The following is a 72,089-nucleotide window of genomic DNA, read 5'->3' on the forward strand; positions in this document are numbered from 1 at the left end:
TGCATTTTCTAAATGAAGTTTTGAAACCTCAATTTTTTCATGTGTTTTGGTTTTGTATTGCTAGTCTTTTAATATAGTATATGACCACAGAACTCGAGAGAGTTCAAGAGGATGAGCCAGGGTTAAAGTGAAGGATTGCAATTGATTGGTGAGTGTTCCAATGCATGTTATTTGATTATGCATGACTTGAGACAATGCTATTATTTGCTTAAGTGTTCTCTTTTGAATGACATGCTAATAAGTGAATGACTGTTTGTGATTTTCTTGTCTTGTTAATTTGCTATGAGCGCATGTTCACATTGCATGAATACGTGATAAATGTGTAAGAATGTAGGCCGATGTGTACTTTATCGCATCGGCTGAATTGAGCTTAACCCTATGCTGGCACCCTATCCGAGACCCGCCATTTGCGAGGTCGGATTAGCTGGACAGTTTTGGATTTATAATTTACCAATGTTAAGTACAAAGCTCAAAACTCTTTGCCGAAAGGCCTTGAGTTCAATGTTTAATGTTTAATGTTAAATGAAGGGATTGTTGATTTTTCGGAGGGCATAAGGTGAATGTTAAATGAGGGATTATTAATCTTTCGGAGGACATAAGGTGGGAGTTCGGAGGTTATAAGGTGGTAAAATGTAGGAGATTGTTTATTGGCAGTTATAAGGTGAATGTTGCTCCCTGTGAGCCCTATATTCTTTTAATGTTTAAATTATTGTTCATCCTTGTATTTACTTGAACGAATGATTGAATGCATGCATGAATGTTATTGTTTATCAAGTATTTTACATTGAAAGATTCCTATTACAATTAATTGCTCCACTACCAGTTTCAAAAGTTGAGTATCGATTTACTTGAACCTATATTACTTGGGAAAACGTGCTTATATGTTAAATTGTGTAATTCTCTTATTTTGCCTGTTTGCCTGGAATGCTCACTGGGCGTAAGCTCATCCCACGTTTTGTTTTCCTTAACAGGATTCGGATTCGAGAGTGCTCAAGAATGCTATTCGAATGTTTTGAGAGACTTTAAATTTTTATTTTAGTAGAAATGATTGTAGTGTATATATTTTTGGGTTGTAGTTAGGATAGATGCCGAATGATGAATCTTTTGTACGCGAACCTATGTATTAGCTTTTGGATGTATGCAAATATTATTTTGGGGGTGTAATGAATATTATTTTGGTTAGTTTAGAAATTTCAAATAATTGTTGCTATGGATTGTAGTGTGTGACAGCCCCACCTCACCCTAAGGCGAACCAAAGGGTTCGGCGGACTGCCTGCCCAACTCTCGCCAGGACTACGAAGTCGATTCACACAAACCCTATATAGTACACGTGAGAACTCAACGAAAACGAACAATTGGAGACCACCAAGGGTTAAACAGAGCTTACCAAACCATACGGAAGTACGGGACGTCGATTAAACACTTATACATATATTTACATCGGAGTCTTGAACCAATGAACTAAATACACGCCAGAGTATTCACGCTACACAAAATACAATTAGGGTTTCAGTTACAGAGGAGCATAAACAAAAGAAGTCCTACAACTAGCTCAACTCTTTTCTTCCAAAAATCTTGGTTTCGAAACATGGAACCCTGTAAGGAAAACAAAGGTAACAAAAAGGGGTGAGTTTGCGATCAATGAGGTACCAGACATATAGCAGTAAAATCACAGCATTTCACGTTTAACAAATCAGGTACACATGCCAGATGTAAAGTAAAGTAGTTAGACACAATGATTCAAATAGGAAGGATACAGGTGGCTCTCAGGAGCCAGATTTCCATTTGCAGTACTTGATCCTAACCCGTTGACTCTCCGTCAACGTACATAGAACCAACATATCCGTAGACCCCACTTTACACCAATTTCCGTCCACCAAACATACCCCTACCGGGCCCGAATGCAGAACAGAACAGAAGTGGCAATACTCGAGTATACCGGAATTAAGGGTCTCAATACCCAAAGATTCCTGAAACAGACAACCGTGGTTCGTTATCTAATCGACCAGGCCCTTGCCGGCCCGACTTGAGTAACTAGCCACAGGTGTTGAGCTCAGAGGTCACAGAAAGGTCGTTGGATACCAGTCTCCAAACGACGTCCAAACAGACTCAGATACAGATAACAGATTCAGATACAGATAACAGATTACATATAGTCAAGAGGCATACAGACAAACAAGAGAACAAGTGTGATAAAGTACACTCTCGTCTCAAACAGATTAAATAGATAGTACAATCATTCAGATCACAGATTGCAAGTGCAGAAATCAAGTTAAGCAACAAGTGAGGGGAGTGGTACACTCACCAGTTCAAGTACAGGTATTTCCAAAAGTTTCCACCCAAAGTGGCCTAATCACCGTGAAACCCTAAGAATAACAAAGGTAAAACAGTTGACATTTCTTCATCCAAAACCGAGTAAATAGGATGCACAAATGAGGTTCGATTACTAGTCAGGTACCTCTCCAAGTTATATACTAGTACGAAAAATAAAAGACGGCTTAAGAATAAAAGAAAACGGTTGGTCCTAAGGACATACATGACCCCAAAACCCCTCACTCCTCTCAAAATCATACTTACAATGATGTACTAGCTCATATCTCAAGGTGAAATTGAAAGTGAGAATAATTCCAAGAAAACAGATTTTTTTTTTAGTTTTGCACACCCCTGATTGAAAAATCATATCTTAGGATTCTTAAGTCCGAAATTGGTAAAATTTACACCGTTGGAAAATAGACTCAAAGGGGTAAAATTTCTCAAAAGACATATTTAGAAGATTCAGATCACAAACCAATCAAATTCGAGCCTCAAATTGCTGTCTTAACCAGAAAAAGGCAGAGCAGGTATACGATTTCGGTTAACTTTGAAAAATCACCATAAATCCCACAGACCAAACCAGAAACTGAAATTTACACGGTTCATAGCCCTATGAATCTAGTTTAAAACACAACAAACAGAACTCAATTCCGATATTTCGACATCCAGATATTGTAGATTTCCCAGAACTGCTCCGGGGTTCCTGCGAAAATTTTAACAGCATTTCCCCTTGTTTTTCTTACTTTTCACCCTACAATTCAACACCAAATTCAACCCAAATCAACCACAACCTCAAATATAATTCACAAGCTATTAAAAACATCTAATTAGTGTCACAATACCCTTCATATATAGTCAATTACAACACAAGGTTAATAATGCAACCGAAAACCAATTTGAAAGACAATAGGCCTAAAAGCAGGTTTGACGTGTCTCGGTGTTTCAATCGGAACTTAAGTTACGCTTATCGGATTAAGACAAATCTTATGGAATTTTGAAGCTGAGATAGGGATATGTAACTTTGATGAAGACTACATAGTCCAGTTCTCACCCTAACTAGGTCAAATTTACCAAAACAACCCCAGATTTTCCAGTTCGAAGTTTACTGTGGCAGTCCTGATTCATTCAGTCATATCTTAGTACATACAACTCCAATTCAAGTGATTCCAAATCCATTTGAAAGCTAAGATACAAGGCTATAATTCTTAAGAAGACATCAACAACCAAATTAGTAGTATTCCCGGTCAAAATAACCAATTACAGAAGCTGATTATCAGTTTCGGATAGAAACAGGGCAGTAGGGGTATTTTGGTCTTTTCACAGGCTACGTTGCTCCGATTGAGCTGAAATTTTGTAGGAAACTCTAAAATATCATTCTCTACAACTTTCATGTTTTAACCCAAGGCTAATTCGGCCTCTAACTATGAGGAACAGTACCAGGCCAGAATGGTTGAATTGAAACCCTAAATCCGAATTTTTCCGTTCAATGCGGAAATTTTCCTCAAACAACCACAATTTACGCATTCTAGCTTCATTCTAGATCATTTCCAACCATCATACATGGCCACACAATAGTAATCATATGAAAACAGAAAAAAATCATGATTAAATAGAAAATGCACCAAATTCTACCAAAAGTCATGAAACAACACCTAAAATCATCACTTCACCTCACACATGTCAATAATTAAGCATTATTGAGTTGCAAGAAAGGTCCCTTAGTTACTCACCTTAACAACCCAAGAACAAGAGCAACTTAGCACCTTAATCCTCCAAACAACTTCACTAATCACCTCACAACCACTCACTTAAGGGTTTTTATGGAGTAAATGCAAGATTAAACGGTTGGTTTGTTGGATTGAGCAAGTTTGGAGCAAGAGATTGGAGAGCTTTTCCTTTCTTTTTTGGAGCAAGAGGTTCGGCCAAGGAAGCTTTAAAATGAGGATGATTTTTGGAAATTTTTACTTAAATTGGTAAAGCAAGAAAGTTGGTCAAAATTGACTAAGTTAAGAATTAACCTCCAAGTGACACTTGTCACTCCATTTAATACATCACTATCCTTTTGTCTCTCCAATAATAATCCATCTAGGTAACTTCTAATTATCTCTTAACATCTGATAAATTAAACTCGGTATACACAACTTAACCTAATTGGCCGAATTTTATCAAACTTACCGCACTAGCGGGTCCCACGTCCGGTATATGCTCTTAATTTCTCAAAAACTAACCGATACTAGAAAAATCATCTAAAAACTATATTTACTCATAAAAATTATCTAGAAAAGTTTTCTAATAAAGAAAATGCAGAAAAGCGTGCAATTAAATAAAATAAAGTCTAGAAAATAAGAAAATCCACGGGTTCTCACATAGTGAGTCCTGGCGAGAGCTGGACAGGCGGTCCGCTGACCCTTCTGGCTCGCCTTTGGGGAAAGTGGGGTTGTCACAATATTGCGTACTGCATTTATTTTGACAGCAACATTATAGACAATTTTGGTCAAACTCCCAAACTATGAAGACTAAAAAGTACAATTTTCCCGGAATAAAAAATACTAATTTGAATTAAGTCATTGTATTTGAAGGTTAGACATTACATTCCTCTGCCCCTCATTTCTGCATTAATAAAATAAAAGGCTAGCATCTCTCCCTTGTGTATGTAGTTTTGGTCAAAAAAAAATATAAATTAATTATAAGTAAAAAACTGTGGAAATCCAACTCACCAATTCCACCAGTTGATCAAATAATTATATATTATATGCCATTTATAGTTATTTTTTCACTATATAGTTAATGGTAGCTAGAATTTGACCTATAACACATTCTAAATTGAAGTTAGTTTCCAAGGAGGAGTAATTTCATTTTTGTATAGTGGTTTTTCACAAATGCCTTGTTATGGCCCTAAATTTCTGTGTTCGACACTTCCCACACTCAATCATTCACTATTGTTCCTTACACCTATGGCATATCCCTAAACACTAGTAACATATTTTTTTATTTTATTTAGTTTTTTTTTTTTTTTTTTTTTTAGTGTAAGCAAGAGAACTCGAACCCGAGACCTCTCACTTACACTCCCTCCCCCCTAGTAACACATAGTTAACAAGAAGATACAGATTGCATAGATGTCCTTCACACTTTTAACAAAAGTGTCAACCGTCTTTTATATCCAATGAAAATATTTGGAATTTGGTTCATTTGGATTGTTCTTGTTAATGCATTGTGAATGAGAATAAGGTCCCGTTTGATAAACTAAAGTTTAAAATTTGAATTCTGAAATTTGAAAATTAAGTGTTGAAAGTATTAAGTTCCTAAATTGATAGAGTTATACGTGTTTGATAACTAACTAAATTATAACATTGAATTGCAATATCACACAAATATTATACTTTTATCTTTAAAAAAAGTCTTTATATGTATAGTTTAAGAGAAAGAAAATGTTTTGTGTGAGACAACACAATTAAACAATTGAAAGACAGTACTTAAGTGTGTGTTTTTTTTGTATGTGTGCCGCACAGAACGAAAGCAAATGTGTACTTTGCACAAGAGCATGTTAGATGTGTGAAAGGTATAATATATGCGATCAATTCAAAAAATTCAGTCAAAAATTTTTACTTCAAATTTTATATGCAAGTTAAGCAGTGTTTTATATATTAAGTAATTAGGCATTTCAATCATCAAACATACTAAATTCAAAAAAGTTCTCAATGAATTAATTTTCAGCATTAAGTTGAATTATCAAACAGTCCCAAGTCGTATAAAATGCAAAAGTATTTGATGAAACTTTATGGTGGTAATGTTCCGGTTAAGTTTTTGCAATACAGTGATCTATTCCTTGAAATTAAAATAATTATATACTTGAAAGCAATTGAAAATGTCCTGTATTTTATTTTTTCATGACCAGAATGTTTGTAAAGTCAAAGGAAACATGCATTTCACCATCCATCTTTTGGAGCACCTAAAGGTAAAGCAAAATAACAAGTATCAGAATCCAGTGATCCAAATTCATTAAAGGCTTCAGGACTTTATAAGCAAGAAACAATGGCTAACTTGAAAGGGAAAAAGATAGAATGGGACTTCCGTCAATCTAATTAAAAAACCAGAAACGAAACCACTCACTTAAGGTCACATGATTTACTTTTCTTTTTTTTTTTTTTTAAACAATAGCATAAGGAACTTTTTTTTTTTTTTTTTAGAATAAGTGGAAGTTTCGAATTAGAGATCTCTCACTTCTACTCTTTTTGTCTGTATCACCCAACTCATCCCTTTATCAAGGTCACATGAATTACCTCCTTCTGCTTGGTTCGCTGCTGCGTTGGTTAGGATTAGTTTACCTTTTGTGAGAATTGTGAATGAAAATGCTTGTGCGAGATTCACATTAGTTGAATTTCACTGAATGGAGGTTAGGTTTATGCCTCTCTCCTTATACTATTATTATTATTATTATTATTATCTTTTTGGCAAACCCCGTAGATAAGGGGTTTGCCAAAAAGATAATAATAATAATAATAATAACAATGCACCACAGTGGAATCGAAACTGCTAATTGTCAGTTTTTTTGGAAACTTATTGAAATAGAAGTTGGCAAAGCTATCACTAAAGAAGCGACTTATCTAGTTAAACATATGAACAGCTTCAGCTTCATGTTCTTTGCTAAGTAACTCTAATCTTCCGTCATTTTTTCTCCCGCCTGAGCCTAATCTGCCGTCTTTATCATTCTCATTCCACAATTTAACCCTCAGACCCAACTTATTTAGGAGCAATTCGATTTCCAACCTAACCAACTAAACTCCAGGAATTAAAAATTTTGATTTCAAATCCCACCTTCCCCCTTCATGTTTCTTAAATTCCATCATATACACACATACATACATACATACATACATATATATATATATATATATTCCAGGCTAACTTTCACCTCCACGGTACTACTGAAGATTTTTTTCATCGTTGTGATGAATGTGTAGTCCACTTAGCAATGCATCTTTCTGCCAGTAACTTTATCATTAATTGAAGTGATAGCAAGGCAAAGAACGATGATCAGACCTCTCTTCTTTAGCCTGAGCGACGTGCTGATATTCCCGGGGAACACTCAGCACGTAAAGAGCAAAAACTGCTGACAATTGTCAGAATGGAAATGATCCTCATTATATATGCATTTGACAGGATGGCTATATCCCACTCCAGGAGCAAAGAATCTTCTGTCTTTTTTTGAGGGATGAAAGAGGACAGACAGAGTGACATTGGGAAATGGTGTCCTTCCCATTTGAAGGTGGTACCTGCACGAGCGAAGGTATGTGCAACTAGATTACGTGCAAGGACTCCATTTATTCACATTGATGCATATCTGCGATTACTTTTGCAGAATCAAATCTATAAATCTTCAGCAGTAAAGTTTCCAAAAGCCTTGACAGCATGATGGGATCGATTTAAGTTGAATGCAGAGTTGCACTATGGTTTCTGAGTGTACGTTGATAATATCGTTCAAGAGTGCAGCGGTACCCGTACAAAGTGGTGGTCTTTCTCACGCCAATAATGTCATATTGCCGTATCCTCAAGAATTATAGCAAGAATACAAAACTTCTAACGTGAACTTGGAAACTAAATAATACCAATAAGGGCAATAGCATTAAGGAATTCTGTTTTCTGTAAATTGCCATACCCTTGTGGTTTCACCTATTACTACATGAACTTCTTTGAAACGAACGTTTCAAAGTATCAACTTCAACTCTTTAGTCTCATGTAAAGTCAAAAAGTTGACAGAAAATAACTTGGATAATGTTGCTATTGAAATGCTAGCATTGTCCTTATTTAAACACTAAATCAGATAACGGGTTAATCACTTGGTATAAAACCATAGGAGAAATATATCGATAAATGTAAATAAAAAATGTGATCAAGTAAATATTTGTACAAAACATAGGAGATTTAAGCAGATATTATGATTCCATATCACGTGTTTTTGAAGAAAGTTTGGTCCAATCCCTGTAATCATAGCGTTTTTTTTTCATTTTTTATTTTACCCTACCAGTTGAGATTGTAAACTTCACCAATCTATATCTTCATCTTTATCTAATCTAGGATAATGCTACAGTACCGATCGTTACCATAACTTGTGAATATTTTACATTAAAATATTGGTACAACCAGTTAATAGTGGATCCCACATCCAAGATTGGTATATTTAGCGATAATTGCGCTACTGTTCATTCAGGTTTCCAATATTCAAAATAACATCAGGTGGTAATATGGTAACTTGGGTAATAAAATTGGTAAGTTATAAGTGTGATATGAAATTTACTCTTTAAATACCGAACATTACTATTTCTCCAACGAAACTTACTACTTTATAATTAGTAAGTTTAATTCAAATAATAGTAAGTATTTTGTTGAAAAATGGTAAGTTTTACAAATAAAATGGTAAATAGGTGAATTGTTCAAACTTACTACTTTATTTCACAAAATTACCATTTACTTAAGAAAGTTACAACAATTATAATTAGTTAGTTTAATTGAAATAGTGGTAAGTTTTTATTAAAAAATGGTAAGTTTTACAAATAAAATGGTAAATTGGTGAATTGTCCAAACTTACTACTTTATTTCACAAACTTACCATTTTACTTAAGAAAGTTACCACAATTATAATTAGTAAGTTTAATTCAAATAATGGTAAGTTTTTGTTGAAAAATGGTAAGTTTTACAAATTGGTAAATAAAATAGTATTGGTAAGTTTTACAAATTTACTACTTCACTGCACAAACTTACCAATGTATTTGTGAAACTTACTAAAAGCTAGGTTAGTAAATTCTTTACAATTATAGTAAGTTTTGGAAGATAAATAGAAAGTTTGTGCATTAAAAAGGAAACTTATATTACTAAAACTTACTACTTTATTAGTAAAACTTACATACTTACATTATTGCCCAAAACTTACATACTTACAAAATGACTAAAACTTACTACTTTATTGTCCAAACCCACCATTTTACTTGAAAAACTTATATACAGCTAGATTAGTAAGTTTAATGAGGCCAGTAGTAAGCTTTGTCCAATAAATAGTAAATTTGGCTAACAAAAAGGTAATTTTTGAAATTTACTTTTTTATTGCACAAACTTACTGTTCTACTTGAAAAACTTACATACAACTAAACTAGTAAGTTTAATCAAAATAATAGTAAGTTTTGTTAGATAAATAGTAAGTTTTACTAATAAAAATGTAACTTTTGAAATTTGCTACTTTGTTGGATAAACTTACTAATTTACCTCAAAAACTTACCGATTACTAAAGTGACTAAGTTTGACAAAAAATATAGCAAAATTCATTACATAAATGGTAAGATTCAATATTAAACAAGTAAATTTGTTGAGTACTTAAAATTTACTATTTTACAAGACAATCTTACCGATTTAGCTGGAAAAGTTACATGTACATTTGGATGCATTATTTAATTCACAAAGAAAGGGACGCAAAAGGTTGTAAACTGTCACAAAAGGAAAGAAAACCGGATGTTCAGGTCAACTGCCATTATTTTATATTAAGTCACCTAACGATATCGGTACCACAACACTGTCCTCTAATCTATCTATCTATCTACAACAACAACAATGACCACGACGATAACAACAACCAGAATAATAATAATAATAATAATAATAATAATAATTGTGAGATTTTGAAAAAAAAAATTAAATTCTTTTCTCGTTTTGCGTGCGTTAAATAATATTTTGACTTACTCTAGTTTAAATCCTTTAATTTCTAAGGTATTTTTATGGTTGAGTTAAATTTTAATTGTTTGTTTTTATATTGTGGTGCGTGTTTAGTTGAAGTGCATTTTGGTAGTGTGGCTCACTAGTAAGTGTGTCTTAAATTTAGTGGACATGAACGAATGTTATATACCAAGGAATATATGCCTAGAAGTGTTAAGAGTGAGTTAGAGGAACACCACATAAATGAGTGATTAGAAACTAAGAAGAAAGAACAACAGATAAGCATTAGTCAAAGTAGTGCCACGTGTTGCGTTTTCATTTAGTCTTGGAGCACTTAAGTCTTCATCCTTATCACTTCATTTGGAACACAAAAAAAAAACCTTCATTCTTTCTTCAAGGTGGCCGAACCTCAAGAGGAGCAAGACCAAGAGAGAAAACTCCATTCTTCCTTTGATTTCCTTCACCAAATCTTGAGAGATTTCTTCCAATTGCCAAAATCTACCCCAATTAACTTCGCATCTAAGGTGATAGCAAGCTAAGGGTGGAGTATTTTGAGAAGAAAAGAGTTTGCTTTGCTTGTTTTCAAGGTGTTGGAAGGTATAATCATTAGAAGCTCCTTTTGTTCTTTAAATGTTGTCGGATAACTTGATTTTGATTGATTTTATGGAGATTCTTACGATTTTAGGGTTGGGGATGATAAGTTTCAGTTTTATTGATATTTTCCAAATTTTATATAAGTTATTTCATCTTTGATTTGGCATTTATATGATTAGTAGAAGCTAGTTTAGTGTTAAGGTGGAATTTCTAGCTTTTAATCGCAATTAGTGATGGTTATATGTAAATTTTAGCTTAAGAAGTGAGATTTCAGTTTTTGTTAAGTTTGTAACTTTGATATAGGCTGTCCAATCATAGTAGAAAGGTGGTTGAGTTTTGATATGTATGTTTACAACTTCAATAAGTGATTTTCTTACTTGAATTTGGAAATTTCAGCTTTGATGTCTTTCGGTTAATCCGTATTTGTGTGAATTTTGACGGGCTTTTATAGACTATAATAAGGCTTGTAATATCTTATGACTTGTGGCTTTGATTGTGTTGGGATTGCTGTGGTTTACACCTTGATTTTCAAGGGGAAACGGACCGAAAATAGGGGAGGTGCTGCCGAAATTTTTGCATCTATGGTTAAGTTAACAAGAGCTAGCGTAGTGATGTAATCTTGATTGGGTTTGAGTTGGGAGTTGAAACTTGGAAGAAAACTAGACAATTTGGTAAATTTCAGTTCTGCCCTGTTTTTTGAATCAACTTGGGTTGCGAATTTCTCCATGTTTTAAACTGAATCAGCTTTTCAACAAAACATGAAAGTTATAGGGATTTGAGTTAAATTTTTACCTACAAAATTTCAGATCAATTGCATCATCTTAGCTTATGATTTGGCCAGAGCACTCCTGACTGTGCAAAAACTCTAATTTTCCTGACCTATTTTTCATGTGCTTCTGACCATCCACTTTTTACCCTGAAAATGCGAGAACTGGGTGTCGATGTCTTCAAAGGAAATGTAGGTCTATGTCTTAGCTTCGAAACGCCATAAAATTTACCTCAATCCGGTAAGTGTACCTTCAGTTGTGATCAAAACACCAAAGGATGGCAAAGCTGCCATCTTCATTGTTTCTCGTTGCCTTTCTCTTGTTTTCCGTTTCCTTGGTCTAACTTAACATGTACTTCTCAAGTGTTCTAAACCTGATTTCTAACATTCTAAATAAGTATTCAAAACATGGCTTTTAGTTGCACATATTGGCTTTGAACTTAACGTTTTTGATCATTTTCTTTTACAAATTATGCGTGCACCTTGCCTATATGACTTACTATACTTTTCATGCCTTTTTCCTTTGATATAGAAATATAAGTTATGCAGCTTGCACTCGTGTATGATTGGCTCTTTGTGGACAATATTTGACTACAGATTTCAAAATTGGCCAAGGTGCCGGCCCTGAACAGAATTTTGATAAAATGTGACTTGTTTAGGGTGAGTGTTTCTTGCATGTTTGTGTATTAAATGACTGTGTACTTGTTGTGAATATTCGATTGAGTGTTAAATGCCTTCCAATGACTGTTAAATGGATTTTCAATGGTCGAGTGTGTACGTTATCGCACTTGACCTAAGTGAAAGTGAATTTTCAAATGATTAACTGATTGAGCATTACTTGTGCATGAATGTAAGCTATATGGGCTATATGGTACCGCATTGGCTGAATTGGGCCCTTGCCTTTCGTTCCCAGTCAACTCGAGCCAGAAATGGACTCCGTCAGGCGACTGGTGACCCTGGGATAATGTTTGGTATACTCGAGTATGATCACGAAATTTGATGGAGAACTAGCCAGTGAATTGGCTAGTGGCGGGAAATTAAATGTTGAAGTTATAAGGGAAGAAATGAATGATTGAATGAAGGAGAATGACTGGCTGAATGAATGAATGATTGAACGAATGGCTCCACGTGAGCATGTATCCTTTTAATGAGTGTGTTCTCATTATTTTTATATTGTGAATGTTCTCTCGATTGATTGTTATTAAATAAATAATGTCGTTGTTTCAATTGCTTGGTAATGTGTATGGGAACCTCACTGAGCTTTAGCTCATCCCTCTAGTTGTTTTCCTTACAGGGTTCTTGAGCAAGGACGGGTGATTAGAGGAAGACTAAACTTTTGACTAGAACTTTTGTTGTGTAATAGTGATAGTATTAGTAGTTGGTTGGATCTTGAACTTTTGGTACTTAACCTTGAGGATTGTATATCTGTGTTAATGTTTGTATATATGTTAAGTTTGATTGGCACATCTTTACTTGCTCTTGAAGTGATAAGTGAGTGAGCCTCGACGAGAGCTGGGCAGGCGGTCCGCCGAACCCTTTGGTTCGCCTTAGGGGGAGGTGGGGTCGTCACAATAATAATAATAATAGTAGTCAATTATAAAAGTGCGAATGTGTTTTCACTTTAGTGTTTCTTCGTTTTTTTCATCTACTAAATTAAAGCCTAATTATTATTGTAACATCTCAAGTATGTATGTTATTTTATAATCATCATCTTCGCGGATAATTAAGTAAATAAAGTGTTTATTATCACATAGAAATTCTGTTTAGTAGCCACTTGATTAGAGCCAATAACATATTAGAATTCTTACTCATTCGACTCTGGTCACATTATTATCAACTCCAATCTTCTTTATCTCCTTCCTATCGATATCACCATCTCATCACCCTTTACCTACAATCAAATCCAAGCTATGCAATTTTATTCATGAATTCATGACCGTGGAGATATTATGGTGCATTTGTATGTATTGGTGGTAGATTTCCATTTTTCCTATGATTCTTGTACGTATGGACACACTATTCCCTGGACAATTATGATGTCTGTTTATTTGTCTTTCATTGGAAAGAATTACAGTCAAAACTGTTGGCAGACATACACTATGAGGTGCTACGAACTCTATACGAGACCAGGACCTAGAAGATTGATTGGTAACACGTTGGAAAGATGGAGTTGGGAACGACACAAGGAACAGCTCGAGTGTCGAACCAACGATAGAAAGACACCATGATAGAGTGTGTTTCTCAATCGATAAATCTCCGATCACCTTAGGAATAGCACTAAGATGTCGAATTTAGCTTTTTCAAGCCATGAAAGAGGGCAACGCCCAACAGCAAGTTTGCTGGAAATTTCTCAAATCTCTATCCTCCTTTGAATGAAAGAAAATACAACTATAAATAACCGTACTCATACCCAAGATGGACTGAACTACGACTTGACCCAATTATCTACTCTATATGGACTTAATTTTGGACCTAAGGGAAGCCATAAGGCTGGCCGAAACTAATCCCTTCTAAACTAAACAATCCGACTCACTAATTATGGCATAACCATCTAATTCGGATCCAACTCGACATGAGATCTTGGACCGACTTTATTCCTACTAATTTAACTAAAATATCCAGCAGCATACTACTAACAACTTGACATTAGCTTCAATGGATAGCCCATACAAACTCCACCTCACATCATTCCCCTCCTCTTAAAAAGATTTGTCTTCAAATCTCCAAGGAATGACTCCAAAAACACAAGTGATTGGCGACTCTCATGATCAAACTTTACCATATTGACTCACTTGGAAGGAAGGATAGTTGTTGAGACCATGACCCACATGATTCTTCCAACATGTTGCTTGGAAAGCCTATAGAATCTCACGCACCACGGATATGAAGCATAGTCAAGAACCCTCCAAAACATGCTTGAAGAAAAACATCTTGATGGATCCTCTAGCAAACAAATGATATCATAAGGCTCTTCATACTCTCGGTCATTTTCAGCAATGAACTCTCCCAATGGTTCGGTCATGCCATGTGCTTCGAACTCCAAGAAGAAAGTGAAATTTTGGTCCTCCAATAAGCTAGATGGCAGCAAATTGAAGTGCCCGAATGACCTTGGGATTGCACATAGCATGAGAAGTTTAACTTCACCTTGGACAACTTGCAAAAATGGATGAACACTAAGCAAAACAAAGTTAGCATAAAAAATGTCGCTCACACTCATAAGTTGCATTTACAAAGCTGGTTTTCTCTCCTTATCTCCCCCAACTCTTTCCTTCTCACTCTCTTGTTTAAGTCTCAGTTGATCTTTTCAAACTTGACTAGGAGTGAGTGGTACGAGTGTTACTTTCCATCCACCATGCTCAAATGAGTACTTGTTGGTGTAGCCATTACAGCTAACACGCCTATCGAATGTTACAGCTTTCATTCTTATTCAACTGTTATTGTTATGTGAACTATGTGTTTTGCATGTTTCTTGGCCTCACGAGCATCCGCTCACCCCGTTAGATTTGTTTTCCTTAACAAGAACCGAAATGGAATGAATTATGGATATTCCCACTTGATGGCTCTTTGGACTTAAATTTTGGAATGTATTTTGTTTAGACATCCTTTTGGGAAGTTGTATATTTTGGAAAGGGGATGTATCTTGAACTTGTGATGTAAGATTGAATATTTATGTATGGGAATGACTTCGTACCTTTATTCCGATGTCATTGTTAGTTTTGTACTTTAAGTTTGAACTGGAATTTTACTGAGTCCTAGCGAGAGTTGGGCAGGCGTTCCGCGGATACCTTTTGGTTCGCCTTAGGGAGAAGTGGGGGCGTCACAGTTGGTATCAGAGCTCTAGGTTAGAGATCTATTTGGAAGATATACTAGAAACTTTACTTCTAAGAATAGGAATGAGATAACCTAGTTATACCCAAAGTTATATTTGAGCGAGTTAGCGACTTTAAGTTTCTAACTTGAAAATTGTGGTTGTTTTACAGGGATGGAGAATGGTAATGGAGGACCTGATGCTAATGGGAATGGTCATGCTAATGGCTACGTGGAGCCTCTTAGGTCTATTTACTATAGAGCACAGGGTGGAGGAGCTCGTGTGTGTTACTCACCTTCAACTAGGTATCATCGATGTATCTGTAGGGCGACATACGCTTACCTGAATAACCTCGTATTTGCCTTTGACGATGAGCGACGTCAGTTGGTGGATACCAACCGAGATCTACTTCAGGAAGTGGAGGAGTTGAGCATTATGGTGAATGCTCAGAGTGCTAGGATTACCGAGTTAGAGGGGACATTAGTGGATGAGATGGCTAGGGCTGAGGCTGCTTGTGATGAGCTTCAGAGAGCTAGGGCTCGACTTACTAGAATAGGAGAGGAGGTCTGTGATCGGGCTTCCGGGATCATGTCCGATGCCACTATGCTGATTGATGAGGTGATGGAGGTTGTTCAGAGTCCGGCTCAGGAGGAGGATCCGGAGGAGGACCTTGAGGAGGAGATTCCCCCTGATAGCCCTACTGTGGACTAGACCTAGAGTGATAGACCTTTGACTTTTGTAGTTAGAAATAGTTGGGGTGATGCTAGTGCAAAAGCCATTGTATTTTGCTTGACTGTGTGGCCTACTTTTGAGGCACTTGGCTTTACTTTAGTTGTACATGACTAAAAGTATTTTTGTGGCACCTGTGTGCTAAATGTTTGTAATACACCATGACTTGCTAATTGTATGGATTTTAAAGTGTAAATACATGTTAATTATTGTTAATTTTGATGTTTCGAGTTGGCTCTTATTTTAAATATTTCCTCGTATAATTTCTTTTATTTCTTGCACTAGATATACCTAGAATTATGGACGGACGAAGGAGTGGTCGAGATCGTGGGTGAGGGACTAGGCAAACCCAACCTCAAAGGGATGACCAGGGATCGACAACTGGACCGACCCAAGGACAAGAGATTGTAGAGGGTAACCAAGTGGCTACTGCCATTAATAGGATGACTGATATCCTGGAACGATTAGCTGAGAGACAGGGACCAGGGCCACTTAATCAACTTGGGGGACAGGATAGAGGGGAAGATAGAGCCTTGGAGAGGTTTCTGAAGTTCAACCCGCCTAAATTCACTGGTGAACCTGATCCCGAGATAGCGGAGAATTGGTTGTAGAGGATGACCAACATATTCGCCACCTTAGATTATACCGAAGATAGGCGAGTGAACTTTACTGCTTTCCAATTCGAGGGAGTAGCCCGTGCCTAGTGGGACATGATAAGGGGAAAGTGGGAGAGGGTCCAAACCCCTTGGAATTAGGAAAACTTTACGAGGGAGTTTAATGATAAATTTCTTCCACCTCTGATCCAAGAGAAGCGGGAGGATGAGTTCATCAAGTTAAGACAAGGAACTCTTAGTGTAACTGAGCATGAAGGGAAGTTCACTAAGCTTTCTAAGTACGCTCCCGAATTGGTGACTAACGAGCGGAAAAGAATAAGACATTTTGTGCAAGGGCTTAATGTGGAGATCCAGGAGGGCTTGGCTGTGGCCCAAATCTCTGCGTTTACTGAGGCTCTAGAGAAAGCACAAAGAGTTGAGAGCGCAAGGATGCAAGTTAGGGATTTTCATACTAAGAAAAGACATTTTTCTAGTCATACTTCTGGACAGGCTAGTAAGAGTACCCTACATTCCAAGATGGGAAGAGGAATGGGAGGAGTAAGGACTGCTGGAGTTTCAAGGGGAGCTTTATCCAGAGGAGGTCGTAGTGGGCCGGTTCAAGCGAGAGGAGTGCCTTCTAGTGGTTCGGCCATAACCCCTCAAGTTACTTGTGGTTACTGTGGCAAATCAAATCACTCGGAGAATGATTGTTGGAGAAAGTCGGGAAAGTGTTTGTTCTGTGGTAGTGCTAAACACCAACTTGCGAGTTGTCCGAAGAAGCCAAAAATAGGAGGTAGTACTCAAAAGCCAGAAAAGTCGATCTCTAAGTAGACTAATGTTGGGGAAAGTCGACCTAGAGTACCGGCCAGGGTTTATGCACCGGATTATCAACAGATTCTCGATGCGATTGAGGCGGTTGAAGGTACGATCCCTATTTTTCACCGTTTAACTAAGATTTTAATTGATCCGGGTGCAACACATTCTTTTGTAAACCCTAACTTTATGGGAGGAATGGACTTGTAGCCAATTAAGTTACCTTATGATTTGGAGGTTAGGACGCCTACTGGGGATCAAAGTTTACTAGCTAACTTGATATATAGAGATTGTGAGATATGGGTTGGAGAACGGAATTACTGGCCGATCTGATGGGCTTAGCGATTAAGGGGTATGATGTGATCCTAGGAATGGACTGGTTAGCCCGTTATAATGTTCAGTTGAATTGTAAGATAAAAACGGTAGAATTGTGTATTCCAGGAAAGGCAAACCTGAAATTGGATGTAAGGGTTAGATTAGTCTCATCTGCACTTATCTCAGGGATTCGAGTTAGGAAAATGTTAAGTAAAAGAGCTTAGAGATATTTGGCTTTTCTTATAAATACTCCTAGTGATAAAGTGAGATTAGAAGACATGCCTATAGTGAAGGAGTATCCGGATGTCTTTCTTGAAGAGTTAAAGTCTTTACCCCCAGAAAGGGAAATAACTTTTAAGATTGATGTGACTCCGGGAGTAGCACCTATCTCTAAGACGCCGTATAGGATGGCTCCAGATGAATTGAATGAGTTGAAATTACAATTGCAGGATTTACTAGAGCGGGGTTTTATAAAGGAGAGTGATTCACCGTGGGGAGCCCTGATCTTATTTGTTAAGAAAAAGGATAGGAGTTTAAGGCTGTGTGTAGATTACCGAGGCTTGAACGATGTTACTATTAAGAATAAGTACCCTTTACCCTACATTGATGAATTGTTTGACCAATTGCAAGTGGCGGTAGTATTCTCGAAATTAGATCTGAGGCAGGGTTACTATCAACTGAGGATTCTGGAGAAGGATATACCCCAAACTGCTTTTAACTCGAGGTATGGACATTTTGAGTTCGCAGTAATGCCGTTTGAATTGACCAATGCACCCGCGGCTTTTATGGATTTAATGCATCGAGTCTTTAAGCCTTATCTGGATCAGTTTGTTGTGGTGTTCATTGATGATATACTGGTGTACTCTAAGACCTTGGAGGATCATGAGAAACATTTGAGAATTGTTTTACAAACTCTGAGGGAACATCAGTTGTACGCTAAGTTTAGCAAGTTTGAGTTTTGGTTGAAAGAAATGACATTCTTAGGCCATATAATTTCTAAGGACGGGATTAAAGTGGATCCAACCAAAGTTGAAGCAGTCTCTAAATGGAAGCAACCGGAAAACCCTACTGAAATTTGAAGTTTTATAGGATTAGCAGGGTATTACCGGAGATTTATTAAGGATTTTTTTAGAATTGCTGGACCCATGACTGAGCTAATTAAGAAAAGTGGGAAGTTTATATGGAGTCTTAAGTGTGAAGAAAGTTTTCAAGAGTTAAAGAGACGTTTGACAAGAGCGCCCGTATTAGCTCTATCAAATGGAAAGGATAGTTTTGTGGTCTACACAGGTGCATCAAAGGAAGACTTGGGATGTGTACTAATGTAAAATGATAAAATGATAGCGTATGCCTCTAGGAAGTTAAAACCGCACGAAGGAAATTACCCGACTCATGATTTGGAGTTAGCGACTGTAGTGTTTGCATTAAAGAAGTGGAGGCATTACTTTTATGGAGTGATGTTTGAGGTCTTTACCGACCACAAGAGTCTTAAGTATTTGTTTTCTCAAAAGGAGCTGAATTTGAGACAACGCCGGTGGATGGAATTTTTGGAGGATTATGATTGCACGATAAAGTACCATCCAGGGAAAGCCAATGTAGCGGCCGATGCTTTAAGTCATCAAGTGCAAGTGGCAGGATTGATGATTAAAGAGATGCACTTATTGGATGAGGTTAGTATATGGAATCGAGGACTTGAACCGAGGAAAGTAATTCTGGGGAATATCGTCGTGAAATTCACTTTGTTGGAACGCATCAAGGAGATTCAGGAAAAGGACCTTGAAGTGCAAAAGTGGTTGGAAAAAGTCAAAAAGGAAGAAAAATGGATTTTAACTTGGGAATAAATGGTGTATTGAGGTTTCGGAATCGGATAGTAGTGCCAAAGGACGAAGGGTTTAAGAAGGAAATTTTGGAAGAAGCACACCGATCCAAGTACACAGTACATCCTGGAGGGAACTAAATGTACCAAGACTTGAAGAGTTTATACTGATGGGAGAGCATGAAGAAGGAAATTACTCAATTTGTCCAGACCTGTTTGATATGTCAATAGGTTAAAGCCGAACATCAGAAACCATCAGGTCTTTTGCAACCTTTAGAAATACCCGAGTGGAAATGTGAAAATATTATCATTGATTTTGTATCTGGATTACCTAGAACACAAAGGGGTCATCATGCCGTTTGAATAATAGTGGATAGATTGACCAAATCGGCTCACTTTCTGTCGATTAGTATGAAATACCTGTTGGAGAAGTTAGCTAAGTTATATTTGGATGAAATTATAAGGCTACATGGGATATCTGTAAGTATTGTGTCCGATCGAGACCCTATATTTGTCTCGCGGTTTTGGCAAAAGATGAAAGAAGTATTAGGGACCAAATTGAATTTTAGCATTACTTACCATCCCCAGACAGATGGACAGTCTGAGAGGACGATGCAGACGCTCGAGGACATGTTAAGAACTTGTACTTTGGATTTTGGGGAGAGTTGGAGTAAGTATTTGACTTTGGTGGAATTTGCTTATAATAATAGTTTTCATTCTTCCATTCAAATAGCTCCGTACGAAGCACTTTATGGTCGAAAGTGTAGGTCTCCGATTTGTTGGGATGAAATAGGTGAACGAAAAATTTTATACCCTACTACAGTGCCTTGGATTGAGGAGGCGAACGAAAAAGTGAAGTTGATACGCCAAAGGATTCAAACCGCACAAAGTCGTCAGAAGAGTTATGCAGATAACCGAAGGAAGAACATAGAATTTGTGGTTGGAGATCAGGTTTTTCTTAAGATTACTCCTCTAAAAGCAAGTTTGATGGCAGGAAGAGGAAAGAAGTTGCAATCGAGATTTGTAGGGCCTTATAAGGTTATCCAATGTGTAGGAAGTGTGGCCTATAGGTTGGAATTGCCACCAAGTCTATCTCGGATCCACAATGTTTTCCACATGTCGATGCTTCAGAAATATCATCCAGATCCGTCTCACGTTCTGCAACCGGAGAATATTGAAATTGATGATGAATTACTTGAAGTGAATATTTAAGTGAAATGTTTCAATGATTATTTATGCTATGATTGCATAAGTCGATTGGAGTGAATCTTCTCGACTCTTAGTGGTAATAGTGGGGAACGCCCAAATCTCATTGACTGACCTTAGACTCGAGCCGGCATGGGTTTGGTCAGGAACCTTGGTGAGCCATGGGAAAAGTATATAAGTGTGATCTATTGGAGAGATCTCGCTTGGCATACTCGAATAGTAACGCCTTATATAAAAGAAGAACGGGCCTGGCACTGGGGTATGTAATGGTGAATGGGGAACGAGTAAGTGAAGTTTCTACGGACTAAATACCGACCCGGTTGATGGAGTGTCATCGCGGGGAGGTAATTGATCGAGCATTAGCAAAGCAAGTGGAACTTAGCTCCTGAGAGCTCCTATATTCTTGAATTGTTTGTGTTTACTTTTCTCACTCGAATTGTTAATTACTTGAATATTACTGTTTTACTTGCTAAATTGTGATTGCTACTTGGATTACGTGCTTGCATGTGTGTTTCTTGGCGTCACTGAGTATTGACTCATCCCATTAGTTTGTTTTCCTTAACAGGTTGGATTGGAAGATTTTGAAAAAGCTGACTAGGTTATACTTTTGATTGGAATCTTGGTTGTAAATGTTTAGTCGACATTTAATGGTTGTATTTTGGGACTTGATGTATCTTTTGAGAACATGAGGTAAAATTTGGATATTCAGTTAAGGAAGCGACTTCTCTTCATTTTAGACTTGTATTATTTGGTATGTATCGTTAAGTTTGAATTGAATTGTTTTGAGTCCTAGCAAGAGTTGGGCAAGCGTCCCGTGGACACCCTTGGGTTCACCTTTGGGAGAAGTGGGGGCATCACAAGATCGCTAGTAGTTCATTGTGTCGTTTGCCTAAAGTATATTTCTAGCAAATTCCAGCTTTGTTGTGTCTAGTTTTCCATCTTCATTCATATCAAACCGAATTAGGTTTAAGTCCCAATTGTTCAAGTGTATTTCGGGTAGGTAAATTTTTCTACGATCCATTAGATTCAGCTTATTTTTCTCTTGCATCTAGCCCAAAGAATCCTATCTGTCTAGTAGGTTCACAAGCACAAATTGAGTCGAGTTATTACATATTGAGTCTTTAACAAGTCAAGATCTCCCCCATATTAAGTGCTACACTTGTGTGACATCGTTGGTAAGTTAAATTGTACACTTGAAGAAACTTCTAATTTCTTCAAAGAAAGCCACCCGAGGCCTTGAGAAAGCTGAGGTGAGATCATTAGAATGTTTCAAACACTTGAGTGAAACACGAGTGTGAGTGAAAACACATGAGGGAGTGCGTGAGGAACAATTTCTTATTATTTGTGCTACTAATGAATTTTTGCAAGTTTAACCTACACCAAGTCTAATGAAAAAAAATCCCCAACTAATGACCTAGTCTTGAGAATGGAAGCATTAATGGGAAGCTTCCAAAGGAGTGTAAACATTACCCTTGAATTGTTGCAACAGCGCACGGATAAATTGGAAAAGTCCCAAGAGAGCTCTAAGGGAAGTCGAGGCTCTAGCAGGAACCAAAGAGGACACCTAAGGCAAGAATCTGGTGACTCCAATTCTGATGATGAGTTTGAACCTAGACAAAGGCGAGTTAGGAGGGATACTAGACATGTTGGTGATGTTTTCGAAGGCATCAAAATGAAGATTCCGAATTCCAAGGAAGATCAGATCCTGAGGCATATTTAGAGTGGGAATCTAAGATTGAAATGGTCTTCACTTGCCATGATTATACTAAGGAGGAAAATATGAAGTTGGTGATAGTTGAATTCTCCAATTATACCGTTGTATGGTGGGATCAGCTGTGCATCAATCGGAGGAGAAGTAGGCTACTTGAGCTTACTACTTGGATCGAGCTAAGAGGTCTCATACGAAAGATGTGAGGACTCATGTTTTTATTCTTAAAATAATTATTTTTATAATTATTTACCCTAGTATTGGTTAATTATATTTTAGTTGTATAAATTTCTTTTAAAATTCGATTTATCGCGCGCGAAGTTCGCATATTTCGCGTCAAAACGGCTAAGTGGAGATTTGAAAAATTAATACTAGACTACCAAGTGTGAATAATTACAGTGTTAAAGGAATTATATTTGAGGATTAGTGCACTAGTGCAACGAACAAGAGAGAAAAAGTGGTAGTCCGAAACACTTTTCGCGCACTATTCAAAGTTGACTTTGGCTAGCTTTTATTTCCTTTTTCCCTCCAATCTTCCAAGGGAAGCTTCACACAACACAAACACTCTCTCTCCTCTCTTGTTGGTTGGCCGAACACTCCAAGGGAAAAGGAGGAAGAAAGCTCTTCTCATTTTGCTCCATTCTTGCTTCCATTCCACTTGAAATTCTTCACCCAACTCATAAACACTTTGGAGATTAATTCTAGCTTGGAGAAAGGCATCATCTTGTGGACTTTGTTTGAAGAGTTTTGGTGAAAATTTTCTGGTTTCTTCAAGGGTTCAAGAGGTAACCCTTCACCTTCTTCAATCTTTCTAATTTCTTCAAGAATGAATCTTAGTTTGCATGGGTTTACAACCCTAAGCAAGAAATAAGTTAGAGGACTTGAGGAATTTCATTTCTCGCTTTAATCACTAGGCTAATGGTCTTGAGGTGGATTATAGGTAGCTGCCTTGAGGTGTAGTTGGTTGATTGATGTTGCTTATGTGTTGTATGAGATGATATTGGTTAGAAAGTGAAGGAAAAATCGAAGGAAAATGGTGCAAGAGAGCTGGCTGAATTTCTGGTTATGATGTTCTGTTTTAATTTCAAATTTTTTATGCTTGTTTGACTGTAAAATTGAGTGATATATGTTGCATATTGTATGTACAAAGTGCCTACCAAAAATCGTTTCAATTGGTTGCTCAAAACTAGGGTTTTCGAAAATGGAAGAAATCTGGAAATTAGTGTTCAGGGAGGCCAAACAGTAGTTGTTTGTTTGAACGTAATTCTTTGTACAAAAGTCAAAATTGAGTGCCATTAGTGGCATTCAAAACTAGACATTCATAGCTTTCCAACAGTATAAAAATCACCCACTAGTTCATTTTGAATCAACCATACCGATTCGGCAAAGTTGACTGTCCTGTTGTGACTGTCTGTCCGAGAGGAATAGAGAAGCTGCATCTTGTGGCTTGAATTTCTCTCACTTGTGAACTGATTTTGGAAACAACTCTTTCTGATGAAATGTAGAATTTTGAACCTAATTTACAACGCCATAAACCATTCTTGATTTGAACTTGTATTGAGTGAGATGTGGCCTGATTTCGAAAGTGCAACAGAACTGGAAACTGGAAAGTTTTTCCCTTCTTGCAGACCGAATGATCAAACTTGTTTTGGGATGTTTTGTTTCGAAAATTTTGATGTCAATTGCTTATTAAATGTTTCTAGACCCTTGGTTTAAAAAATAGATCGATTTGGAGCTGATTTCAGCATACCAAACTTTTGGAAAGAAAAGAAGAGTGAGTTGGCAGTTTTGCTTTAGAAAATTCCACGAATTTTAGTCATTTTTTTAACTGCCTTCCCAAGTGAGTTTTTGCATAAAATTTGATAGAGAGGTAGTTCACATATGGAAGTTTAAGTGTACCAAATTTTGTGTAACTTTAATACCATTTCAAAACCCAAATGATGCTACAAAAATGACTCTTCAAATCTGGAAAATTTCTGATCAGTGTGCTAATTCAACTGACTTTAAGCTGTCATATCTTGATGCTCAAAACTCCGAATTTAGTTCCGTTTGTCATGTTTTAAACCTTGTTTGAAACTCTTATTGTATTAAAAATTTCAAGGGCTGATTCACTTTCTGTGAATTATGCCGAATTTCCAAAGATTGCTGGAAAACCAAGACTGGTTCAAACCTGTCTTCTTCGAACTGAAACTTTGAGCTGAAAAATGAATACTTTTTGTTTAGAATCTTGGAAAAGTATCTTATAGAAACTTTTAGTACTTCGAACCTAGTTTCCATCGGTATAGAGTTTTCCATTTTTGGATGTACCAAACTCAAGACTTGACTTTTCCAAAGATTGTCGTGCAAAACAAAAATTTTCCGATTTCTTAAGAAATGAGTTTTGAGAACTCGTTACTCTTTCTTGATATCCATAAACTGTCTTAAATTCGATTTCATGGTAGAGGCAAGTCTCTCTTGGGACTTTAAATCCCCATTTTTGAACCTCGATTTTCGAGTGATTAAGGTTCTCTTTCATGACATTTTCTTAGTATTGCACAAGTGTACATTTTTCCTTGTTAGCAAGGGGTTTGTAAGTAATAGTGAGTGATAGTCAATTGTTATTTGCTCAAGCGCTCAGGGGGATCTTCAAGAGAATCTTGAAGTGGACGCCTAAAAGTTTGTTTGAGCACTTACTTACTTCTTGACTTGGTGAGTGTCAAGTGCATGAATAGTTGCTAATTATGTGAATTGCTTCGTAAGGATTGAATGATTTATGATTATCGAGCCGAGTGTGTACTTTATCGCATTCATTCTCTTTTAACTGATTGAATAACTGAACTGCTCATAACTGAATTGTATGTGATTGATTGAATGCCGATTGGAGTGAATCTCATCGGCCTATAACGGTATTAGTCGATTGGAGTGAATTTCATCGACTCATAACGGTAACTGGGGGACACCCAAATCTCAATTGGCCGACCTTGCGACTCGAGCCAGCAAGGGCTTGGTCGAGAAGCTCGGTGAACCATGAGAAAATTGTAAACTTGATCTATTAAGAGATCTCGCTTAGCCTACTCGAGTAGTAGTGCATTTTATAGAAGAGCGGGCCTGGGACTGGGGGTTGTAATGGTGAACGGGAATTGTGAAGAAAGCGGAGTTCTACGGACTTAATACCGACCCGGTTGACGGAGTGTCATCGCGGGGAAGTATTTGATCGAGCCTTGGCGAAGCAAGTGGAACCTAGCTCCTGAGAGCTCCTGTATCCTTATTAAATGTGTTTTATGTTAAAATGTGAATTATTTGAATGTTATGGCTTTATTTCTCGTATAAGTGCTATTGCTACTTGAACTACGTGCTTGCATGTTTTCTTGGCCTCACTGAGCGTTAGCTCATCCCATTAGTTTTGTTTTCCTTAACAGGAGGGGAAATGGGATGAATTGTGGAGAAGCCAACCTGATGGACTTTTGATTAGGGTTTTGAATGTAATTGTTTAGACAACTTTTGGAGGTTGTATATTTTGGGAATGTTGATGTACTTTTGGTAACTGGTGACGTAAGATTGAATATTTTTAAGGAAGCGACGTTTCTTTATGCCTCCGACTTTTATTATTCGGTTATTTATCCTTAAGTTTGAATTGAAATTGTATCGAGTCTTGCCGATAGCTGGGCAGCGGTCCCGCCGAGAGCTGGGCAGGCGTCCCGCCGATACCCTTGAATTCGCCCTGGGGAGAAGTGGGGGCGTCACAAAAGAGGTTTGTGCCGAGTCAATACTATCGGGACTTGTACCAAAAACTACAAACTCTTACTCAAGGAAGCCATAGTTTTTGGTACAAGTCCTAATAGTAGCAACTCAGCACAAACCTCTACTTTAGGAAGCCGTAGTGTGGATGAGTATTTCAAGGAGCTGGAGATTATTATGCTTCGTGCGGATGTCCAAGTGGATAGAGAGGCTACTATGGCTAGATCCTTGACTAGTTTGAGGCCTGAGATTGCCGAGAGGCTGGAGCTTGAGCACTACGTACAGTTTGGCGATCTAGTGGACGAAGCTAACAAGGTGGAGCAAAGGCTCAAGAGGAGGGGTTCCATGTGAACTAATTATAATTATTCAATCCCGAATCAAAGGCAATCCACTCCAAGAAGTGAAGGGGATATCTCGGGTTCTCTAAACTCACAAAGGCCGAAATCAGATTTTGCCTCCAAGATTAAATCTGAACCTCCAAAAGCTGAAAATAAGAGTAAAATTGTGAAGGACCAGCCTAGGGGAAATATTCTTGGAGACCGTTGTTTCAAATGCCAAGGTCGAGGACACCATGCCAATTGGTGTCCCAACCAAAGGGCCATGATCTTACTACCAAATGGGGAGATAGTCACCAATGATGAGTAGGAGTACAAAGACATGCCGCCTTTGATAGAGGAGGAAGATGAGATTGAAATTCCAATTGATGCAACCATTGGATTAGGGTTGGTGGTGAGATGTGCTTTGACTGCTCAAATTCAAGAGGATAACACACAACGTGAAAACATCTTTTACACATGTTGTCAAGTGAGGGATAAGGTAAGTAGTTTGGTGATTGATCCGAGACGTTGTACCAATGTAGCAAGTGCACTTATGGTGGAGAAATTGGGGTTCACTACTACTGATCATCCACATCTGTATAAGTTGCAATGGCTCAATAATTGTGGTGAAACGCGAATCTCCAAACAAGTACTCGTCTCTTTTAGAATTGGAAGCTGTGAAGATGAGATTCTATGTGATGTCGTGCCTATGCAAGTGACTCACATTATTTTTGGAAAATCATGGCAATATGATCGACGAGTTAATTTTGATGGCCATTCTAACACTTACTCTTTTATACATAGGACTAAGAAGATTACACTTGTACCACTTACTCCTAAGCAAGTACAAGAGGATCAAAAGAATCTACTTCATGAGTTTGACTTTGATAGGAAAAATAAGCAAGTGAGTAAGGCTGGTTAAATTGAAGGGAAAAAGGCAATGTTTTCTATGGCCTTAGAGACAAAATTCGAGAGAAACAAGAATGTCATAAAAAAGCCGAGTATGTGAGAAAAGTCTTGTTTTCTACTAACCAACCTAATCTCTTGTTGCCAAGTGTGTTTGTTAAGTTTTTGCAGGGTCTAAGGATCATGAAAGCACGTGCATTAGGGGCTCATCCAGTGCAAACCAATGCTATCCAAATCATTTTACCACCTTGCGCCATGAGTTTTTGTTTGCAAATGGGTTTGGGTGATTCATGTATCTTCTTTGTGTTTGAGCCAGGAGGTCCAGATTTGAGAACAAATCTTCTTTAAGAGGAGGGGAGTGATACAATCCAAGGGTGATCCGGCCAGCTTTGTTGGGATTGCTCATTAGTGTGGTTAATAATTTAGTTGTTAGTTGATCTTTTCTAGTCTTGGTAGGAAATAAATAAAGCGGTCAACTTTGCAGCTTGTTAGGGCCGTGACTTTGCCTTGTTTTTAGAATAGGATTTTTCTTTGTAAGCCTTATAAAAGGCCACTTATTCATACAATACAGGGGGAACGATTTTATTTAAGAAAATTGGTGAGAGTTTTCTTTCTCTTGGCTCTTCGTAGCTTCTTTGAACATCTTAGAATAATTCTAAATGTTCGTTTTGGCTTATCAAACAAGAATCGTACTTGTTTGTGGCGCCTTCTATCCTACACCTTGATTCGCTAATTCGTTAGATCGTGGGTTGAGATCGTATCTATGAGAACCCGAAAAATATTTTAAATTTTTTCTATTTTTGGAAAATTAATTTATATTTCCTTTTAATTTTATTTTACTTGCTTATTTGGTTATAAGAGAGTTAAGATTTTTAACCATTTTTCTTGTATAAGTTAGTGCATTATGGAAGTAGGACCCACTAGTGAGGTATGTGCGATAAATTTTCGAAGAATAGAATTAGTTTTGTGCAAAGGGATATTATGTGACGCCCCCACTTCTCCCTAAGGCGAACCAAAGGGTATTCGCGGGATGCCTGCCCAACTCTCGCCAGGACTCAAGACAATTCGATTCAAGCTTAACGATACATAACAATTAATACAAGCCTAATAAAGAAAAATCGCTTCCATAATCGAATATCCAAGTCTTACACCACGAGTTCAAGATACATCAGTTATCCAATTCTTACATTAGGTTCCCAAAAGATACATCAATTCCCAAAATATACAACAACCAAAATGTCTAGTCAATTACATTTAAAACCCTAATACAAAAGTACATCCAAAGGGTTTCTCCGAGTTTCGCTCCATGTCCATTTCTGTTAAGGAAAACAAATCTACGAGGTGAGAAATCGCTCGTGAGGCCAAGAAAACACACATGCAAGCACGTTGTTCAAGTAACAATCCCATTTGACGAGTAAAACAATAATATTCAAGTAAATAACAATTCGAGCTAGAAAAGTAAACAGAAACAATTTAAGGATATAGGAGCTCTTAGGAGCTATTTTTCCACTTGTACGATCAAGAACCTGCACGAGTTGACATTCCGTCAATTGGGTAGACTATAGTCCATAGAACTTCACTTATCATGTCCCCGTTCACCGTTACATACCCCTATACCGAGCCCGCCTATCATTTGTTTGAGGCGATATTGCTCGAGTATGCCAAGCATGACCTCTCAATAAGTCAAGCTAATATTTTCTCATGGCTCGCCATGGTGCCCGGCAAACCTGTGCCGGCTCGAGTCCAAGGTTGGCCAGTGAGAATTGGGCGTCCCCCACTTAACATTTATGAGTCGAGGAGATTCACTCCAACGACATATGCAGCCATAGCATACCACTTCATTCATTCAATCATTCAATACAATTCAATCCTTCATTACAATTCAATCATTCATTTCATTCAATTCATTCAATACATTTCTTTCCATTCATTCCATTTCAATTAATTCAGTCACGATTCATTTAAATGAGAACGAGTGCGGTAAAGTACACACTCGACTCCATTTTCAAAATCTCCAATCATTAATAACAGTTAAGCATGTATCAAGTTCGCATACACTTGACACTCACCAATCAAAAACAAAGAAGTAGTGCCCACTTGAGAGTTCAGGTGTCCACCGTGGAATCCTCTTGAAGATCTTCTTGAGTGCCTGAGCAATTAATAATGAACTATTACACACTATCGCTTAAAACCCCTAATTATCAAGAAAGATTGCACACTTGTACAATCTAGAAAAATATCATGAAAATGAGCTTTAATTACTCGTAAATTGAGGCTCAAAAGTGGGGTTTAATAATACAAGGAAAAATCTGATTTTCAACTTGAAATCAAGTGTAAAATGGTCAAACAATCTCGAAGGAAAATAGAGAGTGCTAAGGACTCAATTTCCTTTAAGTTCGGAAATTTCAGATCTCAGGTGCGATCTTTGAAAAATCACATCTCACTCTCTGTAGGTTCAAAATTGGAAAACTTGGTACTGTTGGAAACTGTTTCCAAAGAACTAAAAATTCCTGGAAGACATTTTTCCATGATTCAAAATGGAAGACACTCAAAACTCGGCTCAAAATTGCTGATTTGGACTCCCCAGACAAATTTGGGGTTGGTTTTGGCAAACTTTGGAAATTCGGAAAAATTCACAGAATGCGAACTAGCCTTTGAAATTTGGAACTCAATTAGAGTTACAATCAAAGTTTAAAACACAACAAATGGAACAAGAATCGGAGTTTTGAGCGCCAAGATATAGTAGCTCAAAGTTGCTGAAAATTTCTCACTGAACAAGGGTTTTCCAGATTTGAAACATGAACTTTGAGACTTTGGTTGGGAATTGAAAAGGACTTGGAATGGCACCAAATTTGGTAGTATTACCCTACCATATAAGGGCTATTCCTCTGTCAAATTTCAAGCAAAAATTCGCACGGAAGGTCAGTTAAAAAAGCCACTAAAGTTCCAAGAATTTCCAAGGCAAATCTGCCTTGTACTTCCGTTTTCCTTTTTCTAACTTTTGGCCAATGAAATCGACTCAAATCTGATTCATTTATGAAGACAAGGTATAAGAAACATCCAAAATATATTTGGTAGGTGATTGATACCAAAAGTTTCAAATAACAAGTCCCATTCAAGATAAGCCATTGGCTAGCCCAAAATTAGGGTTTTCAATCACAGACGCAGTTCTGTAATTCGGCCACAACTCACTAAATTCAACTTGGAATTGGGTGTGATTGGTGGCTTTGGGAACTACATTCATAAGACTACAATTTCACAGAAGAAATCATTTTAAAATTCTGTCCATAACTAGCTCATATTCGAGCAGCATGTCACAGCACATAACGGGTTTTCTAACACAGCAGAGAAACAGGACAGGTGACTTCTAGAGTAAGCTTGGTAGTTGGCTCTAAGGTGCACAAAAGTCAACTCTCCAATAGTGCACGTACGCGCGCGTTTCGTGCCCACTTCCTCTCGGGTTTGTTTCACTTGTGCAATAAACCTCTAATGCACTTTCATTAAAATAATTATTATTATTCACTCTTAATAGTCTAAAATAAATGTCCAAAGTCCCTCAATTAATCGCACGCGCAAAAACGCATACTTCCGATTTGTGCGCGATAGAGTGAAATTTCTAAGAAATTCTCACAACGATAGTATTACTAACTAATACTTGAGTACTTAAACATAAAAAGTAACTATTTTAAGACTAATGTATGAGTCTTCAATCTCCAATCTCACTGTACCCTCAAATCGATTATTGTCTCCAAACGCGGATTCACTATTCTCACTAGACGAGCTTCCAAAAATTAAATTTTGTAACAAGTCATTTTAAAAATATATGTAAGTCATAGTTACATGTAATTGGGTCCAAAAGGGTTGGAATAACATATTCAGAGCAAACAAGCAATTAAATATTTAAATAAGCTAGTAATAGGAATTTAAAATAGGTAAATTTGCGAGTCCTCACATATTATTTATAAGGTGTCAAGAGATAATTAGAGATGGACTAGATATTTTAGTAAATGGAAGACAATTAGATAATGATTACATCTTGATTTGACACTTGTCACTCAACCATGAAGTCTTGACCAAGACTAAGTTTCATTCTTATCCTAAACCAAGCCGTTATTACCATTTCTTCTTCTTGGCTTCTTGTTGGACGAAATTTGGGAGGTAAGGGGAGAGAAAATACTCCATTTTCTAGCCTTGATTTCTTTCTCAATCCATGAGAAATCCAAACACTAACCCTAATCCACACCGATTAATCTTGAGCTAATCTTGGAGGGAAGCTTTTGATGGAGTTACTTGAGAAGGAAAGCTCTTGTCTTGCAACTTATCTTGGGGTTTTGAGGTATTATACCAAGAATCTCTCTTTTTCCTGCTTATTTTGCCATTTAAGCAAAATATGACTTGAGTGTGATGGTTTCTTGGAAGAAATCATGGATTTGTGAAGTTAGCGGAACTTTTCTAGCTTTGATTCATATTTTCCAGCCATGAGATGATTATTTTCTAGCTTCGCTATGAAATGTTTCGGGCTGCCATGAGCATTTTCCAACTTATACATGTATTTTTGGTTTTAGTTGAAGGATTTCTAGCTCTTGGTGTCCAATTCCAGCCTAAGGCTTAAATTTCCAGCATAGGGTTATGATGTATATGTGCTAGGGATATGCTTTAAATTAGTTAGTTTTGTGGTTGAAATAAGGACCCCCTTTGTACTTTATATTTTGTGGACTTGTTTGGAGCTGTTTTGCTGTGTAACTTCAGCTTTGGAATTGAAGCGAAAATTAGGAAAAAACAAGGGAGATGCTGGCCATTTTTTTTCTTGTAGTTCATGTGAGTGGAAGTGCTATTGAGGTGTGAATTTGGGGCATTTTTGTCTTCCTCTTGCATATGATTTTACTCAAAACACTTGTTACAAGCTATTTCTTTGTATGTGTGTTAGTTTTGAGCCAAAACAAAGAGGTTTAAGAAAAGAAAAACCTAGTTTTTCAAACTAATAGTTTGCTGGAAAATTTTCACAGGAAGCCCTGCGTAGCTTTGGGAAATTAACTATAACTTCGTATAGGAAAGTTGGAATTGAGTTCCATTTGTTGCGTTTGAAACTAGACTCATAGGGTTTTTAATGGTATAAAAATCAGGGGTTCGTTCAACTATAAATACTAGCAAATCTGCAAAGTTTCTTGAGAAACCATGACTGTTCTGTCTTTGCTCATGAGACAGTAGTGAGTTTGAACTGAAAATTTGACTAACCTATGAGTTGAATTTCATAAAGATGTCTTCTAAAGTCTATTAGTACTTCGAGTCTATTTTCTAATGGTGTAAGTTTTGTGATTTTTTTACTACAGAACTCAAGTTATGCTTTTTCAAAGAATGTCGCCAAAGCTGAGAATTTTGTCAAATGAATTGAGTGGAACTTGGAAAACTTTGAGAAAACTTTTCTAGGTCTTAAACTTTAATTGGTATGATTATGGATGGTTTTATGGCCTTAAACAAGTGTTTTCTTTTCATACTAATAACTTACTTGAATCATAGCCCTAGAATGCACTTGGACATTCTTCGATTGGCTTTCAAGTTTGTCTTTGAGTTTTGTGTTTTGAGAGGCCGAATTTAGATAGGCATATGGCTCATGACTAAGGCTAAAGTGAGCACCTTATTAACCTAAGTTTTGAATGATCGGACCATGACATCTTGTCTTGGTTACTTTTAACATTTAACGGTGGGAATGAGCACGACCCGGAGTTGAACATTTAGCGTTGATCTACTTTAAATGGTGAGTGTTCCTTACATGTTGTGCTTCCAATGACTATGTGGATTGTTGTAAATGTTTGCTTGATTATTAAATGCTTTTCAATGGTCGTTAAATAAATTTTCAATAGGTCAGTGTGTACTTTATCGCGCTCGACCTAAGTGAACATGAAATTTTCAATGATCAAATGATTGAATGTTACTTGTGCATGAATGTAAGCCTTTGGCTGAACCGGGCCCTTGCCCTTCGTTGCCAGTTGACTCAAGGCAGAAGCAGACTCGATCGGGCGGCTGGTGACCCTAGGACAGTGTTTTGGTATACTCGAGTATTACCACGAAGTTTGGTGGAGAACTGGCCAGTGAATGAAATGCAATGAATGAAATGACTGACTGAATGAAATGAACACTGAAGGAGTTTTCACTGTTAAATGTTTTCAAATGTCGGAGGAATAAGGGAAATGGTCGGTGACTGAATGACTGAATGAATGGCTCCAAATAAGCATGTATCCTTCCAATGATTGAATGTTTATTTCTTGAATTACTGTATATTACCGTGCAAGATGTGCAAATTGTTAAATATAATACTTCCATGGTTTCTCTACCTGATTGTATGTTTAGGAACCTCACTGGACTTTTACCTCATTCCTTTAGTTTTGTTTTCCTTACAAGAGTGGAGGCCGGAGCAAGTAAGCGTGAAATAGTGTATATATTCTTCATATATGTGTACTTTTGTAGATGAAATGTATTTTGGAGATTTGGTAATGAAATCCTATATTACACTTTTGGGTTATAAATTAAGTTGAAATTCTTAGATGAATGGAACTTCTATGCTTATCTTGAGGCGTGAAAGACTATTTCAAGAATGTAAGTGAGTGAGTCCTGGTGAGAGTTGGGCAGGCGGTCCGCCAAACCCTTGGGTACGCCCTAGGGGGTGGTGAGGTCGTCACAGTATCAACACGTTCATGACCTCAGGGGTTAGATTGGGTTAGAGGTTTTTCGCTGCCTACACTTGAACGTCCACAATCAAGATTCGGGGCTTGTTGATCACGGGTTTCGTCTACCTACAGGGTTCGTATCACTTTCGCCAATTTCTTTAACTTCTTGAATCATCCTTCACCTATGTTCATAGAGAAAAGTTAAGAAACAAGTTAAATAAGTTCAATGAAGTTATTGTATAAATCCAACCAACCATTATTCATTACTTTTGTGAGAATAAGGCTAATGTATAAGAACTTATATCTATTTGAAGACAACCTTCATTATGACCAAACAACTATAAAGCATAAGCACATGTTCTCAAACTAACAAATCATGAAAAAGATAATCATTCCCTAACTACTTCAAATCAAAACTATAACAAGTTCATCTTCAGCCTAGGATATGAAAAAACTTAGTTGGACATCATATTAAGAACATCTAAGTATGAAACAAACTTGTAATAAAGCATGACAAATAAGAACAAGAGACAAAGTTCAGGAAGAAAAATTCTTATTCAATATCTTGAAGGTTGAATTCTGGAATTCCTTCACAAGTTGATCTCTCCAATAAGTTTGGTACAAGAGTGTTCTTCATCTTTCTCTCAAAACTCTTAAATTAAGAAAGAAACTCTCAATATGAAACTAGAGCTAAACTACTTCTACTTCTACTCTACTTCTTACTAGAAGATGTTACAATATGATACAAGATGATCAAATCAATGAGATACAATGGATATTTATAGATATTTTTGAAGAAGAAAATGTGCTCATCTTGTGATCATAAAGTTGTTCTTCACTTTTCCAACTCAAGTTTAGCTGGAATCAGTCGGATTGTATAAGGAAAATTCATCCACAAAGTAGTGTGAGTGTGAAGTAAGTGCAATTTGTAAAATCAACTTGTAGCAGCTTCTCAAGTATACCTCGCAGATCGCCTAGCAATTCTTCATTGTATATAGTTTTGCACCGTCGGCTCAAATCTCAACTTTGCTCTATTTTTGGACCAACTTCAATCACAATTTTCTTGATGATGGAGGCCGAATTAGCTTTTGTACAAAACACAAAAATTGTAGCTCTATGAGGTAGCTTTCCAATGCATAAAAAATCATCTCATTTGGATCCCAATAGGCCAAAAAATAACCAAAATACCCTTGATTGGTCAATGCCATATTTTAACTTTTGCTAGAAATTTTGCCTTGCAGTATATCGACTTTTTGAATAGGAAAATCAACATACTGGATTTCGATATCTTCACAAGAATTGTAGAGCTATTCTTAGCTTCAATACGGCTCAAGAATCATCTCAATCTAATACTTGTAATTCAAGATATAGCCAAAATACCAAGGTGTATCAAAACTGTCAAACTCTTTTTTATTTGAATCAATTCATAAGATACCCATACCTACAAAAATGACACAAATTTACATATTAACCCACACTTTGCATGTTTTGGTTAAGAAACACTACTTGTATGAAAATTAACTTATAAAGCAATTCAATTCTTCCATTTTAACTTAAAACACACCAAAAATTTACCCTAAAACCTAATTAAAAATTGGCAAAATAAATGCTAATAAAAAACTATACTAATCCTATACTAAGCTAATGAACTAAGAAATTCTAGAGAAAAACTACATTTAGTTTCTCTAGGCTCCAAAGTTATGCAAATAAACTCTCCAAGGTCTCTATTTACAGATGGATTCAAACTCCAAATGAGTTGTTAAAGTTGATGCATGTTGTGTCTTGAAATCACCAAATGTTGATTCTACAAATTTCCATGATTTCTTGGAGAGTTCCCATTGAAATTTGATCAAAGAAATGGTTCCAAAATGTGTTGTTAATATGCTACAAGTTGCAGAGCCAAAAGCAAGAATCCATGAGGCGATTCGTGAGGTAAGTTCACAGTTCTCCTCCTTTTGCAAGTTTGTAGTTTTTACTCATTCTACAATATTGCTCTATTTTTTCATCAACTTCAACTGCAATTTTCTTAATCATGGAAACCGAATTAGCTCTTATGTAAACAAAAATTTTGTAACCCTTTGAGTTAGCTTTCCAATGCATCAAGAATCATCTCATTTGGATATTTTTAGACAGAGAAATCACCAAAATACCCTTGACTGGTCAATCCCTTTTTTCATCTTTCAATAGAAAAAATGCATGAATGTTTTCGACTTTTTGACCACAAAAATGCATCAATTGGATTTTAATGTCTGCACAAGAATTGTAGAGCTGTGTCTTAATTTAAAAATTGTTCAAAAATCTTTTGTACAAGGAAATAAAACGTCTACCGCCAATGTAGCAAGAAGTGTAGCAGTCATCTAAAGCTTGACATTAAGGACCCGAATTCACGTCCAAATTAGAGGGAAAAAGTATTGCAGAAAACTATTTTTGAAAAGTGACGTATAAGCACAAGGATCATAAAAAATAATCATGGAAATTCTAAGATACACTACAACAATTGCTTACATACATTTGGTAAAACTGTAAAAATGAATGACGAGAACAATATTTAGAACAATATATAAAATTTCAGATAAACAATTGCTTATTGCATGATTTCGAAATGATCTGGTTAGAGCAAATGAGGTGGTTCTCCATGAAATTGATGTTGCCGAGCATTAGCTGAATGCATTATTGATAAATCCATCAGCATGATTGTGCTCGGTGCTTCATATCGGAATGCCCTAACTAGGTACTTTATTTTCTCCTCTATTTTGTGTCTCTATCTTGTAATGTTGATATTTCAGATCATCCTAGTTTGGAAGGAAATAGCAATAGAAGCTACTAAGAAAATGTCAAAGCATAGATTTGCATCAATCCAAAAGACTGCTACACTTCTTGTATGAAAATGCATCAATCCAATGCTTGTACCTCAAGATATAGCCGAAATACTAGATGTGAGGACCCGAATTTTACTTACTTTTAATTCTATTTTACTGGTTTATTTAATTATTTATTCACTTGTTTTCTCCGAATAATTTATTTCAACCATTTTAAAACTAATTACATGTAGCAAGGTCTCATTTATATTTTTAAAACGTCCCGTTAGCAAATTTAATTTTTCTGTGGCTCGTCTAGTAAAAATTAGCGAATACACATTTTTTGAGACAATATTCGATTCGAGAGTGCAATAATCTTGGAGAATTAAGAATGATCAATAGTAGACTAAGAAAAGTTAATTGAGGGATTAGAGGTGAGTGAGTTCAAATTTTCGCTTTATCGCGCGCGCGTCGAGAGTTTCTCGAAAGTCGCACCGCGCGACTAATTGGAGATTTGAGAAATTAAAACTAGACTACTAAGAGTGAATAATTACAGTGTTAAAGGAATTACATTTGAGGATTAGTGCACAAGTGAAACAAATAAGAGAGAAAAGTGGTAGTACGGGACACTATTCGAGCACCATTCAAAGTTGACTTTGGCTAGCTTTTATTTCCTTTTTCCCAACAATATTCCAAGGGAAGATTCACACAACCAAACACTCTCTCTTCTCTCCCTTGGTCAGCCGACTCTCTCAAGGAAAAGGGGAGGAAGAAAGGTTCAATCTTCTCACTTCAAACTTGCTCCAAAACTTCATCTAATCCTCTAGTTCTTGGAGATTTATCTTAGCTTGAAGAAAGGCAACCTCTTGTGGTGTTTCTTGGAGAGTTTTTGGGTGAAAAATTTTGGTTTCTACAAGGGTTCAAGAGGTAACCTTTAACTCTTCTAATCTTCCATTTAATCCAAATTTAGTGGTTAATAGTGCATGGGTTTGAAACCCTAAGCAAGAAATAGGCTAGAGGACTTGAGGCGTTTCATTTCTTACTTTAATCTTTAGGCTAGCGGCCTTGAGGTGGATGTTAAATCATTGTCCCTTACTTTTGATGTTTACAAAACAAATGAATGTTACTAATATCTCATCAAAGATCTTTTCAGCAATATTGCAAAGCAGGCTCAAACATTAAGTACATGTTGATAGAGACAAATGAGCACTGAAAGCTGTCGGACACTCATAAAGCTTGGATCGGACGTCCGATAATCATTGCTCAACTTCGGACGCATGAAGAACTCCACTACCGGACGTCTGAAAGGATAAGAGCATTCCCTCTAACTCACCCACCTCGATCAGACGCAAAACATTAAAGCACCGGACGTCCGATAAACAATGAGTCACTTCGGACGCAAAAGTATTGTTGGTACCAGACGTCCGAAAGAATTGAAGAAAAACTCTTTTGCTCACTGCCTGCTGTCGGACGCAAAAAACAGAACTACCAGACGTCCGACACTACCAACGGATAGTTGACTCTTCAACTGCTTTCTATCCGTTGGAAGCGTTAATGAAGGAACTTTTCAACCTCATATAAATTGAGCAAAGTCAACCACTTCAGTACAACTTTGCACATTGAGATTACATCATATCAAGAGTGATTGTAGCAAGAAAATACACTTTGTGAGACCCCGAAAATTCACTTGTCTTTATAACCCTTATGTAAACTCACTTGCCTTTGATTCTTGGTTGCTTTAATGGTTGAATTTGAGCCAAGGGAGTGAATTTTGTTAAGCAAAGTTTCATAATCTCAAGTTGTTAGAAAATCTAGAAATTTTCGCAGGAGGCTCTATGCAGCTTTGGAAAATTGGTTATAACTTCGTATAGGAAAGTCAGAATTGAGTTCCGTTTGTTGCATTTGAAACTAGACTCAGAGGGCTTCCTATGGTGTAAAATTCAGAGTTTGATTCAATGTCTATAAATTCTAGGAAATTGGCAAAGTTGACTGAAAATTCTGCCCTGCACGAGGGAACATAGGAATGTTGTAGTAGCTTATGGCTTAATTTGGACTAACTTATGAACTAAATCTCTTTGAGGTGTCTTCTAAAGATTCTTAGTATTTGAAGTCTAGTTTTTAACAAGCCAAGTTATATAAATTTTTGATATTTATAACTCAAGTTATAATTTTTCTAAATGGATTCCAAATAAAAGGGAATTTTCAAGAAAATATGAGAGATTTTACAAGTCTTCACAATCACACTACCAAAATGCACACAAAAACACTACCAAAATGCACACAAAAACACACACCAAAACCTCCCAATTGCGTATTTCAGATGTCTCCAGGCTGCTAGCGTTGATAAATTAGAGAATGCCATGCTGTTCAACAAACTCCCTATCTTCCCTCCAATTTTGTTGAAGCTGCCCCTGTAACTAACTAGCGCAAGCAGGGAGGGCTGTAATTAAAATAATGCTTCCTTGACAGTCGAGATAACCTCTCTTTCATTTTCATTTAGCCTATCTGAAGTCTCACTCTTTCTTTGAGGAAGTCAGGTTAAAGGATAAAGCTATCCAAACAAAAAGGAGCTAGCAATAAGAGCAGAACCCTAGATGCTACAAAAACAAAAGAGGCAAGGGTGGTCTACGATCAGGCTAGCTAATATCTGCTGGTCACGAGTCGAATTAGAGTACTTAAACTTGGAAGCTGAAATCCTACCTTTCTTTCTGCGCAAATCTGGTAAAAAAGCTCCCTTGCGGCTTTAGTTGATTGCTTGAAAATCCGGGCATTTCGCTCCTTCCAAGTATGATATATGGCAGCCGAAAAGGCAAGTTTCGCAATAGAGCTAATGAGACCATGCCCCGGAAAATGGTTCATAACCCACTCGGCCTCATCTTGCAAGGGCAAGCGGGATCCCCCGGCTAGGAGGGTATTCAGCAAGTCCTTCCAAATCTCCTCAACATAAGGGCAACGATCGATAGTTGAAAGCCGTTTTCAAGTCCTCCGGACTAGTTGCTCGGTTCCGACCATTTCCGCTAAAGAAAAAGCCCCATTCCGTACGAAAGTTCACTCAAAAGGTAGGTGGTCAGACCTAGGACATGTGGCATAGCAAAACCCCTTAGCGAAGGGCTTTCTGAAAGCTCCATTTAAAGCAGGTGCCTAAACAGCAAATAAAAGGGAATTTTCAAGAAAATATGAGAGATTTTACAAGTCTTCACAATCACACTACCAAAATGCACACAAAAACACTACCAAAATGCACACAAAAACACACACCAAAACCCTAGTATGCAAAAAAACCCTAATTTATGCCCTTCATTATTTTACAATAGCTTTACTACTCATTCACCTCCTCAATAGTTACAATTAATCATAGAACCAAGGGTTTTCCCTTTATTTTCATCGTTAAGGTAAATTAGGATTTTTACGTCTTTTCGTAGTATAATTATTTGGTACAGAGTGTGTATCAAATTTAGTGATTTAGAGTGAGTTTTAGATGATATTAAGTGTATGATTAGAAGTAATAATAATAAGTTACTTAATTGTAAGTGAAAACCCTAGTACGTGCGAAATAAGGAAAAATGAGTTGCACCGATGTGTACCGTTCGTTACCGATTGAATGCATCACTTGAATACTACTTTATTACCTTAATCTCCTTATTTTAGTTGAGCTAATTAGCTCTTAATTAACCCTTAAGTCAGCCACCATTATTGACTAAGAAAAAGAGAGATATTTTGGTGAAAATATTTGTGATTAAGCCATTTGTCAAAAATCCAACCAAGGTCTTGACCAAGACCTTTGACCAAGACTATCCTTAGTCTTCATCTTGTAAAATAGAACCAAAAACACCTCATTTTCTTCATGCTTGGTCGTGACTTAGGAGAGGAAAACGAGAGGAGAGAAAATTTTCCATTTTTCCAACTTGAGAGCTTGCTTGATTCTTGAGAAAATTACCGTAAAACTTGATTCTACTCCAATCAATCGTTGGGAAAGCTTGGAGGTGAGCTTGGTGGAACTTTTGGGAGGAAGAAAGTTCTTGTATCACAAGTTATTTTGGAGATTTTGAGGTATTATACTAGAAACCTCCCTTGTTTCTCTCTTATTTTGCAATTTAAGCAGAGCATGGCTTGATTGTGGTGGATTGTATGGAAGATTTTATGGTTTGGCTTATTAACTTATAATTTTCAGCTAGGGTTTGTAATTTTCTGTTTTTATTAGTATTATTTATCTAGAATATGATGTGAATAAGCTTAGATAGGGAGTGGTAGTAGTGCTTTTATACATGAATAAGAAGATTATCACTTGAATGCATTAATTCCAGCTTTAAGTTTTTGTACTATCCTGTTCTGACCAGTTTCATTCGGCCATGATGGAGGCTGAATTGGGCTTAGCTCAAAACATGAAAGTTGTGGAAAATGATGTTCTATAACTGCCTGCAAAAGTTCAACTCAATCCGAGCCCTGTAACACATGAAATGACAAAAATACCCTTGACTGCCATAGGTATAGTTTTGCAGACAGTTTTGACATTTCATCATTTGGGCTGCATTTTTTAACCTTGATCTGTTTCAAATCAGCCTTTGGCCAAAGCATGAAATTGAAACTCCTATGTTTTCGAGAGTTTAAGATGTCATATGACTACAACTTAAACAAGTTTCATTTACTTGATCTTCTTGAAGTGAAACTCCTATGTTTCGAATCCTAGTGGATTTTAAACTCTTAAATGATATTTTATCGCAGATTTGGACTCCAACCAAGGAGTTGGACTGGAACGTGATTTTGAAAAGCACTAGACCTTTGGTGAGTGCTTCCAAATATCTGATTGAACTGGACACTTGTTTTCAATATTTGACCAATGTGATTTAATGATATGTAATTTGTTTGATCGGGCAAGAGTATACTTTATCGCACTTGCCCTAATATGATATATACTTGTTTGTTGTTGCACCTGACTTGATATACTTGTACTTGACTTGTAAGTGCTGAGCGGCAGCATGTACCTCACTTAATGTGAGTGGGAGGTGCCTCTCATTCCCGTCTCCGTACTTTTATTTTGATTCAGTCGATTGGGGATGATATCTCATCTATTTCTTGGGGACCCAAACCCAACTGGCTAGTTAATCGAGTCGAGCCGGCAAGGGCTTGGTCGATTAGATAACGAACCATGGGTATCTAGTGTTGTCGAGTGGAGTGTTATCTTCTCGACTAATCGGTATACTCGAGTATTACCACCAGTGTTTATTGTGGAGTTCGGGCCTGGTAAGGGATTTGGTTGGTGGACGGAGATTGGAGTTAAGTGGTGTACTACTGGACCGAATTGGGCTTAGGTCAAAACATGAAAGTTGTGGGAAATCATGTTTTATAGCTGCCTGTAAAATTTCAACTCAATCCGAGCACTGTAACATGTGAAATGATAAAAATACCCTTGACTGCTATAGGTATAGTTTTGCAGACAGTTTTGACATTTCATCATTCGGGCTGCATTTTTTCACCTTGATCCGTTTCAAATCAGCCTTTGGCCAAAGTATGAAAGTTTTATCCCTATGTTTCAGCTTTGCAACGCAACCAAAAACACCTCAAACGGAATTGTGTAGCCTGAGTTATTGCCATTTCAATTCAGTACTAACAACCCTCCTGGCCATGAACTTCTGGTTCTGTAATTTGTAGATTCGACCTAGATAAATTGTGAACTGGGTTGAGTTGTCTTCATCAAAGTTGTAGCCCTTTGTCTTAGCTTCGAAATATTATAAATTTTACCCCAATCTGATAAGCGTAACTTCGGTTGTGACCGATACGCTATGAGACGTCAAATCTGCCATTTAGCTATTTGCCTTTAAACTAGATTTCTGGTTGCCTTGTTAAGACTTGCGTTGTAATTGGATTATTTTGGATGGAGAATATATGGAAGTTGATGATAGTGATCTAGCTCTCATCACAAAAAGCTCCAAGAGAATCCTCAACAAACGAAAATTTAGAAAAGGAGGACATAGCAACTCATTCCCAAATCAGTTCAGCAATGCAAGAAACAAAGGGAAGCAAGAGTTCAATAAAAAGTAAATTGATAAATGCTTTGAATGCGGCCAACTTGAACATTACGTAAGTGAGTGTCCAATGAAGAAAAAGAAGGAAGGAAAGGTTGAACGAAAACCAAAGTTCAACAACTTTCAAATTACATGCAATGATTGCAACTCAGAAGGTGAAGTCGAAGAAGAAGAGGAATCTGTCCAAATGGCTTTCATGGTTATTGGTGATGATGAGGTAACTACCTGCAATTCTCAACTTGATAGTGATGATGAATTTGATGATGATGTTAATGCCTTCATTGAGAGACTGTATAACAGTTTGAAAAGAATCCTATGCTAGAAACAAGGAACTAAAACAAAATATCAATTTTCTTATTCAAGACAATGCAAGCCTTTTTCGACAAAACAAGAATCTGAAAGTTGAAAATGATAACCCGAAAAGAATTGAGACTGATTTGCATATCGAGCTGGATAAAAAAAACAAAGTCTTGTGATTTGTTCAAAAAGGAATAAGGTAACTTGAAAAGAAGAATGGATGACCTTAATGAGTTGCTCCAATACAAAAAACAAAACTGTTCTCAAAGGAATGATTCAAAACCTCTTTTTTTAGCATTCATAAGAAAAGGTTGAATTCTAGTGCCAACAAATTTACCATTTATAAGAGAAGGCAAATCAGATTTATTAAACCTGTCCATGCAAGTAGTTCACTGACCACGTGCAGTTATTGTTGTCAAATTGGTCACATGATGAGTAACTGTTATGTTAGAAAGAATATGAGAAATGGCATGAAATACATGTGGATAATTAGACATAACGCTAACTCTCAAGGACCCAAAAAATAAAGGGTACCATATATTATCTTGTGAACTCTTGTATAGGTGAATTTGGTTAATATCGTTAAGGAATCAAAATGGTTCATAGATAGTGGATGTTCAAGACATATGACTGGTGATCCATCACAATTCATCAAGCTCAGGCCCAAATCAAGTGGAAAGGTAACTTTTAGAGATGATAACAAAGCCAAAACTACTGGAATAGGAGATGTTGGTAAGAATGGCAAACATTTGTTCACAATGTTCTTTTAGTTGATAATTTGAGCTACAATTTGTTGAGTGTTAGTCAATTGTGTGATAGAAATCTGCTTGTATTATTCAAAAAGCATGAATGTCTTATTCTTGACTCAAAGCTTAATACTATTTTCAAAGGAATAAGGATAAATGACATTTATGTAGTTGTTCTTGAAAATGTTGATTCTTCTAGTTTTAAATGTCTTAAAGTTGCAAATGAAGACCCTTGGTTGTGCCATAGAAGGCTTTGTCATTTCAACATGGATTTGCTAAAAGAAATTTTCAAAAAGGATCTTGTTAGAGGTTTGCCAAAAATTAAGTTTGAAAAGGACAAAATCTGTGATGCTTGTCAATTTGAAAAACAAGTCAAAGTTTCTTTTAAACCTAAGAAATGTGTTTCTACTACAAAACCTTTGGAACTTTTACATCTTGATTTGTTTGGTCCTACACAAACTGCGAGTTTTGGTGGCAAAAGATATTGCTTTGTTGTGGTTGATGATTATTCTAGATATACTTGAGTAATGTTTCTTGCACACAAAGATGATGCCTTCAAAAACTTTGTTTCCTTATTTGCAAAATTTCAAAATCTAATTGGTTTGAAAATCACTAAGATTAGAAGTGATAATGGCTAGAAATTTCAGTTTTGTGGCTTTCCAGAATTTTGTGATAACAATGGAATTACACATGAGTTTTTAATTGCTAGAACTTCTCAACAAAATGGTGTTGTTGAAAGAAAGAATAGAACTCTTCAAGAAGCTGCACAAACCATGTTAAGTGAATGTAACTTGCCAAAATATTTTTGGGCTGAAGCCGTTAATACCGCTTGCTATGCTATGAATAGAGTTCTTTTGAGATCTATTTTGAACAAAACCCCTTATGAGTTGATATTTGATAAAAAGCCTATTGTTGGATACTTCAAAGTTTTTGGTTGCAAATGCTTCATTTTAAACATCAAGGAATATCTTGAAAAGTTTGATAAAAAATCTGATGAAGGAATCTTCTTGGGTTATTGTGAGAATAAAAGAGGTTTTAGAGTCTATAATCGTAGGACTCTTGTTATAGAGGAATCTATACATGTTACTTTTGATGAATTTAATGGTGACATTTCCAAAAGTTGTGGTGAGGATGACGATGCAGGTGTTCAAGAAGGACTTAGGAAGCTCACAATTCATGATCAAGACAATACTTCACCAGAAAATAATTCAAAGGAAGATGATTCTCAAGATATTCCAGCACTGCAAGATAATGACAGGGATGTTGGTATACTTAAAGATCTTCCAAGAGCTTCGAAGTTTGTTCAAAACCATCCGAAGGAGCTCATCATTGGTGATCCATCCGAAAATGTAAGAACTCGCTCCTCTTCAAAACAATTGATAGACAATTTTGCTTTGGTCTCACATTTTGAACCAAAAAATGTTGTTAATGCATTGAAAGATGAAAATTGGATTTTAGCTATGGAAGAGGAACTAAATCAATTTGAAAGGAACAAGGTGTGGACATTAGTTGAAAGACCTCAAAATCATCCTATTATTGGCACAAAATGGGTGTTTAGAAATAAAATGAATGACAAAGGTGAAGTGGTGAGAAATAAGGCTAGACTAGTTGCTAAGGGATATGCTCAAGAAGAAGGAATAGACTTTGATGAAACATTTGCTCCCATAGCTAGGCTAAAATCAATTAGGATGTTTTTGGCCTTTGCATGTTTCAAGAATTTCAAACTATTCCAAATGGATGTTAAAAGTGCTTTCTTAAATGGCTTTATTGATCAAAAAATATATGTTGATCAACCTTCTAGTTTTGAAAATGAGATTTATCCAAATCATATGTTTAAACTCTCAAAAGCTCTGTATGGATTAAAACAAGCTCCAAAAGTATGGTATGAACGTTTAAGTGGTTTTTTGGTTGAAAATGATTTTAAAAGAGGCATTGTAGATACCACTCTTTTCACTAAATAGAGTTCAAGTGATCTTTTAATTGTGCAAATATATGTGGATGATATTATACATGGTGCTACTAATGAGGGCTTGTGCAAGGATTTTTTCACAATTATGCAAAAAAGAGTTTGAGATGAGTATGATGGGAGAATTAAATTTCTTCCTTGGGCTCCAAGTGGTTCAAACCCGAGAAGGAATGTTCATTAATCAATCTAAATACACCAAGGAGCTGCTCAAAAGATTTGGAATAGAAGATTCAAAACAAGTTGGAACACCTATATGCATATCTACCAAGTTTGACAAGGATGAAGAAGGTATAAAAGTTGATGAAAAGAAGTATAGAGGTATGATTGGTAATTTGCTTTACTTAACTGCAAGTAGACCTGATATTATGTTTGTTGTTTGCTTGTGTGTTCATTTTCAGTCTTCTTCAAAGGAATCTCACTTAAATGCAGTAAAATGAATTTTTAGGTACCTAAAAGGAACTTTGAGTTTTGGTCTATGGTATCTTAAATGTCATGAATTTCCATTCTGTGGTTTCTCGGATGCTGATTTTGGCCGTTGTAGGATAGATAGAAAAAGTACAATAGGTACATGTCACTTTCTTGGCAATTGCTTAGTATCTTGGTTTAGCAAAAAACAAAATGCTATTTCCTTGTCTACAACCGAAGTGGAATATGTTGCCGTCGGAGCTTGTTGTGCTCAATTATTGTAAATGAAAAACACATTGAATGATTTTGGATTAATGTATGATTGTGTGCCTATGTATTGTGATAACACTAGTACCATAAATTTGACAAAAAATCCCATTCAACATTCTAGGACAAAGCATATAGACATAAAGTATCATTTCATTTGCGATCTTGTCCAAAAGGGCGAAATTTATGTTCAATATGTCTGTTCAAAAGATCAAATTGCTGATATTCTCACAAAAGCCTTACCGCTGGATCAATTTATGTTTCTGAGAACAAAATTGGGCGTTTTAGAAAAAATTCTCTAAAAATTCTCTGGTCACACTTTATCGGACGTCTGATGCATCTGAACGGACGTCCAGCAGTGTTCGTGATCATTTTTCCAGAAAATTTTTATTTCGGACGGCTGTGTCGGACGCTTCTCTTTGTTTGGCCGTCCGACACTCAAAAGAAGGGTATTATAAAGAAGTTCTCTCTTTCATTTATTTCACTCTCAACTGCTTTGTCGGACACAACCCTTCATATCCTCTCACATTCAAAATTCAAAATTCATCTCTCTTAGGAACAAGTTCTAACAAAATTGATTTGCCCAACATCATCACATCCTTTTTGCATGCCCATTAGCTTTCATAACATCCTATAACTGCCAACCAACCCAAAAATCCCAAATTCTCATCTGAAACCCTAGTGACTCAAAATTCACCTTTTGTGGACGATTCAAACATTTATTGTAGTCCATTCGCACTCTAAGATCATCACATACATACTCACATCATACTCTACACCAATATCATTCTGCATTTCATCATGGTGAGAATGAGAGGAGGATCTGTAAGTACCGGATGCACCACCAGGTTCAAGTTGAGGGATGAAGATACTGAAATTATTGAGTCCTTTACCACTAAATCTCTAAAAGGGCAACAAAAAAATGAAGTGGAAAAGAGAAAGGTTCTGCCCAAAAAATTCAATCTCCTCAAACTGAGAACAGGCAACCCACTGAGACTTCTGCTGAACAAACCGAGGAACAGCCTACTGAATTGCCTCATGTAAGTGATGATGAAGAGCCAACTATTGAGCCTTCCACCACTAAATCTCCAAAAAAGGAGACTGAAACTCGTGGTAAAAAGGGAAAATAGTCTGCAAAAAGGAAGGGGACTGCTCAATCTGAGAGACAACAAACCACTGGACCTTCCACCAGAAAGTCACCAAGAGCAAGGGTTGGTGGACAGACTGATGTACAAACTGCTCAACACAGTGGAAAGAGGAAACGCACTGACAATGTGCAACCTAAGGCTCAAATTGAAGAGGAACCTACCCCATTGTCAAAATTAATTGATGATGATGTCTTGAAAAAATTTGAATTGATTTTGGCGTTGTTATGTGCAAATTCTTATTCAAAATCAGCACTGATAGCCGTAGGAAACTTTCCTATGAAAGATTTCTGACCCCAATCTTTGCTCATTTTAAAATTCCCTTCACTGGTAAATCGCCAAATGAAAGTGTCTCAACTGTTTTTTCCAAGACTTATTTTGAACGGAAAAATCTGAGATTTTTGGAGGGTCATTGGTGATACAAGGAAACTGTTTCAAAAAATAGGACTAAGAGTCGTCACGAAACTCCCGTCACCCCTAGAACTCCTCGAGATCAGTCCATGTTTGTCTCACCCTTTACTATTCATCCTAGAAGGTCATCCACTAGGCCCTCTTCATCTAACTCTGAGGTCATCTTCCTGCTTGAGGACCTCTGACAGCATATTCTTTTTCTTGAGGATGGTCTGATGATGACCATGTCACCTGAGCAACAAGCCTCTTTCACTGCGAAAAAGAACTTGCTTGTGCCTCCTATCCCTCAAGAAAATGAGCCAATTGAGCCAAGGACTAAGCCAACTGAACACACTTTACATACTGAATCCAATCCAGAAGTTCATGCTTCCAGTTCTCAGCCAAAGGATAAGGGAAAAGCTCCAGCAACTGAAGACAGTAATGATGATGAGGAGACTGAAGAAGAAGAAGTGGATCCTGCTCAGTTTCGCCTAGCTAGGAGATGGCCTGGATCGTTCAAAATCACCATCTAGGCACCCTTAGGAATTTGCACTTCATCTTTGAGATAGCACTTCATAGTGGACATTAGCATCTTTTGCATTTGAACATTTCAAGTACTCTGTACTTAGAATTCTGCTATTTGGTTATCTTTGTTGGTTTGTTATTTGGTTAACCTTTCCTATTTTGATCATTTCTAGTTACTTTTGTGAATAATCTGTATTTGGTAAACTCTGTTTGCTTCTGGATCTTTGAGTGATGAATGGTTGGTATATCTATACTTGCTGCATTGTTGTGCCTGTCAATTGTATTTCTACTGTTCTGTTTGCAATGATGCTGGGTATTATTGGTAAATCCTCAATATATGATTTCTGGATTAACTAGCTTACATTAACTGAACTGATGCTATTGGTTGCTGATATCAATTAATGATGACAAAAAGAGGGAGAGAATGGATTTAAGAGGTCAGGGAGTGTAATCTGGTAAATGTGTAAGGGGGAGTTATTCTGAGGAGGAGTGAAATACTTACAAATCGTTTGGATGCATCAAGTAAGGAGGAGTTTCTTTTTAATTCAATTTTTTCTCTCTCTTCCATCCATTGTTTTGTCATCATCAAAATGGGGGAGATTGTTAAATCATTGTCCCTTACTTTTGATGTTTACAAAATAAATAGATGTTACTAATATCTCATCAAAGATCATTTCAGTAATATTGCAAATCAGGCTCAAACATTAAGTACATGTTGATAGAGACAAATGAGCACTGAAAGCTGTTGGATGCTCATAAAGTTTGGATCGGACGTCCGATAATCATTGCTCAACTTCGGACGCATGAAGAACTCCACTACCGGACGTCCGAAAGGATAAGAGCATTCCCTCTAGCTCACCCACCTCGATCGGACGCAAAACATTAAAGCACAGGACGTCCGATAAACAATGAGTCACTTCGGACGCAAAAGCATTGTTGGTACCGGATGTCCGAAAGAATTGAAGAAAAACTCTTTTGCTCACTGCTTGCTATTGGATGCAAAAAACAGAACTACCGGACGTCCGACACTACCGACAGATAGTTGACTCTTCAGCTGCTTTCTATCCGTTGGAAGCATTAATGAAAGAACTTTTCAACCTCATATAAATTGAGCAAAGTCAACCACTTCAGTACAACTTTGCACATTGAGATTACATCATATCAAGAGTGATTGTAGCAAGAAAATACACTTCAAGGAAGAGTTGTACTCTTAGTTATGTAAGTTTCATAGAAGCTTATCTTGTGTGAGGAAATTACTTCAATAGCATAGCTCTATGAGGGTTATCGAGTGATTGTAAATGTGAGAACCTGAAAAACTAGGTTATATTTATTCCCTGTCTTTGCGTGCATTTTTTTTACTTTACTTTATTATATTAATTTTTTAGATTTTTTATAAGAGAATATAGGTTTTAAATTATTTTCCCAATATAAATTAGTTCATCTCAAGTTTGGAACGTATTATGGACGTGGGACCCGTTAGTGCAGTAAATGCGATATATTTTTGACAACTCGTTGGAGTTTTAAACTAAGAGATATTATTTTACAAGGTGCTAGGAAATAATTAGAGGTTAACTGGATAGATTAACCATTGGAAGACAAGAGGATTAGATCAAACCCTTAAAGTGCCAAGTGTCGCGATCCGATTCGTAGTTGGACTTTGACCCAATTTTTTTCACTTTACTAAAACTAATTTTGACCATAATTTCCTTCATTTTTTCTCTCTTGGCCGGCTGTTTAGAACAAAAAAAAAAGAGAGGAAGAGAACTTCATCTTGCACTATCTTTTCTTGTCCAAATCTTGAGTTTCAACCGTTAGAATTTCAAACTACTCCATAGAAGTTGCTCTCTAAGGGATATTAAAGGCCTTGGTGGAGTTATTTTGGAGGAAGAAATACTAAACCACCATTTTTCTTGAGGTTACAAGGTAATTTTTCCTAGAAATCCATCTTTACTTCCAATAATTGCATATTAGTGGTTTAAGATTGTTGAATATGTAGTTTTGTGAGACACATGATGGTTTGAAGTGGTCTTATGGAAATTTTTAGTTTTATTGGTGAATATTCTGCCCTCATATGAAGCTTAATGATTAGCCATGGTTTTCTAGCTTAATTATGTGATAAATTAGTGTATTATGTGCTAGATGGACTTGCCTAAAGAAATTTCTAGCCTTAGCTCCAAATTTCCAGCTTTAAGGATGAACCTGTTCTGTTCCGACTTACTTAATTCGTCCATGTTAGAGAACTAATCAGGCTTAGGTCAAAACATGAAAGTTGTAGGAAATGGTATTAACTAGCTACCTAAAATATTTCAGCACAATCGGAGCACTGTAGTATGCAAAATGACCGAAATACCTTGACTGCTCACAAGCCCTGTTTCACGGACAGTTTTCTATTTTCTCTGAGATTTTGATTTTTGACCATGAATATGCATGAATTGGCTTTGGAGGTTTTCACAAGAAATGTAGTTCTCTATTTTAGCTTCGAATTGGTATAAGGTTTACCCCAATCAGATAAGCGTAGCTTAGGTTGTGACCGAAACGGCAAGAGATGTCAAACCTGTTATTTTGTTATTGGTCTTGAACAGTAGTTCCGGTCGCATTGCTAGCATTATTTTGTAATTGGATGAAAATGAGCCTAGTGAAAAGCTATTGTGATAAGATTATTTGTGTGTGATTTTGGGGCTGAATTGAGAAAAATAATGATGCCATAATGGTTGGAAATTAGGTAAATACAAAGGGCATGCTGTCCAAAATTTTAGGGTTACTCGATTCCTTTGAGTTTGGGTTGATTCTGGCTAGAAACGAAGGGTTCTACGGTTGTTCATGTTATTAAGACCAACCGTTACCATTTTACTCCAAAGCCACCTTTTATCTCTTTGTATTAGTAGTTCGCTTGGATAAGCATATGACTCGTAGTCGAGTCTCATTTGTGTATTCCGTTTACTAGATTTGTGGATGTAGGAACTATAAGTGTTTTACCTTGGTTATTTTAGGGTTTTTCAATGATCAAAGGCATACATTGAGAGGAAACTTTTGAAGTTATCCTTGTTTGAACTAGTGAGTGTACCACTCCCCTCAATTGTTCCGTAACTTGGCTAATATGTACTTGCAAATTGTGACTTGAATGACTGTATCATCTGTTTATTCTGTATGAGACGAGAGTGTAGTTTATCGCACTCGTTCTCTGGCCTGTGTGAATGTTTACTGTATAAACTGGAATCTATTACTTGTACCTATTATGAGTTTGAATCAGTTACCTGTGCCTGTTATAATGTCGTTTGGAATTGTATCCAACGACCTTCCTGTTAAACCTGAGCTCAACCTCATGGGGAGTTAATTAAATCGAGCCAGCAAGAGTTTGGTCGAGGAATTTGACAATCCATGGGTGCCTGTTCCTGGGGAATCTATGAGTATTGGAGACTCTGGATTTCCGGTATACTCGAGTATTACCATTCCTGTTCCTGTTGAGAAGTTCGGGCCCGGTAAGGGGTATGTTTGGTGGACGAAATTTGGTGATAAGTGGTGTTCTACTGGAATTGGTTACTTTATTTGAAAGTTGACGGAGTGTCAACTACTATTTGATCAAGCATTGGCGAAGAAAAAGGGAATTTGGTTCTTGAGAGTGTATCCTTTCCATTTGAAGTGATTGTTCATTTCCTTATATGCTGTGTATATGTGCCTTAAAAGTGTTCATTTCCTTATATGTTGTGTATATGTGCCTTAAAAGTGTAATGCCATGATTTGTGACTATTTGTACTTTTGGTACCTCATTGAGCTTAAGCTCACCTCTTCCCGTTATCCTTTGTTTTCCTTACAGGAAATAACACTTTTGAACCGTGATTTTGAAGAAAGGAGTAGAGCGAGCTCTAGCTATTCTTTTGTTAAGCTCCTTTATATTTACAAACCCTAATTGTATTTTGATCAATATCACCCTTTGACTTGTAAAGTTCCAACATTTGTATATAAGTGTTTATTCATGTTTACTTCGTGTATTTGTTGGTGAATGTACGTACTGTGGGTTTATATGCACTTTACTTGTATCTTTTGAGGATTCGAACGAGTAGGGAATTGGAACGAAGAAAGAAGAATTTCTGGCGGGAATTTCTGCAAGAGAATCCGGCCGCAAATCCGGCCAGTTCTTGGCCGGATAGCTGGCCGGATTGGCAGGGGAATTTTGATCCCATTTGAGTTTAGCTACTGCCTCCAATCCGGCCAGAAATCCGGCCAGATTGTGACGTGGCCTTTTCGCTTCGTTTTCTTGTTTTCGTTTCTCTTATCGTTGAAGGGTTCAATCGATGTCCCATTTCACCGTATGATTTGGTAAGTTATATTTGAGCTTGGTGGTCTTCAATTGTTCGTTTTCTTAAGATTCGATGGCGCGTAATAGAGGGTTTGTGTGATTCGACTCTGTAGTCCTGGCGAGAGTTGGGCAGGCGGTCCGCTAACCCCTTTGGTACGCCCTAGGGGTAGGTGGGGCTGTCACAGTTGGTATCAGAGCTACTTCGCGTAGTTTCTGCGCGGAGTGAGTTTGGGCCAAGTGGTGTTATAGTCTTGATTTCGTGAATGTGTCTAAAGGTATAAGTGCTCTTTTGAGCATAAGCTATGAACCGTGCATGTTATAAGTGTAAAAATCTTTATCATGGTACTTGGGGAAGGATAGATATGTATGTCGGGTAGGAATCTTTAATATGGATGATTTACTCTTGGGACCGGCCGGCTCGAGTTCTGAATTATCTTATTGTGGATTGTTGTACTTGAATACTAAATGGTGGAGAGCGCTAGAAGAAGGGTCTGTATCTCGATTGAACTTGAGGTAAGTCTGGATGGCAAAGGCCAAGGCACGGAAGATTTTACATTGGACCTAGTAATTAGACTGATCGATGGGGTTTGATATGGAAGTGTTCTCATGGACTACTCCTGTACTAGTCTGGTTAGGGTTTCGTTATGTATATAAGCGATAAGTGGCATAGTATATTAAGATATTCCCGTAACTATGTTCTACTTTCTCGTTTACCTCATTTGGAAATATCTAAGTTTAATTTTCCGTGGTTGGATTGGGAGTAAGGGAACCTAACAGTTATATGGTTAAAGTCCCAAGTGTACTTAGTTACTTATTTTGATTCTCTTATTTGTCTGGCAGGCTATCACTTGAGTTCGAGCGAATTGGTAAGATGGCATATTTGGCTGATATGTATAAGAAGATAGAGATTCTTCGAAAGGAAGTAGAGTTCCAAAAGAGATTAGCTGAGCACTGGGAAGGACGATGGAAACAGGAGTATTCGGAGAAAATTAAGCTACTACGCAAGAACATAGAGCTGAAAAAGAAATATGAAGGGATTCCGGAAGAGGTACAGAGTAAATTTGAGTTAGTGTCTTCATCTAGTCGAACAGCATCTCTGGACACTCCTAGTAATAAAGAAAAAAGAGGGGAAGGAAGTGCTCGCGATGTTAAAGGGAAACGTAAAGAGATGGATGGAGATGGATTTGCTATGAAGGATAAGGGAAGGAAGAAGAAAAAGAATGGACACTTCAAGAAAAGATGTGTAGCAGCTAAGTGTGAAACCTGTAACAAAAATCATACGGGAGTTTGTTATGCGAAAATTGGTGCATGTTTTAGATGCGTTCAACTGGGACACCAAGTAAGGAACTGCCCAAGACAAATGAATTTTGGGATGGTGAAGCTGTTGTAATAGTTAAAGTCAGCAAGTAGTGATGTGTTAGCTGAAATAATTGTATTTAGGGAACTGTGTGTTTGCAAATTTTATGTAGCGATTGTATTCCTAATAGAGGTATTGGACCTCGTACCTGATATTTTGATGAGTAATATTAAATATTGGTGATTGGACAGTATTAAATTCTGATTCATGAATCTTTTATGGTTTAGTCTTGAAGTTAGGTGAAAAATTTCGTTTGTGATTCAAAAGGGAAACTTGATGTTTTTAGAATTTCCTTGCTTGACATGATATTTGTGATTTAGGGAATTGGACTAGAGCTAGGAAACTATCTATGAGGGATAAGGATCATGAGCTGTGGTTGGTGAGTGATTCCAAAACTATTTCCAAAATTATTTTTGAACTATTTCCTGCACTGTTTTCTTGCGTGTGTGCCATGCAATGATTTGGCTCAGATGAGTCCTTGGAAGTTTTGTACTTAACACCAACGTCTCCACTTTAATGACGCTTGATTTGAATAGGGGAGCACCAATAGCTCTCTGGTACTGCTTGACTGTTACTGGATTTTATTGGAAAATTGAAAGTCTAAGTACCATGATTTCCTTGGCCCATCAGAACAATAAACTTACATTTGATTACTGATTTATGATATCATCTAAATGCACTATTGTGTATTGATTTTTACTGGACACTCGTTGAGTTTTTAGCTCACCTCAAAATATTTATTTCGTCTCCACAAAACTCGAGGCAAAGGAAGCACTTGTATTAACTTATTAGTGTGGCTGGATGGAATATCTCATGTATATTTTAAATTTCGATTAGAGTGACCCTTAGTGCTTGAGTGACTTTCGAGGACTATCTTGACTTGGTTAGGGCATGACTAAGGAGAGGCTTTTGAAAAGTAGAAGAACTTACTGTAGAATCATTTTTTGTGAGTAAAAGAGAGAATTTCGAGGATGAAATTCTTCTAAGGGGAAGAGAGAGTGGGAACCTGGAAAACTAGGTTATATTTATTCCCTGTCTTTACGTGCATTTTCTTTACTTTACTTTATTATATTAATTTTCTAGATATTTTTATAAGAGAATATTGGTTTTAAATTATTTTCCTAGTATAAATTAGTTCATCTCAAGTTTGGAACGTATTATGGACGTGGGACTCGCTAGTGCGGTAAATGCGATATATTTTTGACAACTCGTTGGAGTTTTGTACTAAGGGATATTATTTTACAAGGTGCTAGGAAATAATTAGAGGTTAACTGGATAGATTAATTATTGGAAGACAAGAGGATTAGATCAAACCCTTAAAGTGCCAAGTGTCGCGATCCGATTCGTAGTTGGACTTTGACCCAATTTTCTTCACTTTACTAAAACTAATTTTGACCATAATTTCCTTCATTTTTTCTCTCTTGGCCGGCTGTTTAGAACCAAAAAAAAAAGAGAAAGAGAACTTCATCTTGCACTATCTTTTCTTGTCCAAATCTTGTGTTTCAACCGTTAGAATTTCAAACAACTCCATAGAAGTTGCTTTCTAAGGGATATTAAAGGCCTTGGTGGAGTTATTTTGGAGGAAGAAATACTAAACCACCATTTTTCTTGAGGTTACAAGGTAATTTTTCCTAGAAATCCATCTTTATTTCCAATAATTGCATATTAGTGGTTTAAGGTTGTTGAATATGTAGTTTTTTGAGACACATGATGGTTTGAAGTGGTCTTATGAAAATTTTCAGTTTTATTGGTGAATATTCTACCATCATATGAAGCTTAATGATTAGCCATGGTTTGCTAGCTTAATTATGTGATAAATTAGTGTATTATGTGCTGGATGTACTTGCCTAAAGAAATTTCTAGCCTTAGCTCCAAATTTCCAGCTTTAAGGATGAACCTGTTCTGTTCTGACTTACTTAATTCGTCCATGTTAGAGGCCTAATCAGGCTTAGATCAAAACATAAAAGTTGTGGGAAATGGTATTAACTAGCTGCCTACAAAATTTCAGCACAATCGGAGCACTGTAGTATGCAAAATGACCTAAATTGACTGCTCACAAGCCCTGTTTCACGGACAGCTTTCTATTTTCTCTGAGATTTCGATTTTTGACCATAAATATGCATGAATTGGCTTTGGAGGTCTTCACAAGAAATGTATTTCTCTATTTTAGCTTCGAATTGGTATAAATTTTACCCCAATCCGATAAGCGTAGCTTAGGTTGTGACCGAAACGCCAAGAGATGTCAAACCTATTATTTTGTTATTGGTCTTGAACAGTAGTTCCGGTCGCATTGCTAGCATTATTTTGTAATTGGATGACATTGAGGCTAGTGAAAAGCTATTGTGGTAAGATTATTTGTGTGTGATTTTGGGGCTGAATTGAGAAAAATAATGAAGCCATAATGGTTGGAAATTAGGTAAATACAAAGGACATGCTGTCCAAAATTTTAGGGTTACTCGATTCCTTTGAGTTTGGGTTGATTCTGGCTAGAAATGAAGGATTCTAGGGTTGTTCATGTTATTAAGACCAACCGTTACCTTTTTACTCCAAAGCCACCTTTTATCTCTTTGTATTAGTAGTTCGCTTGAATAAGCATATGACTCATAGTTGAGTCTCATTTGTGCATTCCGTTTACTAGATTTGTGGATGTAGGAACTATAAGTGTTTTACCTTGGTTATTTTAGGGTTTTTCAATGATCAAAAGCATACATTGGGAGGAAACTTTTGAAGTTATCCTTGTTTGAACTGGTGAGTGTACCACTCCCCTCAATTGTTTCGTAACTTGGCTAATATGTACTTGCAAATTATGACTTGAATGACTATATCGTCTGTTTATACTGTATGAGACGAGGGTGTACTTTATCACACTCATTCTCTGGCCTGTGTGAATGTTTACTACATAAACAGGAATCTGTTACTTGTACCTACCTGTGCTTGTTATAATGTCGTTTGGAAGTGTATCCAATGACCTTCCTGTTAAACCTGAGCTCAACCTCATGGGGAATTAATTGAATCGAGCCAGCAGGGGGCTTGGTTGAGGAAATTGACAATCCATGGGTGCCTGTTCCTGGGGAATCTATTGGTATTGGAGACTCTGGATTTCCAGTATACTCGAGTATTACCATTCCTGTTCCTGTTGAGGTGTTCGGGCCCAGTAAGGGGTATGTTTGGTGGACGGAATTTGGTGATAAGTGGTGTTCTACTGGAATTGGTTACTTTATTTGAAAGTTGACGGAGTGTCAACTACTATTTGATCAAGCACTGGGGAAGAAAAAGGGAATTTGGTTCTTGAGAGCCATCTGTATCCTTTCCATTGGAAGTGATTGTTCATTTCCTTATATGTCGTGTATATGTGCCTTAAAAGTGTAATGCCATGATTTGTGACTACTTGTACTTTTGGTACCTCATTGAGCTTAAGCTCACCCCCTTCCCGTTATCCTTTGTTTTCCTTACAGGAAACAACACTTTTGAACCGTGATATTGAAGAACGGAGTAGAGCGAGCTCTAGCTATTCTTTTGTTAAGCTCCTTTATATTTACAAACCCTAATTGTATTTTGATCAATATCACCCTTTGACTTGTAAAGTTCCAACATATGTATATAATTGTTTATTCATGTTTACTTCGTGTATTTGTTGGTGAATGTACGTACTGTGGGTTTATATGCACTTTACTTGTATCTTTTGGGGATTCGAACGCGTAGGGAATTTGAACGAAGAAAGAAGAATTTCTGGCGGGAATTTCTGCAAGAGAATCCGGCCAGTTCTTGGCCGGATAGCTGGCCGGATTGGCAGGGGAATTTTGATCCCGTTTGAGTTTCGCTACTGCCTCCAATCCGGCCAGAAATTCGGCCAGATTGTGACGTGGCCTTTTCGCTTTGTTTTCTTGTTTTCGTTTCTCTGATCGTTGAAGGGTTCAATCAATGTCCCATTTCACCGTTTGATTTGGTAAGTTATATTTGAACTTGGTGGTCTTCAATTGTTCGTTTTCTTAGGATTCGATCGCGCGTAATATAGGCTTTGTGTGATTCGACTCTGTAGTCCTGGCGAGAGCTGGACAGGCGGTCCGCTAACCCCTTTGGTACGCCCTAGGGGAAGTTGGGGCTGTCACAGTAAAACTTCCTCACTTGACTAAGTGTGGCTTGGGGCAAGAAAGAAGTGATCCTTCCTTTGTACACACTGATTGGTTGTAATTGATCAACTTGAAGAAGCTTGCTTTATAAAGTGATACTCAAACTCAAGAGGAGTTTGAAATCTAGTTTGCTATTCTATCTCTTTCATTTACTATCTTGCAATTTAAAGTGCTCATCTCTTCTACTCACGAGCATTCGTGCTTTTTCATTATTTGTTCCTTTGTGTGGTCATCTAGAAATGAGGGTAAATTTCATATTTAACGAAAAAGGGTCTCATAACTTGGTTAGTTTTTAATTAACCTAATTCACCACCCTCTTAGGTTGTCTTCGATCCTTACAGTGGATTATAGGTAGCTGACTTGAGATGTAATTGGTTGATTGATGTTGTTTATGTGTTGTATGAGATGATATTGGTTAGAAAGTGAAGGAAAAGTCATAAGAAAATGGTACAAGAGAGCTGGCTGAAATTCTGTCCTTGTTGCACAGTGGTTGTTCCAAAATTTTGATGGTTATTTGACTGAGAAATTGAGTGATATATGTTATATATTGTGTGTACAAAGTGCCTTGCAAGAATCATTTCATTTGGTTGGCCAAAACTAGAGTTTTCGAAAAAGGAAGAAATCTAGAAATGGTGTTCAGGACAACCAAACAGTACTTCTTTGCTTGAACATATCTCTTTGTACAAAAGTCAAAATTAAGTGCCGTTTACGGCATTTGAAACTAGACATTCATAGCTTTCCAACGGTATAAAAATCACTTGCTAGTTCGATCTGAGTGAACTGTAGTGATTCGACAAAGTTGACTGCCCTGTTGTGACTTTCTGTCCGAGAGGAATGGAGAAGCTGCATCTTGTGGCTCTGTTTTCTCGCACTTGTGAACTGATTTTGAAAATGACTCTTTCTGATGAAATGTATCATTTTGAACCTAGTTTCCAACTCCACCAACCATTCCTAATTTGAGTTTATATTGAGTGAGATGTGGTCTGATTTTGAAAGTGCAACAAAGCTGGAAAACTGGAAGTTTTTCCTTTCTTGTTGGCCGAATGGTCAGAGTTGTTTTGGGATGTTTTGTCTCGAAAATTTTGATGTTAATTGCTTGTCAATTGCTTATCAAATGTTATAGGACCTTGGTTTCAAAAATGGATCGAGTTGGGGCTGATATCTGTAGACACCAAAATTTCATTTATTTGATTTTTTTGATATTGAGTGAGATGTGGTCTGATTTTGAAAGTGCAACAAAGTTGGAAAACTGGAAGTTTTTCCTTTCTTGCTGGCCGAATGGTCAGAGTTGTTTTGAGATGTTTTGTCTCGAAAATTTTGATGTCAATTGCTTGTCAATTGCTTATTAAATATTATAGGACCTTGGTTTCAAAAATGGATCGAATTGGGGCTGATTTCTGTAGACACCAAAATTTCATTTATTTGATTTTTTTAGCTTTATTTCTTATTTAATCCAATTTTAGATTTATTTGTTAGCTTTGTTATTTCCGTTTTATTTTATAAATGATATTTAGGCTTTTTAATTGTTAGGTTCATTAGTTTCATTTTTATGTCTAAGATATTTTGCATTAAATTTCCAAAAAAAAGGAAAATTTTCATAAAAATATGGTGTAATCCTTTTCAATTCTATTTATTTAGAATGAATGAAAATTTTTTGCAGCGTAACTTCGGTTAGGAATTAACGTTGTTTGTTTACCCAAATTGTTTTTGATGAAAAAAAAAGACAGGAAAAAGCAATGAAAATCAGTTTTGGAAAAATAATAATAATAGAAAAAAGAAAGGAATCATGCGCTTGCACGCGCTGGTACTTCTTCATTATACAAGCCGAGCATAGCTACAGTATTAAAAAATGCAGCTGCGATTTCCAGCTCTTCTCCCACTCTGTTTTTTTTTGTTCCATTGGATCACTCTAGTACAGGCCGTCTGGCCTTAATCTAAGAACCTCAAATGCTTGAGTAACAAGAGCCATCTAGGGGCTCAAGATAATCATCAAGAAAAGGCAAAAAAACCCGCACCATTGATGCTAGGCTTTGAGGGTATCTGATGCCTATAAAAAGGCCACAAAATGAGAGGGTTTAGGCAGGACATTTTGGAGTAACGGCTAGGGTTAGAGAAAAGGGTAACGGAAGAGTGAGAGATAGAGGAGATTAGAGTGGCGGCTGGAGAAAAGGAAAAAAACAGAGAAAGGGCGGCGGCTGGGAAAACAGAAAGAAAGAAAACCAGTGGACGAGGAAAGGAAAAAGAGAAAGAGGGAGCGAGGTGTTGGAGCTGAGAGAAAAAGACTGAAACAAGAAAGAAAAAGCAAGGGAAAAGGAGCAAGAGAGGTCTTCGGCATGGAGGGGAAGAAACGGAAAGAGAGCTGAGGGTTTTTGGCCAAGGGCAAAAAGAGAACCTAAGCGAGAGAGAGAGAGAGCAAGAGTGAAACGAGGGAAAAAGGAAAAAGCTTCGGGTAAGAAAAGCCAGAAAACAGAACCAAGGGAAAAGCTTCGGCTGGAGGGAAAAGAAAGAGAGCCAAAGAAGAAAAAGGGTTTTGCCGTGAAGAGTGAAGTGAATCTGAGGGTTCCGGAGGGGCTGGAAGAGAGAAACTAAGGGAGTCTGCAAAGGAAACGGTGGCGAGGAAGAGCAAGGGAGAGTTTGGGGCTGAGGGAGAAAAGAGAAAAGCTATCGGACAAGGTAAAAGAGTGAAGGAAGGAGGCAACTAAGGGCTGCGGGAATCTGGGTAGGATAGATAGGGAAGACAGAAAGGAAAAGAAGAGGAAAAAGGAACACGAAAAACAGGAAAACAAAACGAAAAGAGAGAAAAAGGAAAAAAAAATTTCGGCAGAAATTTTATAGCAACAGGCTGGTTTTTTGGTCACCTTGTGACCCAAGTTTCTCTTCCCTGGTAGCTTGGTTTGATTAGATTTTGATGTCTGCGTAAATTAGGGAATCTGTAGAGCGAGTTTTCTTCCGGAAGTTTCCCCAAAAAGCTTCAATAAAGCCCTTGAATCTGGTCCCCAAATCAGCATCTTGGCTTTGTTGGTGCGGGTTCGAAGCTGTGTCGGAACTACTCCAGCAGCTCTTCCACGTCTTTTCCTGACCTGATTTCGATCCAAACAGCTACATCAGGTACTCCCCTAGATTGGTGCCTTAGCTTCTTTCATCTTCATGCATTGTCGGGTCATCATCTTGAGTTTCTTGTTCGTTGTTGTCATTTGCTCTTGCTGTTTCTATTCCTAAGTAGTGGGATGAAGATTTCCCCATGTTGGTTTGTGATTAAATTTGATGTTCGAATTAAGGGGACTTGGATGTTGTTGGGGGTTTCATTAGTTTCTTATTTGGTTTCTGGATTTGCATATTTAGTAGAGTTCTTGCCGAAAAATGAAAATTTAACAAAAGTTATCTGTTTTGCCTTGCGAATCTGGTGAGAGAAAGGGGGATTGTTGAGTCTTTGATGTTGTGTCGTTGTATGAAGTCTTGTTGGGTTCAGACTTCTGTGGGGTTACCTGATGGATCCGCATGTTTTCACTGAAGTTCATTGCTGTTTGCCTGCGTTCAATAAATTTCTGAAGTTGCAGAATATGATGGATTCATTGGGTTGCATGGTCTTGTGTTAGGCTTCGAATCTTGTGTTATTTTGTTACACTGTTGGCGTAATATTTCCGTTAGACGAAAAGGCTTCATTTTTTCCCTTTTACTGCAAGATCAAATGATGTTTTTGATGTTGGGTTTGGTTGTCGCTGTTGTAGTTCGTAGCAGAAGGGAAAAGTTGCAGGAAAGCTTCAGGGAAAGAATGTTTCTTCGTAGCATGCATGGAAATTTTCGAATAAATTACACTTTGACCCCTGTATTTTCATGTAATGCTACTAAGGCCCAGAAAATTGGAAAATCCATCAAATTTTGTCCTTTTAAAATACTATTTTTATTTTAGTATGCTGTAATGTGATTCTTGGGTTGATTTTTAGTGAATTTTAGGATGAAATTTGGGGTTTAATAATTTTTGAGAAATTTATGATTTTGGTTTGGATTTCTAGTGAAATTTTGGGTATTTTGTGGTTTAATTATAACAAATGGTTTTTTCATTTATTGTTTGGTGATTTTTAGTTTTGTTTTGGTAAGTTTCATCTTAAGCCATTAATTTTAATTTCATTTTTAACCCTTAATATTTGTAATAATAATGATTTGACCCCTTGAACTTCTTTAATTCTTTCAATTGGGTCCTTGTTTGTTTTTAATTTGTTGAATATGGTTGTTTGTTTTTATTTGAATGCTTTGATTGATTCAAATTCATATTTTATTTCCATTTCATGTGATTATTTTGTTAATTAAAGTGATGCCTTGATCTTTTTCTTTGTTTTGGAGGGTGAATAAGTAATTTCGTTTCACTAGGTCACCAATTCAAGGGAGGTACACTCTACTCCTTTATCTTGATTTTGCTTGACCCTGTGTGCCTCTATGTGACTTTTATGTGTGTAATTGCATGCCTTTTGAATGTTTTCATTTCATTTATTTATTTAGTCACTTTAATTGTTTTGATTTTGTATATTTATTTTAATTTAATTTGTAATTATTTGGAAGGCATTTAAATGCCAAGTATGTAATAGTTAGAGATTTATTTATTTATTTATTTATTTTATTCCTTTCCCCTCCTTAGATTGTAGTTAGGGCCCCAAGTGTAATAGTTAGGGCTTTATTCGCTTTAATTGCTTGTGTTTTGCATGCTTATGTGTTATCCGCTTTCTTAGGGCCTTGCATCTAAATATCATGATTATGTGTTATGTGTTTATGTGATATTATGTGTTTACATGCTTTTATTATGTCTTACATGATTAGCTAGTTATAATTAATGTGTGACGTCACCACACTAGTCCAATGCTAGTTCTGGCCCCTTTTCTTGACTCCACACTAGTCCAATGCTAGTTGTGGCCTCTTTTGCCGATTTCTCACTAGTCCAATGCTAGTGAGAACTCGTAGACATGGGCTAGTCCAACGCTAGACCCTTAGGAACGATTCACACGCTAGATCATGTTTGTGTGACTACACTACATTTTCACGCATATTTTTCACTTTCTAGGGTTTTTTTATCATTTTTGCATGACATTCCACCTTATACGTATATCCCTTATCCCATATTCCCCCTTATATTTTATTCCCTATCCCTGCGTGTGAGACATGACATTAGACTTGCATTTCATATAAGAAAATTAGAGATAGGTTAGTACATTTGCTTGATTAGATTAGGAAATACCCCTCGAATATGGGATATGGACGAGTTTGGCTTTCTAGTCTTAGCACGCTCATATTCCCTCTATTAAAGGGAACATTGAATAATTATTAATTCATAGTCCCCCGCACCCGTTATGATGCATTCCTCTAGGTCATGTATATTTGTATAATTATTATTTTCTTTTCTTTTCTTAGAGTCTCATATTTTGCACATTCGTGACCTCTTCAAATAGTTACTATTGGGCATCACAATTAATGTGATTTGCACCAATTAAGCTTCGAAGAGACATGTTGACCCCGATACACTAGGTTTAGGTTTTGCATTCATGTATTACATCCAAATGTGATAAATTTTTAGGTTAAAATAAGAAAATCTTTGACTAAATCACGCAACTAGCCTTGGCTAGGTTGAAAGGGTGCCTTGGATTTTTATCCTTGCCTTCCCTTTCTTCAAATGTGACTCCCGAACACATTTCTCTGATTTTCGAGGATTTGGAGTCATTTAAAAAGGGTTTTTTCTACTTTTTTATTAAAAATTCATTTTTAGGTGACTTGGTACACGTTAACTCAATACCAAGTGGCGACTCCGATTTTTATTCAAAAACCCTTTTTAAACTATAATTTGGGCCAAAATTGTCACACTTATTAAACCCCATTTTAGGCCCTTTTCATATTTCTTTATTTATTTTCTAAAAATCAAACTCTCATTTTCAATCAAAAATTAAACCAAAATCCATTTTCTATAAACACGTTATTTTTTTTATTTAAAAATGGGGCGCGACAATTTCATTGCGCAAAACGTTGGAAAAGAAGAAAAAAAAAAGCAAGTGGGCAGATTAGCTTTGAAACATTTTTCAAACTTTGGTAGTTTTGTTAAGAGTACCGAATTTGGTATTATTTCAATAACCTTTCGATATCCAAATGATGCTACAAAGATGGCTTTCCAAATCTGGAAATTCACTGTTCAAGTAGTGAAATTAACTGGCTTTAAACTGTTATATCTTGATACTCAAGACTCCGAATTTAGTTTTGTTTGTCATGTTTGAAACCTTGTTTGAAACTCTTATTGTGCTATGAATTTCAAGAGCTGATTCACTTTCTGTGAATTATGCCGAATTTTCAAAGATTGCTGGAAAATCAAGACTGGTTCAAACCTGTCTTCTTGGAACTGAAACTTTGAGCTGAAAAATGAATACTTTCCATCTAGAATCTTGGAAAAGAGCCTTCTAGGAACTTTTAGTACTTCGAACCTAGTTTCCGACGGTATAGAGTTTTTCATTTTTGGACATGCCAAACTCAAGATTTGATTTTTCCAAGTTGTCACCTAAAGCTGAAATTCCCGATTTCTTAGAGAATAAGTTTTTAAGAACTTGTTATATCCTTTTGATGTCGATAGACCATTTTGAACCCGATTTCATGGAAGAGGCAAGTCTTTCTTGGGACTTTAACGCCTCACTTGTGAACCTCGAATTTCGAGAGATTTAAGTTCTCTTTTAAGATTTTGACTTAGTCTAAACAAGTGTACATCCCTTCTTGGTTAATGCATGTTATGAGTGATAGTTAATCATTATTTCTTCAGGCGCTCAAGAGGATCTTCTAGAGAATCTCGGAGTGGACGCCTGAAGACTTATTTGCTCACTTACCAATTTTGACTTGGTGAGTGTCAAGTGTATGAAGTGTTGCTACGTGCTTAATTGCTCTCATTAATTCAGTATTTTACAAGTGTTGAGTCGAGTGTGTACTTTATCGCACTCGTTCTCTTTTAAGTAAATTGTATTTGAATTGCATGAAGTCAATTGTTAAGTGAATAAAGTGAAGTGTTACAATAGTGAATCGCATTGACTTATAGATGTAATAGTGGGGGACGCCCAAACTCATCGGCCGATCTTACGACTCGAGCCGGCATGGGCTTGGTCGTGAAGTTTGATGAGCCATGAGAAAAAAAAAGTGTATAAGCTTGATCTATTTGAGAGATCTCGTTTGGCATACTCGAGTAGTATCGCCTTTTATAAAAGAAGTGCGGGCCCGAAGCAGGGGGTGTAACGGTGATCGAGAGTACGAAGTAAGTGGGGTTCTACGGACTTATAACCTACCCGATTGACGGAGTGTCAGCTCGTGGAGGTATTGGATCGAGCATTGGCAGAGCAAGTGTAATATAGTTCCTGAGAGCTCCCGTATCCTTCTCAAGTGTGTTTTACTGTTAATTGTGAACTACTTGAATGTTATAGCTTTAATTCTCGTATACGTGATATTGTTATTTGAACTATGTGTTGTGCATGTTTTTCTTGGCCTCACTGAGCATTAGCTCATCCCATTAGATTTGTTTTCCTTAACAGGAGTCGAAATGGAAAGAGTTATGGAGAAGCCGACTTGATGCACTTTTGATTAGGGTTTTGAATGTAATTGATTAGATGACTTTTGAAAGTTGTATATTTTGGGGAAAGTGATGTACTTAGTATCTTGTAATGTAAGAATTGAATACTTATTAAGGAAGCGACCTTTTCTTTGTAGTTTCGACTCCTATTGTTGATTGTTATCCATAAGTTTGAATTCATCTTGTAGCGAGTCCTGGCAAGAGCTAGGCAGGCGTCCCGCCGATACCCTTAGATTCGCCCTAGGGAGAAGTAGGGGCGTCACACTAGAAGGTGTCAAGGCTGGAACACTTTCCTTCTTTAAAACTTGATTGCATTTCATCTTTGAACATTTCGCACTTCATGTTCACTTTAAATCACTTCAATCATCAATAATCATCCAATTATATTCTCAAGTCACTCCATTTGATGATTGAATCATTAATCTCTTGTGCAAAATGGTCCCAAGTATTTCATTCTCCCTTCATTTAATGAGGTTTCATCCTTGAAACCTAAGAATGTAATCCTTAAGATAACCAACATAATTTGCAATGTCTTTGCAAACCATCTTGCAATTAATTCTACACCACCCTAATTGGATTACCTTAATTAATCCACCATGCTTTTACTACATAATCAGTTTTCCTTATTCATTTTTATTTTCTTCATAATATACCTCAAATATATAATCCACAAGTTCAACATACTAAAATTAGTTTAGAATGCTCTACATAGATCATAACCTAGTCTATGATACCACTGAATGTTATGGGAATAACTTATGTATCCATCTCATTTCCATTCCTAAAATCACTAATATCTCAAATATCATTACATCTACTTCCTGATCTCATAACCTAAACTCTAATACCATTGAATGTCAGATCCTAAACACTACAAGAAATTGGGATTTTAGAGACAACATTTTCTGTGATGATCCATAACTTGTCAAGAAACATATGCATAGTGAAGACATTTGGTGTTATCATGGGTGAGTTCGGCCAACCATGTGTTTCGTGATGACCTTGATGTCATCACGTCATTATTGTCATTAAAAGTTTGGTGCCAGCCCTGGTGAAGGCTAGGAAGTCATATCAATGACAAGGTTGTCACAATTCATATTACGTTAATGACAATAACAAAAGTTGTCATTGCTGAACTTGCTATGGATTTATATAGTGACAACACTTGGTCGTCACAAATAGTTATTCTATTTCAATGATAATAGAGTTGTCACTATCTAGGAGAGTTTTTTTTTATGATTGTTGTGAATATATATGTATATATGTGTATTTGTGTGTCTGTAAGAAAAAGAAAATGAGCCCCAAAAAAGGGAAAAAAAAAGAGAGAGAAAGCATTGGTTGAGAAAGGAACTTAGTAGAATGCCAAACCAAAATCTCAAAGAAGCATTGGCAATCAGCTAAAAACTTCTTAAAATGATGCCGTTTTATCCTTTCATATAAATATATGCCTCTTTCTCTTGTTCTTTCTTTTAGCTGCTCCTAACTTTGCTTCTCTTGTTCGCGAACACTTAGCTTCTCCACTCTAACCCCAACTCTAGTCCACCCTCCAATCACTCCAATCCAAGCTTAACTAGAAAACATCAGCTCCACTCTAGTCTCGAAATCACGTCAGGAAACAATTTTAGGTAACATTTTTTACAATATTGCTAGTTTATTTTTCAAATAGAGCTAGGGATTAATCGGCCCAACTTATGAATATTAATTTAGGGCTCAATCAACTAACTTCTTGGATTATTTTAAGGCTCAATCGACCCATCCTATGAAGATTATTTCAGGGTTTAATGGACCAACTTCTTAGATTATTTTATGGCTTAATGAACTAATTGACAAATGCTTATTTTGTGAGGACCCGAAAATTCCTTTAGAATTTCCTCCCATTTTTGAAAAATTAATTTATATTTCCTTCTATATTTCTTTACTTTGACTATTTAACTATTTATTACCCCTAAATTTCATGGTGATTTCATTAGTTGAGTCAAGAGTTTACTTTTACTTTTAAAGTTAGAGTAAGTTAGGGTTTTGGTGCATTTTGGTAGTGTGCTCGATTGGTGAGGTGTGTGCACTAAATTTGGTGGACAAGAGTGAGTATTAGGTAAGAGGAAGTGTGTGATTAGAAGTGCTAATAATAAGTTAGTGAATCATAAGTTAAAACAAAAGTACAAGGGAGTTAAGGGAAATAGGCTTGAACCGACGTGCGCCATTTGTTACCGATTGAGTACACCACTTGACCAATATTTTCTTACCTTAATCTCCTTGATTTTATTTCATCTAATCATCCCTAAATTACCCCTTAAGTCAGCCGAAATTGTTGACCCAAAAACAAGAGGAAAGAAAAAAAACAAGAGGAAATTGGTGGTGACAAGTGTTGGCAATTCAAGCCAACTTTGACCAAAGACCATTCTAGTCTTTATCTTGTAAATTCTCCTCAAAACCTATTGATTTTCTTCCTTCTTTGGCCGACTCTTAGAGAGAAAAAAGAGAGGAGAAAGATTCACAAATCATCTTGATCTTGCCTTGATTTAGTAAGAAATCAACAAGAACCACAAATCTAATCCGAACAAAGGTGCAACAAGGCGATAAGGAAGCTTGAGGTGGAGTGATTTTGCATAGGCAGCCTCGGTTTTGTATTTTTCCTTGAGGATTGAAGGTACCAAGCTAAGAAACCTTCTTTCTTTTTCTTATCTTGCAATTTATGGAGAAGATGTCTTGAAATTAGAAGTTTTATGGAAGATATCATGAATTTGTGAAGTTGCTAGAATTTTCCAGCTTAGGGTTTCAAAATTTCAGCTTGGGTATATTTGTTTATATATCAAGTATATGTTGAATTTGGTTAGTCTTTGCTATATAGAATATGTACCAATTGTCTCCTATAAGTCGTGAGCTTGATTTGGGGCTGTTATACTATGAGATTGTAGCCTTGAAAATGGCTGGAAATTAGGGAAAATAAGAGGAAGTGCTGCTGAAAATTTTTCAGCAGGAGACCTTGAGCAGTCTTGGGAAATCTCCTATATCTTGGTGTAGCAAAATCCAAAATGCATTCTGTTTGTTGCATTGGAAACTAGACTCATAGCTTTTTTAACCGTGAAAATTTCAGAATTTTCTCAATTCCTATGAATATTTGAGATTTTTCAAATTTGACTGAATTTCCATTCCTGTTCTGTCTTTTTACTGGATAAAGCAGCCGCTTGAGATTGGATTTTGACTGACTTGTGGATAGAATCTTGAAAAGGAGTCTTCTGAGAAATTGTAACCCTCTGAATCCATTTTCTAATGGTATAAAGTTTATAAATTTTGGACTTAAGAAACTTGAGATATGATTTTTCAAATAGAGTCACGGAAAACTGGGAAAAATTCTGTTTTCTTAAAACTGTCCTTGCTTTCACTTCCAACTTCAAGTTGGAGTTGATGATGTGACGCCCCCACTTCTCCCTAAGGCGAACCAAAGGGTATCCATGGGACGCCTGCCCAACTCTTGCCAGGACTCACGCAAAAATCATTCAAAATTAATGTAATACTAGGCATCACAACCAGGTAAAGTAAAGTCAAAAGTGCGGAAGCTTTCAAACTTAACGATGTTTAACAATTATCCAATCCTTACATCGGATTTCCAGAATATATCTCCAAACCCAAAATAAATAACAACCAAAATGTCTAGTCCAATACATTGGAAATCCTATTACAAAAGTACATCAAAAGGGAGTCCCTTCGAGTCTCATTCCAAGCCCCTTTCCTGTCAAGGAAAACAAATCTACAGGGTGAGTAAAACGCTCGTGAGGCCAAGAACACACATGCAAGCACATAGTCCAAGTAACAAGCCCAAATAACATATCAAATGATACAGTGCGAGTAATTAACAATTCAAATGAAATGTAAAATAGAAACAATTCAGGGATATGGTAGCTCTCAGGAGCTAAGTTCCACTTGCTTGCCAATCTCATGAGTATATCTTCCCGCAATGACTCTCCGTCATCCGGGTCAATATTTCCAATCCGTAGATCTCCACTTACTTCTCATGTCCGTCCACCGTACAACCCTCACCGGGCCCGAACGACATTTATAAGGCGATACTCCACGAGTATGCCAAGCAAGATCTCTCGATAGATCAAGTTCCCGACCAGGCCCATGCCGGCTCGAGTTCCAAGGTCGGTCTATGAGTTTGGGCATCCCCCATGTACATTTGAGTGTCGAGGAGGTTCACTCCAACGACGTATGCAGCCATAGCATACTATTTCATGTAATTCAAGCATTTGATACATTCAAGCATTTGAACTTTCGAGCATTTGACTTATTAAAACATTTCAAGCATGAGTGATTTATTTCCAATGAGAACGAGTGTGATAAAGTACACATTCGACTCCATTTTCAAAATCTCAAGTTATCGATAGTAAACAAGCATGTATAAAGTTCACAGGAGTTCAAGTAGTCACACACTTGACACTCACCAAGTAAAACAAGAAGGAATGGCACTCGAAGTTCAAGCGTCCACCGTAGGATCCTCTTGAAGGTCCTCGTGCGAGCCTGAGCAATTTAATAGTGAATTATCATTTATAAGCCCCAATTATTACGCATGAGTGTACGCTTGTACAATCCGAGAAAATTTCACGGAAGTGAGCCTAATTTATTCATAAATTGAGGCCCACAAGTGGGGTTTCAAAAGTACAAGAGAAATCGAGTTTTCACCTTTGAAATCAAGGGTAAAACGTTCAAGTGATATCGAGGTAGAAGGAGAATTCGAACAACTCTATTTCCCTTAAGTTTTGGAAATTTCAGTTTTGATATGAGATCTTTGAAAAATCGTATCTCACTCGATACATGTCCAAAATTGGAAAACTTGGTACCGTTGGAAACTCCTTCCAAAGTACTAAAAGTTCCTAGAATATACTTTTCCATGATTCCAAACGGAAGATATTCAAAATTTAGCTCAAAGTTACTATTTTGGGGCACTTGAGACAGATTTAGGTTGGTTTTTGGCCAACTTTGAAAATTCGGCAAAATTCACTTGATTTGAACTAACCTCTGAAATTTGGAAATCTATTAGAGTTGCAATCCAATTTTAAAAAAAAATAAACGGAACAAGAATCGGAATGTTGAGCACCAAGATATGATAACTCAAATTTGGTGAAAACCGAATCTGTTAAGCAAAATTCCAGATTTAAACTTCAAACTTTGGAATTTTGGTTAGGTATCGAAACGGACTCGGAATGGCACCAAATTTGGTATGAATACACTATAATATAAGGGCTATTCCTCCGCTAAATTTGATAGAAAAATATGTATGAGAAATTGGTTAACGAAACCACTAAAATCCCAAGAAGTTCTAAGGCAAATCTGCCTCGGACTTCCGTTTTTCCGTTTTCAAGCATTTGGCCAAGGAAATTTCCTCAAACATGGTTCATTGGTGTAGACAAGGTATAATAAACATTCCAAGATAGGTTTGGTAGGTGATTAACACCAAGAATCTCGAATTAACAAGTCTCAATCAAGTTTAGTAACAATTCTGCCCAAAAGGAGGGTTTTCCTTCAAGAAGTCAGTTTCGAAATACGGCCACAAATCACTCAATTCAACTTGAAATTGGACGTGGTTAGTGGCGTTGGAAAACACATTCATAAAGCTACAATTTCTCAGAAGAAACCATTTTCAAAATCTGTCCACAACTAGTCCACATTGGAGCCTCAAGTTGTAGTTCATGTTCTGCCTTCCAGGGAACTAACGAAACAGGGCAGCCAAGTTCAAACCATTGGTACGGATTGCTCATGTAGAATCAGGATGTGCATTTTATGCCGTTGGAAATTTGGGAATATCTAGTTTCCTGTGCCATAAACAACACTCGATTTTGACATCGGGGTAAAAAGTTATGGCCGAAAGAAAAGGACTGCCTGGGCAATCCGGGAAAATTTTCCAGTTTTACTAAACCTTTGAAATCACTACAATTGACCAACCAAATGATGTCATTTTTCAATGAAACTTTCTACACCAAAGTATAACATGTATACATCACAAAAAAGTCATTAGAACCTCAAAATTTCGCACCAAAGTGCACGAACATGGAAGGGGTAAAACGGTCACTTTTGTTCATTGCACCTTCCTTGAATTTCTACCAACAACCCAACATTATTCCACTAATTTAAGCACTAAACCAACATTAATAGCATCATCATTCATCAAATCAGTCCATCCAATCCAAGTGAGAGTTCATAGA

The sequence above is a fragment of the Coffea eugenioides genome, chromosome 9 (assembly GCF_003713205.1).
Source record: "Coffea eugenioides isolate CCC68of chromosome 9, Ceug_1.0, whole genome shotgun sequence".
NCBI classification, from domain to species: domain Eukaryota; kingdom Viridiplantae; phylum Streptophyta; class Magnoliopsida; order Gentianales; family Rubiaceae; genus Coffea; species Coffea eugenioides.